Consider the following 68,267-nt stretch of genomic DNA (forward strand, 5'->3'; position numbering starts at 1 on the left):
TCACAGAACATTGTCGTGGTTGTCTATCCATGCCCCCTTGTGTGCTTCCAGTTTCTTCTTAATTCCTTTGGATAGTATTTTGTTGGCCGACTCCACCAAGCCGTTGGATTGAGGGTGTTCAACTGCGGCAAAGTGATGTCGGATCTGCAGACCGCCCATTAACTCACGAAATTTGGCGTCGGTGAATTGGGTACCATTATCTATAATGACTTCTCCAGGGATGCCGAAGCGGTAGACAATGCTTCTCCAAAAGAACCTCCTCGCTTTCTGGGATGTAATTGTGGCCAAGGGTTCTGCCTCTACCCACTTGGTAAAGTACTCTATGGCGACAATCAACCATTGGACCCGGCCAGCCGCCATGGGAAAAGGACCCAGAATGTCGATTCCCCACTTGTAGAAAGGCCACAGTGAGGTGCTTGACGTCAACTCTTCAGGCGGAGCCTTGTGTATGTCGGCGAACCTTCGGCATTTTTCACATTTTTTGACGTGCTCATGGGCGTCACGCTCCATGGTTGGCCAGTAAAACCCAGCTCTCAGTGCTTTCTTCGCTAGTGAGTGACCGCCCATGTGGTGGCCGTTGATTCCTTCATGGATTTCTTCTAAAACGTACCGAACATCACAAGGGTTCAGACATTTCAGGAGTGGGGTTGAGAGTCCTCGCTTGTACAACCACCCTTGTACTATGCAAAAATGGGCGCTTCTTCGTACTATCTTTCTAGCTTCCTTTTGGTTAAGAGGTAGGAGCCCTTCAGCCAAGTAGTTGACGATGTGCGTGATCCAGGTCTCTTCGGCGACTTCGAGGGTTGACTCTGAAATGCTCATGACTATGCATGAGTTAGGCATATTATGCTGGATCACAGAACGATTGTTACCTGGGCTTTTGGTGCTTGCCAACTTGGTGAGAATGTTTGCCCGAGTGTTTTCAGCACGCCTGATATGCTCTACCTAAACACTTTCGAAGCTTTGAATTAACTCTTTAACTTTCTCTAAGTACCTGCACATTAATGGTCCTTTGGTTTGGTACTCACCGGAGATCTGAAATGTTATCAACTTAGAGTCACTGAAGACTTCGAGGTGTCAGGCTCCCATCTCTTTTGCTTGAACTAAACCAGCTATCATGGCCTCATATTCCGCCTGGTTGTTTGTGGTATTGAATTCGAAAGACAAGGAATGTTCGGTAGCCACGCCGTCTGGGTTTTCAACTATCATTCCAGCCCCTGAGCCTTTGGCGTTTGATGAGCCATCAACATATAGTTTCCATATCTCCGATATCAGCATCCCAGCGGTATGGACCTTGGGCGGGGGACTTTGTGTCATTTCGGAAATGAAGTCTATGAGGGCTTAAGCCTTAATGGCGGTTTTTGGTTCATAGGTGAGTTGGTACTCCGATAGCTCAATTGCCCAAGACATCATTCTTCCAGCTAGGTCGGGCTTATGCAAAACCTGGCGAATCGGCTGATTAGTCCTGACGGTGATTGGATGGCACTGGAAATATGGTCTTAACCTTCGAGCGGCGAAGTTAAGCGTCAAGGCTACTTTTTCCACCTGCTGGTACCGAAGCTCCGCTCCTTGTAGAACTTTGCTAATAAAGTAGACAGGTTTCTGCCCTTTTTCTTTTGATTCTTTGACCAGAGCTGCGCTAACCACCTCGGTTCCCAGGGTGAGGTATAAATACAGTATTTCTCCGTTATCTGGCTTGGCGAGGACCGGTGGGCAAGAGAGAGCCCTTTTAAACTCCTGGAAGGCTTTCTCACATTCTTCTGACCACCGAAAGAAGGTTCCTTTTTTGAGTAGGCTGAAAAGGGGAATAGACTTATGCGCCGAATTGGCCAAAAAACGGGTGAGAGCTACTAACCTTCCGGTTAGCTGCTGAACTTCTTTGACTGTTTGAGGGCTTCACATTTCCATAACCTCCTTGCACTTGTCAGGGTTGACCTTAATACCTCTCTCGGTAAGCATGAAGCCTAGGAATTTTTCGGCGGGAACGCCGAAAGCGCATTTGCTAGGATTAAGGCGCATATTGAACTTTGTCAACCTTTCAAACACGCCTTGAAGATCCGTCAAGTGCTGTTCCGGTGTTCTTGATTTGGCGATCATATCATCGATATAGACTTCGATGCAATCGCCGATCAGGTCTCTAAACACGTCATTCATCATCCGTTGATATGTGGCACCTGCATTCTTTAAACCGAAAGACATCATGGTATAACAGTAGTTGGCGTTCTGGGTGATGAACGCCGTTTTATCTTGGTCCTCCTTTAGTAGCGGGATTTGATTGTAACCAGAATACGCATCCATGAATGATAACATTTTGAAACCTGATGCGTTATCGACCAACTGGTCGATGCTGGGAAAAGGATAGGAGTCCTTAGGACATAGCTTGTTTAGGTTAGTGTAGTCGACACACATTCTCCACGCTCCATTTGGCTTCTTTACCAACACAGGGTTGGATAACCAAGTTATGTACTTGATTTCCCTGATGAACCTGGCGTCATGGAGTCTTTTAACTTCTTCATCAATGACCTTCTGGCGATCAGGACCAAACTTTCTCTTTTTCTGGGAGACTGGTTTTGCTTTGGGGTCCACAGATAAACGGTGGCAGCAAACTTCAGGGTCAATACCCGCATGTCTGAAGGTTTCCAAGCAAAAAGATCTCTATTGTCTCTTAGCAGCTGGATCAACTTGCCTTTCGTTTCGGGGTTGATGGCCTTCCCGATGGTTGTCGTTTGATGATCCGCATCGCCTAACACGACGTGTTCTAATGCTCCGTCTGGAGTGGGTCTAGCATGCTCCACCCGAGGATCGTCTCTTGCGTCAAATTCTACCAAGAAACACTGGTCATGCTCCTTTCCCATCTTGCCAAGGCTTCCTTCGGTTGGCAGGGTGGTCATTTGTTGGGGGTACCGGTTGATCTTTGAAGGTGACTTTGGCCATTGGTCTCAAGGATATATTGTAGCAGCTCTTGGCTACTATCTAGTCTCCTCTTACCGTTGCGACTTTATTATCTCTGGCTACGAACTTCATCGCCAAGTGGGGGTGTGAGATGCTCGCCTCAAAGGCGGCGAACATCCTTCTGCCGAGAATGGCATTATATGCTGAGGGAGTGTCAAGCACCAGAAACCGAATGTCGGCTGACCGTGAAGAGGGTGGCGTTCCGAGGGAGAGACGCAAGTTTATCACTCCCAGTGGCTTGGTGGTGGTAGCGTTGAGTTCTCCTGCGACTGGGTCAAGTCATTAACTGTAAACCCTAGCGCCCTGAAATATGGTAAAAACAAAATATCAGCAAAACTGCCGTGATCGACAAACACGCGATTAACGCCAAATTTTGCAATTATTGCTTGAATGACGAGTGGGTCATCATGTCCTGGAAGGACGTCGCCCAAATCGTTGTTGTCCCACACGATTTTAGGCCTGGTTGGACTCGAGTCAACTTTTTCTTTGCTAATGACTTTGCCAGCAACCGCCAAACACTGTTTCAAGTGTTTCTTCCTGGCGTTCGCCGTTTCTCTGCCTCCGCTCAATCCGCCGGAGATCATGTTTATCACTCCGTGCTTGATGACAGCTGAGTCTTCGTCTTCTTCTTCTCGTCTTCCTCTATGGCTTGGGCTTGTTTGCACTCTGCGATTTCTTGGCGAGTCTTCTCTCCTGTCACGTTCATTACGGGGTCGAGAACCCGATTGGTTGGTTCTCCTTCTTTCAGGCGATTTGCTACGTTCTCAGTGTCGCCTTCCAGTTCTAGCAGGGCGAGCACCGCCTACTCCCCGCCTTTGAGCACCGCCCTTGATGAGCTCGTCAATCTCGTCTTTGAGGTGCCTGCATTCCTCAGTGCTATGGCCGTTTCTGTGGTGGAACTTGCAGTACACGGCAGCTTCTCTGGTCGGCTGTTGGGGCCGTTGGTTACTCTTGGGCTCCTCTTTGTACTCAGTTTGCAGGACGCTGTGTGATTGGCGTCCTGATGTGTCACGTCCCGAAGGGCGACTGGCATATTTAGATGATTTGTGAGTCTTCTTACTTTCTTCAACGTGGTTTTTACTTTTATTGACCGTATTCTCTTGGCTATTGGTGTCATCGACTCGACTCTCTTTATACTCTTCAATTCTCATGAACTCCTGGGCTTTTTTTCTGACCTCTTCTAAGTCAGTAATTTCATGGCGGGCGAGTTCGTAAGCGAACGCTTCCTATCGCAAGCCTGAAAGGAGTATATGCACCTGCACCTTTGGGTCTAAGCCTTTCACTTGCAGAGCCTCTTTATCGAAGCAGTCCAAAAAGGATCTAAGGGACTCGCCAGATTGTTGGCGAATCTTTTCAAGGGAGTGGACGGACTTAGGCACAGGGCGGCTGGTTGCGAAGTGGGACTGAAACTTGCTTGCCAAATCATCCTAGGACGCAATGTTACTGGTTGTTAGAGTGGTGTACCATGTCAGCGCTCTCCCTCCCAGGACGCAATGTTACCGGTTGTTAGAGTGGTGTACCATGTCAGCGCTCTTCCTCTCTTTCAGGCGTCGGTTCGATTCATTCATGTAACCCCTACTGGAAGCCTGTCAGGAGCCGCTCCTTGTCCATGCCCTTTCGCACCGGCGATCACTCCCCGCCCTTGTCAGCGCCTGGGATGTTACATGCCCACCTGCTTCCGCCTCGTTCGTCCTCAAACCACACCGTACTGGGAGAGAGGCCCTGCTCTGATACCACTTGTAACGCCCGGCTGCTTCAAGAATCAATGACTATCCCCACTCATTAACACGTGATTTTTCAGCATGCTTTATCATCACTCAAACACTTCCTGGGAAATTTTTCTAAGAGGTCACCCATCCCAGAATTACTGCAAGTCAAGCACGCTTAACTATGGAGTTCTTCCGTTCTGGGCTACAGAAAAGTAGATGCATCTTTTTAGTATAGGTAGTACCAATTAATTCTTATAAGCTATCCCACTGTCTAGTCTCATACCTGCACAGTCTTTGGAATCCCTCTCTTTCGAGTGTCGATTCGATTAATTCATGTAACCCCTGCTGGAAGCCTGTCAGGAGCCGCTCCTTCCATGCCCTTTCGCACCGACGATCACTCCCCGCCCTTGTTAGCACCCGAGATGTTACAGAGAGAGCACACCTCTCGAAAGTGTTGCATCTTTAGCTGTTCGTTATTCTTCTTTTCTTACACAATTTGTAGCTATTTTTTGTTTTGTGTTTGCTCTTCTTTTACTATAATAGATCATTAACAATTTCCCTTTTACATAGGTGTAGGGCTATGCATGGGTCAGGTCAGGTCGGATTTTTGTGCTAGCCCGACCAACTTGTTTTTTACAAGTCAGGTATTTCGACCCGCCCGATTTAATTTGATTCAAGTCAGGTCTGACCCGATTTGAATTGTTTTGAACTGGGTCGGATCTGACATGACTTGATTTTTTATGTGGGTCTGACTTGGTTTCAAAATCGGGTCAATTCGATCTGACCCGCTTTTGACTTAGTTTCAAAACTTATTTTTAATTTTTTTTATAGGTATTGATTTAATTTTTAAAATCATGTAATTTAATTTTTTATTTGTTTTAAAATATATAAATTATATAATAAATTTGATATTTGTTGAATAAATAAAGGAATGTAATTTTTAAAAAAAAAAGTTATTTAACTTTAACAACATTGTTATTATATAATTGTTTGGTAATTTATATTGAAGCACAAAATTGGTTGAATATAAATTATATAATATCACAGTGCGATTTGAATAAAAATACTCTGCTATGTCAATGTATGAGGACTATAATCAAAAGAAATCAATTTCACACTATTTCATTAATTCAAAAATGAAGTAAGAACTGATACTGAATAATCCTAAAGTCAACTAATCTCTATATATCCATTCCTAAAGTTAATTCGTAATAATTAGCATAACTCAATATCAAATAATCATCTTCTTTCATTAGTAGCATGAATCAAAATCCCCACCTGAATATAGTTATTTGTGCCCCCAACTACAACAGGCAAGTGCTTGCGAGCTAATATATGATCGATGATTTGAAAATTAAGAAAATAATAATAACAATAATAATAATAATAATAATAATAATAATAAACTAAAAGAATCTTCGTCATTTAATCAATTCACCATTTCATAATCAGCGTTGAAGCTTGGAACTTACGGGAATAGTAGAATCCCGAAATGTTTTAGCTGTGAATTCCAAGTTTGGGTTTATAGTACCCAAGAGATGATACGGAACTTCTACAACAAATGAAATGAGATTTCAGAAACCGAATGAGATTGGGAAATCATCAGGTCCGAGCATCATACGATGGTACCGTGATTTTGCTTGGAGATTGAGGGGAACCAAGAGAGTGAATGACCGAGAGAGGTTGGGAGAAGAGAAAATCCTAAACCCCCAAATTGCCTTACCGCCGACAGAGAGAATAGAGAACCCTAAAATCTAAAAAAGCAATTGTGATTTTTTGTTTTCTTTTTTTTCACATACGGTGTGGGTCAAGTTTTGGATCACTAGAACAATTATTAAAATAAGTCAGGTCTAAAACAGACCTATATAAAAGTAGATCAGTATTTAAACTCAGTTCAAAAAAAGTAGGTATTTATAAATCAGGTCAAGGTCAGCTCAATGGCAGAGCAAGTAAACCAATCTTTTTGCACCCTTGTAATCAGTTTTCTATTATCATTACAAAAAATTCAGAGTATTCTGGGCCAAATACCTCTATTTCCCCCTATTTTCCTTATTTTATCTGATCCAGTCTTATTAGAATCTTCCTCAAAAATTTTTGCTCGTGTTTTCATTTCTCTTTCCAAATCGTTGACTTGATTTTCAAGCTCATTGATGCAGATCAAAGACTTTGAAATTTCATCTTCCCGCTTCTTTATCTTTCTTCTTAACCTTGTACTTGTGATTCGAGTTGTTGTATAGTTGGCAAAGAAGTTGAATGCTTATTTTGTAACATAATTTGTTGTCCTTCTTGTTGCTTTGATCTCGACGAGATATCTAGGATTTCTTTCTTTAGAAACTCATACTCCAAGGTAAGCTCTTTTATATGCTCATTTAGCTTTTCACGTTGCTTATAATAAATGTCCATTTCACCATTTTGGTCTGCAATTTTATGCTTCAAGAGATCTAATTTTGTTGTATTATCGTGCTCTTGTATTGTCCAATATTTCCTTATTCTTTTGTGCTAGCATTACCTTAAGCTCTCTCACAGCCAAAAGTAGTTCAGAGTTTGAGTTTTGTGTCTTCTGAAGTTGCAGTTAAAGATTAACACTCAACTTTTTTGCATAAACAAGTTCTTCCTTTATTGTTTCTAACTGAATCCTAGCATCTTCAATCTCTGACTTTAAGGTTTTTGAAGTTCTGGTCTCATTATTGAGGTTCTGTTGGGACTTGAGTTGCTTGTATTTAGTTTTGATCATATTTCTATCCTTTTTGAGGCTTATTGATAGAACCAGAAAATTATAACACTGATATTGATTAAACAGTAATTAAACAGAGAAACAAATATAACAAAGATACAAAAATAGCATAACAATATAAAGAGATACAAATACTAAGAGGAAAAACTCCAGTCCAAGACAACATCCCTAGCCTTGAGAGCTTCCTTATTTCCTGTACCAATTCCTCAACCTAATCCCCAAATTACAAAATGATATTTAGCATAACAAAGTCAATCCTAAACATCTACATATATTAATTCCTTACTAATGGTAACTAATGAGCTTGGATATTTTATTGAACGCCTATCAATATCCTCCTCCAAAATTCACCTTGTCCTCAAGGTGGAATAGAGTAGGTGATGTGAGAAAACATCCACTAGGATTCCACAGCTTGAAGCATATTGACCAAAACTCTTTAGTGATTTTCACTTCTGGCAATGGCAGTATCACATTCCTACATAGCTGATGCTCTCCGGCAAGTATACCGATCGCACAAGTAATATAATGAATAAGTAGAGTATCGTCTCCACAGGGATTGTAAACCAAGTACTACAATAACTAGTCCCCTTAAGTTGGAAAACTCGGTTGTTTTTGGAAAATTGTGAATTGATGGTAAAATAAAGACAGAAATTTAAAATATAATTTTCAATTCAAATAGCAATGGTAAAGTTTGGATTTTTGAGAGAATAATAAAAAGCATTGCAGCTAAGGTACACGCACCATATGATCCCCACTTTAAACTTTGGATTGATTGACAACGTTCATTTAATTTGATAACTCAGACAAATTATCATCTAAAATAATTAGTTAAATCCCAATCCCTTGGCAATCTAACCCTTTAATTCAATTGGAATCCTAATCCCTTAGCAACCCCGCATGAAATTAAGCATTAATCATGATAAATCAAACGACTGCAACTCACACAAGTCTATCCCTAGAGCATGCATAAATTGTTACCTTACCCCCTTTCAGAATCAAAAACCCCAATATTCCTATTGCGAGCCCTAATTTCCAAATTATTATCTCCTATTAGGTTGATCAAGTCTAACAGAAATAATATCAATACGCACAGAGTAAAAATAAAATATATTAAAATAAACGAGCGAAAATAATCAATCCATCGCAAAAAGGGTTCACATAGGATTTGTGACCCTAACTACAATAAAAAAAGAACTAGCCAACCATTATCATGGCTAAATATTCAATATTCATAAATTTGGTAAATTACAAGAAGAAGAAGATGAAATAGACCTCCAGAACCCTCTCTGAGCACCACCGACGTCTCTCCTGAATAGAATAGGATTCGATCCCTAATTCTGTAAAAACGCCTCCTATTTATAGGCCTCTTTTTCTTCTTCCAAAAATACCCTCGGACAGCACGGTGCATCTTTCCCGCAAACCGGCGCCAGTCGGCGCTATGCCTCTGTCCATTTTGCAAAAGTCGAAACTGGTTCTCGTAAATTGGTGCCACTTGGCTCTATTTTGGCGCCAAGTTGCGCCATGCTACTGCCAAAAAGTGATTCTCAAGAACTGGCGCCACTTGCAAAGCTCCGTTGTGCAGTTCGTAAATTGGTGCGGGTTTGCGCTAGTGTGACGTCAGTCTGCGCCATGTTTCTGTCCATTGTACTGTGCTACACTCGTGTGAGTCGCGTCAACAGGCTTTTTATAATTTTGCAATTTTCACTTCTTTTACCTGTATAAACACAACCAATAGGTGAGAAATATTATTGACATGGAAAGAATCAATATAATAAGCAAATATGTATTTAAATTGCTCTTTTATGACTCAGTTCTTATCAATTTCATCTTGAAAAACTACATTTGCCAGAGGCACATCAATAGCCCTTGATTGTTGACTCTATATGCATCTCCACTTCCCACAGAGTACGCATTCCCTTGAGTCAATCCTTGTCCTTCTACCTGATTGTTCCTTACATGACTTTGGGTTGTTACTTGGTCATTGGGCTGTGTTCGAGACCTATTAAGCCAAACAACATTTTTGTTTGTTTGCCTCCCAATGTTACTGGAACATGAAGTTGAATAAGGCCCAACTCTGTTTCCAGAGCCTATCCCACCTAAGTTGTCCACACTTATGTTTCAGGTAGTTAAACCCATCCGCGGGTAATGACCCCCCCAGGACCTATTAATTCCCAACTCGTTTCGACTTACATCGACAGTCCCCCTTCCTACGATTGCTTCTTTTTCCTCCACACGCTGGGCATCCGTCATGGTTTCCTCCATGGTTGTTGCAGAATGCAACCTCACCTTCATGCAGCTTTCCTCCTTCAACCCATTCAGAGAAGCGACTTTCAACACCTCCTCATCAGCTTCGCGCAAAGGCACAACCATCATCTCAAAATGTTTCTTGTTTTCTACAACTATACCCTCTCCTTCTTTATCCTCTTCTTCTTTTGTGACTTCTTTTCTTTCTTTTTCATCTGTAATCTTGTCTTCATTTATGTTTCTATTTGCTTTTTCTTCTGAATCACCTTGTTTTTTTTTCTCTAATTTTTTTATATTGCTGCATTAGCTTCGTCTTCATCTATTTTCTTCTTCTTCTAGTTCTGTTTCATTTTCTTCTTCTTCTAGTTCTGTTTCATTTTCTTCTTCTTGTTCCTTTTTTTTCCTACAACTGTGACTGCTTCTTTTTCTTTTTCTTTTCCTTTTTCGATTCTCGCATTTTTGTCCAAATTTTCTCCTACGCATGCTCCATTCATATTTCCACTGTCAGTTCCTGTGTCGCGCTGACCCATTGTATCCTGAAATCTCAGAATTGTTTCCCACAATTGACATACAACTTCTTCCACTCGATCCATACTTCTTTCTAATCGATCCATGTGGCGCTCCACAACATCCAATCTGTTCTTTATTTTTTTTTAGATCTGGACTAGAAGCACCTCTAGATCGAAAGTGCTTTGATACCAAATTTCTGAAACCAGAAAATTATAACATTGATATTGATTAAATAATAATTAAAAAGACACAAATATAACAAAGATACAAAAACAGTAGAACAATATAACAGAGATATAAATACCAAGACGAAAAACTCCACTCCATGACAGCATCCCTAACCTTGAGAGTTTCCATATTTCCTCTACCAATTCCCCAACCTAATCCCCAAATTACAAAATGATATTTAGCATAACAAACTCAATCCTAAACATCAATATATAATAATTCCTTACTAATGGTAACTAATGGGTTTGGGTTTGGGTATTTTATTGAAGGCCCATCACTGATTATTTGTCTTGACATACTTTGTCCTCGACTGCATTCTTTTTCTATCAGCTTTATAATGGTCTGTAACTCAAGTTTTGATACTTCTGCTTTCCTATTTAGAGAAGCAATTTCCCTTTTGAGGTTTTCAGTAGCATTTTCTGAAGGCTATTGATACTGAACCCATTTACCAATTTAAACTATCTTCTGATACTGAACCCATTTACCAATTTGACCTCCTACATATATGGCTTTTTTGTAAGAATAGCCTCAAAATAGTTCCTTTGATGGCATTGAATTCTATCTAAAGGGTGGTAATAGCCTAGAAGAATCCTTCCACGAAGTTACCACAGGAGTGACCCCATGACATGCTTTATAGGTCAGGTTCCCATCTTATAAAATATTCATAATTACTATAATTTTATAACAAAGAATATTTCTTTTCTAACTTATCCTCTTAAAGAAGCTTTTATTTAGGAAAATTTCAACTGTGAAATAGAAAGTAATAGCTATGTAAAGCCAAGGTGTCATATAAGTCCTTACTTCATCAACATTATGAGAACCTTCATCTGTAATGCAATTGCTCAGTTGGTGTTTCAAGCTTCCATCTACATTATCTTCCCTTTTTCTGAAAGTAAGATGATAGGTAAGTAAGCATGACTTTTTTACCATTGTGCCCCTTCATTAATAAATAATTTTTCCCCCCGTATCGAAACATATCATCCATCTGCCCCTATTTACCCAGGTATATTATATATCGTGATACCTGGGTATCTATACCCGGGTATAGTTCATGTTCTGGGAATTCCTTTGAATTATTTACCCAGATATAGAGGGGGATACCTGGGTATAACACGCGGTATATTAACGAGCCTGGAAACACAAAGCGATGGTTCTTCCACCGGTTGATGGGGTTTTTACTTCATCTTTTCCTCGATAAGAGAGTTGTTTCTCATCTATCTTTGGTTAAGGTCAATTTATTTATTTTAGAGTCTTGCAGTTGCAGGTAAAGCATAGAACATAAAGTTCCTCTATTTTAATTCTTCTATTTTGCTGTTCCAGCATTTAGAAGATGGAAAATAAAGAATATGCCAAAGAACAAAAGTTCCTGAATACACCAATGGATTTCTGTTGTTGCATTCTGACTCACAATTTTGCTATCTGTTTTTAAATAAATATTTTACTTTTTTCTTTATGGTGCGGGGTTTTTAAGGAAATTCGCTTTAAGGAAATAAAGTTAAAACTTTTCTGATTACCTTAGAAGGAACTAAATTGTTACCGTAGCTGTATGCGTAAAAGGGATATCACAAATTGACGCCTTAAAAACCCAGTCCGCGCAATATACCCGGGTATCTCACTATATTCCCTGGTAAATAATTCAAAGGAATCCCGATCCACAACATGAACTATACCCGGGTATACCCCTCTATACTTGGATAAACCGGGGAAGATGGGTGGCATGATTTGATATGCGAGCAAAGTGATAATTATCAGAATCTTCAATAGCCACTGAGTCTGCAGCTGATTCCCATCACACTGATTCTGTTAATTCTGTTATTACCATTAATTCTGTTATGTAGCTAATGTGTATATATATAGGATACTGTGAGAACATTGTAACTAATTGATTCTTTGAGTCCTTTCTCATTTTCACAATATAGAAACTGTTATTGTGTTCTCTCTGATAAGATGGTATCAGATTTTCAAGATTCTTTCTTCTAATTCTTCCGCTGTTCTTCAAGATTCTTTCAAGTTTTCAACGTTCTTCCTCTGTTTTTTCTCCGTGGCCAATCATGCCGATTTTCTTACCAACCCAGGAAATCCATTTTTCCTGCATCCAAGTGAAAGCCCATCACAAATCCTCGTTCCTTCATTGTTGACAGGAAGCAATTACCATTCTTGGTCTAGATCCATGACAATGGCCCTTCGCTCCAAAAACAAAGTTGGATTCGTAGATGGCACCATTGTTCCTCCAGCTGCTAAGGATCTTCTTTTCTTTGCTTGGGATCGCTGTAATACCATTTTTTTAACGTGGTTACATCGTTCCATATCAGAAGTCATTGCTCAATCCATTCTTTGGATAGATCGTGCTTCTGATGCTTGGATAGAACTACGCAACCGTTTCTTCCAAGTTGATCTTTTTTGCATCTCTAGTCTTCAAGAATATTTTTATCATCTTCATCAAGGTGATAGTTCTGTAACAGACTATTTCACCCGTTTAAAGACGCTTTGGGACGAACTTGAAAGCCTAAAGCCTCTTCCACCTTGTACGTGTGGAGCAAGAGTTCAAATAAGAGCTGATCGAGACCGTGACCTTGTCATCCGTTTCTTGAAAGGTTTGAATGACCAATTTACCAATGTACGTTCTCAGGTGATGTTATTGGAACCCTTTCCCTCTATTCATAAAGCTTTTTCACTGGTTCTTCAATAAGAACGTGAGTTTATCACAACCATTATCACAGAAATAGATTCTCGAGCTCTTTATCATGCCTCGAGTCAATCTAATCGTGGTCGTGGTTCTTTTCAAAGAGGACGTAGTCGTACATATGGAGGCAGAGGTCAATCCCATCAGATGAAAACTTGTACCCATTGTGGGAGGAATAACCATACAGTAAATACGTGCTACAAACTACTTGGTTATCCTCCAGGATATAGCTCCAAGAATTCTCATGCCAATCATGTGTTTCTTGATTCTGAAACTGATAATCATGATGTGGAAGAACCCAATAATCAGATTTTCAATCTTGCTTCCCTTCAAGATCAATGTCAAAACATGCTTGGTCTCCTTCAGCAAGCTACAAAGAATCTGAATCCAACCAATGCATCTACCAATTTTGTCCATACTGCCAACAGAAATTACCTCCATTCTGAATCTGCACCTTGCAGTATTAATACCACAGGTAAAGCCACCAATCGTTGGCTCCTAGACACTGGAGCCACCGATCATATATCTTTTCTTCGTTCTAGTTTCCAAACTATTCATAAGATTGTTCCTCTTTTTATTTCCTTACTTAATGGATCTTCTGTAGTTGCAAGATTCTCTGGCCAAGTTCATATAACTCCCAACCTTACACTTGAAGATGTCTTATATGTACCAGAATTCCAAGTTAACCTGATTTCTGTTACAAAATTACTCAATTCCATACCTTGTATCCTAACTTTTCAAAATTCTTCTTGTATCATTATACAGATACCTTCGAATGTGAGGATTGGTACAACTAAGCAGCAAGGTGGACTTTTCATTCTTGATCATCAAGACCACAATTCTATCCTACCTCAAGACAAGTCTTTCAACAATACTGCAAATCATATCTCCATTAGAAATTCCAATTCTTCTTTGTTATGGCATTTACGTTTAGGACATGTTTCTCATACTTGTTTGAAAAGTATATCAATAAAATTTCCCTTTATACTTTCTTCTCATCCTACACCTTGTGATACTTGTCATTATGCAAGACAAAGAAAACTATCTTTTCGAAACAGTGAACATAAATCCAAGTCTATATTTGAATTACTCCATACTAACATTTGGGGTCCATACTCTATTAACTCCATTCATGGTCATCGCTATTTCCTTACATTAGTGGATGATTTTTCTCGTTTCACATGGATCATTTTAATGAAAAATAAACATGAAACCAGAAAACACATTCAGAACTTTGTGAACTTCATTGAGAACCAATTTCATACCACACTTAAAACTATCAGATCGGATAATGGTGTTGAGTTCCTTATGACAGAATTCTATTCTCTTAAAGGCCTTATTCATCAAACCACATGTGTTGAAACTCCCCAACAAAATGGAGTTGTGGAACGTAAACACTAACATATCCTTAACACAACTAGAGCACTTCTGTTTCAATCAAACCTCCTAACCAATTTATGGTCATATGTTATCACACATGCTGTACACATCATAAATAGGCTACCTTCACTCACCCTAAATCACAAATGTCCTTATGAAGTCTTATATGGTCAGTCACCCTCCCTCCTACACTTGAAACCCTTTGGTTGCTTATCATATGCATCCACCATCACTGCCCATCGCAGAAAATTTGATCCTAGAGCAAGAAAAAACATCTTTCTAAGATACAGAGAAGGGACAAAAGGATATATCCTTTATGATCTCAATCACAAAGAGATTTTTATATCTCGACATGTCATTTTTCAAGAACTTGTTTTTCCTTACACTCAACAAATTCATTCATTCACATCTGTTCCTTCAAATATTTCTCAGAATCTTTATCAAAATCCCCTATTATTTGAAGACATGCTTCCATTTCAAAATCCTCAACTACAGCACGTACAGCCAAACACAAATGATATTCAAATCAATCCTACTGGTCGCAGATCAGTAAGAATTCGTAAGCCACCATCATATCTACATTACTTTCACACCAATGGTCTATCTGCTGCTTCAGCTGTAACATCCCACAATAACACGGGTAATCCAAAATACCCTCTCCATTCTGTTTTGTCTTACAATATTTGTTCTCCTTCATATACTCAATTCTGTTGCAATGTCACTACCAATATAGAACCAAAAACTTACTCACAAGCTGCAAAATCACTGCAGTGGCAGCAAGCCATGCAATCTGAGCTAGATGCTCTTGCATTAAATCATACATGGTCCATTGTTGACTTACTTGTTGGGAAGAAACCCATTGGATGCAAATGGGTATTCAAAATAAAGTATCATTCGGATGGATTAAATCATATATGCAGCTCCCACCAGGCATGAAAAGCTCCAATTCTAATCAAGCTTGTAGACTACAGAAAAGCTTGTATGGATTGAAACAAGCAAGCAGACAATGGAATGCAAAGTTGTCTTCCTTTCTCACATCACTTGGTTATATCCAATCACCAGCAGACCATTCCCTTTTTACTCTTCGAAATGCATCTTCATTCACTGCTCTATTAGTGTATGTGGATGACATTGTTTTAGCAGGAGAAACCCAAGATGAAATACTAAGAGTCAAAACCCATCTTGATCAACAGTTTCGAATCAAAGATTTGGGTTCTCTGAGATTTTTTTTAGGTCTTGAGATATCACGATCCAAGGCTGGCATCATCCTAAACCAGCGCAAATATGCTCTTGAGATCCTCTATGATACTGGTCAACTTGCTTCCAAGCCTGCAACAACACCAATAGACCCTAACACCAAGCTAAGCTCTGATCAAGGGACACCATTACCTGATCCTGCTTTCTATCGAAGACTCATTGGAAGACTATTGTATTTGACCACAACAAGGCCTGATCTGTCCTTTTCAGTCCAACAACTAAGCCAGTATGTTGCTAAACCTACTGACTTACACTACACAGCAGCCTTGCGTATTGTTCGTTTCCTCAAGACCTCACCAGCATCTGGTCTTCTCTTTTCATCATAATCTTCAATGCAGCTGAGTGGCTTTGCTGATTCGGATTGGGCATGCTGTCCAGATACCAAAAAATCAGTCACGGGTTATTGTGTCTTTCTGGGATCTTCTTTGATCTCTTGGAAATCGAAGAAACAGACAACTGTCTCAAGGTCCTCAACCGAAGCCGAATATAGAGCTTTGGCTACACTTTCATGTGAAATCCAATGGTTGCATTATTTACTCAAGGATTTTCAAATCCCACAATCCAAACCAGCAGCTGTGTATTGTGACAATGCTTCAGCAGTCTATTTGGCTCACAATCCTTCTTTCCATGAAAGAACAAAGCATATAGAGATAGATTTCCATGTCACAAGAGAACGCATTCAATCTGGATTGATTCATCTCCTGCCTGTTTCATCAGACAACCAGCTCGCAGATTTCTTCACCAAAACCTTACATGTGAACCTATTCAAGATTTTTCTCTCCAAGCTCGGTCTTATGGACATCCATCGTCCAGCTTGTGGGGGGTATCAGAATCTTCAATAGCCACTGAGTCTGCAGCTGATTCCCATCACACTGATTATGTTATTACCGTTAATTCTGTTATGTAGCTAATGTGTATATATATAGGATACTGTGAGAGCATTGTAACTAATTGGTTCTTTGAGTCCTTTCTCATTTTCACAATATAGAAACTGTTATTGTGTTCTCTCTGATAAGAATAATTATTTACTAACGAAGGGGCACAATGGTCAAAAGAACCTAAATAAGCACATATAAAAGAGAAGCAAAATCAAGGTACAAAATGAAATTTGTTGGTAAATTAAATTAACCAGCAATATGAATCATTTCACCTTTGATCTGTATATACCTCCACATTCTGAATTTTTACCTGTGTCAACAGGTTATTAAGTGTAGTGTGTATTTTATATGTTATTTGATTCATTAACTCAATATACATACAATTTATATAAGTTTTTATTCAAAAAGATACACCAATTAAGAGCATAATATATTCTTAACTGTTATAAAACTAAAGGAAAAAGATAATTAAAAGAATTATAATAAATATAAGAGAGAAAATTACAACAAAATGATAGTAATGTATTTTATTGTGTTTTGTGTTACACTCTTTATATATAAGTTCTAATTATAGGCTCTCAAACATCATAACTTATAATGGAATAATGATAAATTTAATATTTGATTGAATTAAATATTTTGGCATTATCTCATTTGGGGTTATGGACATTTTCATCAATATTATTTATAAAAATAATTAATAATTTACACCATAAAAAATATATAATCTCAAATATTAAAGAAAGTTTTCCTTTTTTCCATAACATAACATTACCGTGTTCTGAAAAAAAAAAAAAATCTTAATCTATCAATTTTTTTTCTTTTCTTTTGTAGTTAAGAGAATAAATTATTTAATTCCAAAATTTATTTTTTAAATTAAATTTAATCTGTTCATTCTAGGCGCAAATAAAAATAAGCCAATAAATTAAGGGTTCGTTTTTTCTGCAGTTACTGCAGATAAGTTATCTGCAGTAAGCCAATACGACGTCGTTTTGGGACGAAAATCATGGTATTTTTGTAATTTTAATTTATTTTAGGGTTATAATAGTCTTTATATTTATAATTTTTTAAGATTTAAATACCAAAATGACGTCGTTTTGAAAATAAATACAGATAACTTCTCTGCATTAACTGCGGAAATATTTTTCCCATAAATTAATATCTAGTGTACAACTTTAACTCTTTAAGATACACGTCACTTCATATTACATAGAAAATGAAGTAATAGAATTAAATGTAATTATAAAAAAATGAAAGTGAAAAATATATAATTAAATAAAACTTCATTGCTTACTGCACTTAAGTTCATTCGCAGCCAAAATATTACTACCAAGAAGAAAAAAGAGAGGAGACGACGCCATTTACAACTGAATTGCCCTTACCTTCTTGGTGATATTGCTCTCAAACTCAACTTGACTTCTAGTTTCTTTTTCTTTTTTTAAGTTCTAAAAAAATTAATTCTAAAAATTAAAACGTCACGACAAAACTTTTTTCAAAATGGATAAAAAATTATATGGTACAGCAATGCTTTTACTATAATTGTTCATCCTCCCAAACCAGTTACCTTACACCTACACACATTTAGTCTGTTTTGTTGAGATTCCGTGATACGGGTCTTATTTGTTTTTTGTTCTGAAAAGTTATTTTTGTTAAAGATAGCAAAAAAACTAGTTTAATAACATGTGTTTTGTATCAACTCTAATTAGAAACAATAGCTCCTCCAACCTCAAGATATGGTTTCCACATAAAGGCTGAGTCAGCTTATCTAATATCTATTACTATCCTCTCTCTTTTTTTTTTTTGGTAATCAATTACTATCCTTTTTAATAATAATAATAATAATAATTTTTAGTAGTCCCTCCTCAAGAAATCACATATTGCTGAGAGCCAAATTCAATTAATTTTGTTAGCTAAATCAAACAAGCTATTTAATTGGTTTTTCTAGAATTGGAAACATGATAACATTTTTTCCTTAAAAAAAACACAATTATGGTCAAGTTCGAAAGCAACAATTCTATTTTCCGAAAAAAAGAAGAAGCAACAGTTCTAATTATCCAAGAGTAACAATTATTATACTTATGTTAGGAAGATTTAAGACCACAAGAAGTTTTTTTCCATTGAGGACTCCAAGCTTCCATATTACCCGCCAAGGACTTCTCTATTGGTATATATATACCTTCTCATCCAAGTTTGAAGCCATGTCCATTTCATAGTAATTTCTTTTCCATTATCTCCAATTTTTCTGATCCACTATGCAGAAGAAAAGGACCATCCACATTGAGCAACCTGACCTTGGTTTGTTTTTTTGTGCCATTTTTTTGTTTCAATTTTGGGTCCTAGTCTAGCACAAAATGCAATCATAATTAAGGTCACAATACATGCTTTCAGGGTCACGACTTGTTGAAGAGAAAAATGTGCATTCCGAAGAAACCAAGGAGCTTGAGTCACAGGGTGGATTTAAAACCCAAGAAATCAATGCATTTGGCCACTCTTTCAGGTTTCAATTCCATTTCACATTTCTTTTTTTATAAATGGAACCTTATAGTTTATAGCCTTAAAAACCTTTTTTTTTTTAATTAAATTTTTTTTTTAAACTGAGATGAGACAATGGGAAATATTTGGCAGAAATTATGATGCAGAAAGCGAAAGGCAAAAAGGTGTGGAGGAATTCTATAGGTTGCAACACACTCACCAGACATATGACTTTGTAAGCATAGTTTATTTTCATCAAACACGTGTCTATACTCACTAGGCGATTTCATAGGAAGAAAATACAATGCTGACCAAAATTCAATTTTTGCTGAATGCTAATACAGGTAAAAAAAATGAGGGAGGAATATAAGAAATTGGACAAAGCAGAAATGAGTATATGGGAATGTTGTGAGCTGCTTAATGAAGTGGTGGATGAGAGTGATCCTGATTTAGATGAACCTCAAATTCAACATTTGTTGCAATCAGCTGAGGCCGTGAGAAAAGATTACCCTAATGAAGATTGGTTGCATTTGACTGCTCTCATCCATGGTAAAAGCAATTTTTTATTTTAAAATTTTATTCTTATTTTAATTTTTTTCGTATTTTTCTTTTGGGTTCATCTGTCACTCACCCTAATTAATTTTGGATAAAGGTATTATTGATGTTGATGATTAAACCTTATGAGTATGCTAGCTAAAAGGTCAATTCAAAATTTAAGGGCATAATCATCTAAAAATTAAAAATTTATGAGTACTGGGAGAATAGCCAAGGGTAATTTAAACTGGGATTAACCAATGAGTCTTGGCTTTTTTCAGATCTTGGAAAGATTCTTCTCCTTTCTAAGTTTGGTGGGCTTCCTCAATGGGCTGTTGTTGGTGAGAACTAATTCTAAAACTTTATTATTATAACTTTATCTCTCAAGATGATGGATAAACGATAGATCCCTTAACTTTTAATTCAACTTTTAACTAAATGGTTAATCACATTTATATTTGCAGGAGATACATTTCCTGTAGGCTGTGCCTTTGATGAATCAAATATTCACCAGAAGGTAATTAATTATTTAATTTCTTCTAAGAAACCTGCTAATGAAACTACTTTTTCATCTTAAAATTATCAACTGATCGAATTTTAATTCCTGCCACAGTATTTCCAGGACAACCCTGATAGCAAAAGCTCTGCTTATAACACTAAAAATGGGATCTACACTGAGGGATGTGGACTAGATAATGTAATGATGTCATGGGGACATGATGATTATATGTATATGGTAAGTATATACTATATATGATATATTTTAAATATTATTTACTATTCTATCTATAGCACTTCATTTAATATTTGATACATGGTACCCTTGAATTTGCAGGTTGCTAAGGAAAATGGCACCACTTTGCCATCACCAGGATTGTTCATTACCAGATATCACTCTTTCTATCGTAAGAATATTTTTCATTACATATATGCTATCTTTCTTTGTAAACTTGTGCTATAACTCGCATTCTCTGTCCAGAAAACATAATTACTGAAACTTATAACCTTGCAGCTTTACACAGAGAAGGTGCATATACACACTTGATGAATGAAGAAGATGTTGAGAATTTGAAGTGGCTAAGCATATTTAAGTATGCTTTTTTTTTTTATATTTATATTTTAATTTCAATAAATCTGTTTGTTTATTCACATCTTTTACTGCTGCTTACAAAATTTATAATAAAATTTTGTACAGCAAATATGATCTCTACAGCAAGAGCAAAGTTCTAGTTGATGTTGAAGAAGTCAAGCCATACTATCTATCACTAATTGAGAAGGTGTGATCAATTTTGGATGATCTTCACTATTTGGTCAATTTGATTTTTTTTCCCTATTGTTTTTCTATATGTGGGGTTCTTATTTTTATTTTGGCCATGTTTGCAGTATTTCCCAGCAAAGCTTAGATGGTGAACCTTGAAGATTAGGGATCTTAGGTAAAGAGTCTGAAGGAGATTAATTTTTAATTGTTCTGGCAAAAAACCACAAACCCCAATTCATATAGGCTCCCCGCTATGCTAGAGGAGGAATGAGGGTCAATAGTATACAGCTTACCCTTAACTTGGGCCCTAATTTTCCATTTAAAAAAAATATAGATATAATTTTATGTGATTTACGTTTCCTCCAAGGTTCAAATGATTGTTTGTGTATGATACTCTTTTTTATAATACTTTGTATATGATTGACCATAAATTATATATTGAATAATAAACAGTACTGCTACATATAGAAGCCAAAAGAATAGTTCCATTCTATCCAAACGGATAATAATAATAATGAGTATTATGCTGCTTATTTACTTGGGACAAATGTATTTGCAATACAAAAAGAAACAAATATGGAAAGAAATAATTTGTTTTTCCAGAGAATAATATAAATTATTAAAATAACTCTCATCCAACATCTTAAAATTTTAAGTTGAGGTGGTTTTTTACATATTATTAGAGCTTCAGTAACCACAAGGGCACGAGTTCGATCCCCACTACTTCCCGTTTCTGAAATTAAATAAGCATAATAAGGTAAACCAAAATTTGGACGTATAATGCACGTTTCAAGCCCAAAAAACTCTTGTATGAGGTCCTATTTCTGAAATTAAATAAGCATAATAAGGTAAACCAAAATTTGGACATATAATCCACATTTCAAATCTAAAAAACTCTTATATGAGAAAATATTAGAGAATAATATAAATCATCTCCCTACACTTTAAAATTTTGAGTTAAAGTAATTCTTTACACCACATCCTTTCCCAAGTCCCAACCCCGAAAAGGACTAAAACATATCAACTTGTGAAATGTCAAGTAACTAGGCTTTCGTTTATTTGATTGCTAAATCCCCCCTTTCCCACAGAATCAAGTTAGGTGTCAGCAGAACCATCATCATTGATCTGCTATAATAATATTTTTCTCAACCTTCTGGACTTCATATTTGATTTTTATTTTGTTCTTCTATAATTTGCACCTTACGTTAATATATGTCAACTTGACTCGGAACACGGGATACGAGATACAGTACGACACGATACTTCGATACGTTAATTCTAAAAAATATTAAATTTTGACACGTTAGGACACATTTTGATATTAAATATTATTTTTAATTTATGTAATGTATATTATATTTAATACTCAATAATTTAACAAATAACTTATTGAGTTTGTTTTTTCTAAAGTTACTTTAGATAATTTTATCTAATGTTCACCGAAACGACGTCGTTTTGGGACGGAAATCATGGTATTTTTATAATTTTAATTTATTTCAGGGTTATAATAGTCTTTATCATTCTAATTTTTTTATTTTTCAACTATAAAACGACGTCGTTTCATTGAACATTAGACAAAGTTGTCTAAAGTAACATTAGATACTTTTTTTCCAAACTTATAATACCCATCAATTTTGCAAAGAAACCTAAGATATCTCAAATATTTATATTAAACTCAACAAAATGATAATCATAATCCAACGAATTTAATAATTGAAACTAAAAACGCAACACAACGTAACCTTTGAACATTTATTTGAGTCTCTACAACGCGTGTTGGAGAGTCAAGAGTGTCGGAGTATCGAGAAATATCGGACACGACACGTCAAGATTTTAGAAGTGTCAATATTTCATAGTCAACCGACTCCACTGAATTTTAGCCCACATATGACAGAACTTTAAAAGCATGCACAGCAAAAAAATTAAAAAAAATTAAAAAATAAAATAAAACAGAGTATCACCCAAAAGACATGAATTTGTTGTCAACTATGCTTATTAACCTTATTTTCATTTTGCTAGAAGACACGAATTTGTTAAATAATAAATTTGTTTTTAATTTGGTCCAAATATGTTTACAAATTGTTTAACCAAAAATCTAGAATAATCTATTCTAGATTTTTCAATGAGAATTTTAAATTAGTTACACCTATAATTAATATTTGGCTTAGGAGATTGTGAAATTTTTCAGAGAAACACTTGCAGCCTTTAGACGAGAAATGTATTAGTACAACCCTATGTGCCGTTAGTATAAATAGATATGTTCTCCACACAAAAAAAATATAAAAAAAAATAGGTATGTTCTCTATTATTTTATCTAAAGACAAAAACAAAAATAGTACTGAGTAGAAATAAAAAAAAAAAAAAGTCTCTTCCATCAATGTCTTTTTAAATTTTCTCCTTAGCATGTACCAAAAAAGAATATTCTCCTTTTCGAAATATACTTCAACAAAATTGACCAATGTACTCCCCATACGCTGAGCTAGGAATGTTAACGGGCCGAGCCGAGCCGAGCTTTGGTCTTAAAAGACTAAGCATGTGTTTAAATGTGTCAGTCTGATCAAGCTTGTTACCTGTTATGAATATAATTTCAGCCTGTGACCTGTCTTATTTACAAAAAATAAAAGCCTGGTTTAGCCTGTTTAAAAAAAATAAGACAACAAAAATTTATCCAAACAAAATATACAATCAACAACACTAGTAATTTCATAAATATTTATACATTTAATGTATATCCAAACAGCATAATATAAAACAAAATCTTTCAAAAAGTTTGTTTAATTAATAAAATGGATGAAATGGATTGAGGAGAGAGAGAGGGCTATCACAAGTAGTATAAAAAATATAAAATAAAATAAAAATTAATATATTAGGCCTGAGAGGCTCTAAGGCCGAGCTTTTGAATTGGAGCCTGATGCCTTTTTATTAAACGAGCTTTTATACAAGTTCAAGCTTGGTTTCAACAATTAATTTTAGACATGTAAGCTCAGGCCTTCACGAGTCGAGCCAAAGGCCCCTGTAAGGCCTCTAGTTCGTTTAAGCCCCTGGAAATACTTTTGACATCTCACATTGTTTGAGGAATTCTAGGAAAAATGCATATAATATGACTTTCACATTGTTTGCATGCTGTACATATGAAAGTTGTTGAACAAGTTATTAAACTCAACATTATTTGTTTTCATTGTTGTTTTTGCTCTTTTATGTTCTTATATTACTCCATAATAGTTTGTCACAGACTAACATCGGAGCAATTTTATAAGCAAATAAAATTCTTATGTTCATGTATGTGTGGTTTTGTCTGTCTTATTATGAAGGCTGCTTTAGTTGCAGGGTGTAAAAATCTAAATTCTTCTTACTCTCTGGCCTCGTGCTAAACACCACCAGTGATCTATTATGCTTTATGTAGAAGCTTGCGCATGTTGGATCACCATATTTTTCTTTAGGTGATGTTGAAACACGCATTTGAGTATTTGTATTAGAGTATTTGTATATTGGTGTATTATATATTTTGTGCCAACTTTCTCTTTTTGCTTTCTATTGGAAGAAATGTGAAATGGGATGATCAATTTATGACTGAATACAGATTGATTGATTTCTAACATTTTTCCTTAAGATAAGTGTGTTGTATAGAGCAAGATTTTGTTATCTCGCCAAATGTGAATCAGGCTCATTTTTTTATTTTAAATAAAAATAAATATTAAAGATGGGTTGGTCCTACTACCCATTGGCTTTTCATTTTTATGGACTTTTTCTTGTGAATTTTAAAGCTCTGGTCCATGTGAGTTAGGATTTAGTGGGGTGGGCTAACTCATATTAGTAGCTCTAGCTTAAATTGATAAGAGAGGGAATGTAGCCATGTATAATGACCAACCATCTAAGGGTTGAGGTTGATTGTGAGGTGTCCAGTGTTTTTGACGCACAGATAAGCACCAATCCAACCCTCCAAATGGGAGAACTTCATGGATTGAAGGTGAAATTTTGTTACTACATAGCTGGCTAAACCTGCTTTTAGCGCATTTTATACCTCTGTTTGGTACCTTAGAAATCATTTTCACACCTCTATTTCGTACTAAAAATTCTTTTGTCATGTTGCAACTCTAAAAAAAATCCCTATATATCTTTAACCGTTGTATCTACATTTTTTTTTCCAATCGATTTATCGATTATTTAACTAGTCGAGTTCAAGCATTATTAAATTTACATTGGGGACAATTTTTCCATAATCATTTTTTTATTCACAAAACTCGAACTCAAGATCTTCAATTACAGACAATAAGTTCTTACATTATTTTTATTTTTCTGAGGCTGATTTATGGTGCTTCTAGTGTTGATAGTTTATTAACTATTAGCTTTACACTCAAATATACTTTAACTGTCAATTTAATCTTAGAAAAAAAAATACATTAGTAATGTGAATTAAAAATATGTGTTTTCATTTCAAAAGGCAGGATCATTATTAATACTACAGAGGAGATAGCTGCAAGGGTACTAGCAGTGGGCAAAAATCAAAAGGGTGATATATGTGCACGGAAAGAGAGAATATGATTTTAAAAATATAAATAGTTTAACTCTTTATCTATAGAGTGTTTACATGAAGATTGAAAGGTTTGGATAGGATTCAAACCTTTTAATGGATAAAGTCTCTTATCCATGATTCATATTTTGAATTGAGATTAACTTAACTCTTAATTCCTAGAATTTATGAGACCCATACATTATCTTGGTCATAACAAAGTACAATTGTGATAACTCTTAAATTTGAGCAAAAAAAGGGTTGTCATGACATGAGGGTAAAGTGTTGTAACGCCATATCTGCATTCGGTTAATTAACATTTATATGATATTAGGCGCAACAAATTTTAACTTATAAATGCGGAAGTTCTTTTCTAATTCACTAGACTAGACCTAGTATAAAAATGTGATTAACTTTTTATTTTTCTTTATGTATTGCAATCTTTATCGCCTCTTTGGTCAAAATGAAACAGATGGTGTTTCATCTGTATTTTGGACCATTGGAAGTGATTCCCATTATGATAATCTCAACCTGACTAACATTTTAACAAAACTCAGGTATAAACATACATACATGAATCATATTGCCCAACCATCCATGGCATAGGCTATCTCATAATCACCCTATCTCAAAATAAAGTCCATGGTGTTACTTACATGATTACATCAACCAACCAAAAGAGATGTAATTAGATAAGTAATATAGACCTATACATATAGTACTACTAGCATGCATATACTATCAACAAGGTATAGACATCTCCTATGCTCACAAAAGAATATAATGACATATACATCTCAAAGATAGGAAAACTCGTAAATCATGTCATGTACAAAATAAAATGACATCTAAATCTCATGTAAAGTAATAGCTCTCCCAGTCGTGGCCTCCTGCCATATGATGCTCAGCACCATCAGCTACTGTACCTAAAATGTAAGTCCCCAAACGGGGTGAGATCAACCATCTTAGGATATGTATATCAATGAATGTGTACAATAATAAATCCTACTAGCCAGAGAATAAAACATGTATGCATTACGCAAGAAAACATCATCTTGCAACATACCGTATGAAGAAACACCGTCTTATGCCTCACACAAGGAAACACTATCTTGTGTGGAACACAAACATATATATATATATATATATATATATATACATGCAACATATAACAAATCATTTTCAACATATCATATCAAAGAATCATCCTTCTTCGGAGTCTGGTGGAACAAACGGGGGATTAACCCCATGGATCGAAAGCTTACCTTAAGTAGGCTTCCTTTTTTTTTACACTTTTTTGTAGTCCAAGCAATCAAGTCCTCAAGACTTTCACACCAAAACATCAATTTAAAGGTTTCAAGTGTGATCAATACATATGTTATACATAACACATTAATCCAATAGCAAACATTTCACCAAGAGGTTTAGGTTAGATAACTTACCCTAATCTTGACAACTTAAGGTCCCAAGTCCAAGTGACTTATTCACACAAGATAATGTCACCAATACAACCTATTCAAGGTATACCTCCATTAATCAACATGCATATACATCACCAACGGTATCCATTTTCAAGACTACACATACAAGACACCTACACTTGATTTTGAGTCTAATTTATCAAAGTGTTCTAAATGGAGATTTCATAATTTTTCCTTTTACAAGTACCAATCCCAAGCATGTTTAACAAAGGGACTCACATACAAATCATCCTCCAACTACTCAAGCCATCAAATTTTCAAAATTGACATATAGCCAAAAACCATGATTTTCTAAAGTGAGCTAAATGGTGATTTCTTTTGTTCTCTTTCATCAAGAAGCAATCCTAAGCATATTAAACAAAGGAAGCTATATCCAAATCACTCTCTAACTATCCAGACCATAAATTTTTGAATTTTACTATTTATCTAACATAGATTTCTCAAAATTCCATAAAAACTTAATTTGTGTGATGAAAACTTACCCCAAATCCTACAAGGATCCTTGGAGGAAGCTTTTCCAAGCATCAATGAGCTCAAACTCTCTCAAAATCCTCAAACACCATTTTCGAACTCAGCTTTCAAGGGGGAATATCTCGCTCACCAATGCTTCTTACAAAGAGAGGAGGTTTGGGCTTTGTTATGGAGAGTATTCTAAGCAATTTTGCTTTTAGAACCAAGTGATTTCATCAAGTGTAGCTCTATCAATGAATTTCAAGCTTTCTTTCTCTATGAAAATGGCTTCTCACGGCTTATTGGGGAAGATAGGTCGATGGCAGTGTTATTTTTGTGGCTTAATGAAGTCACTTAAGAGAGTTGTACTTCCGAGTGGGTATAAAGTTATCTATCCCGCTCACTATACTCCCACTTCAACTTTATACATTAGTCCAGAATATTTTTGTGGTAACATCTACCAATTTATTTTTAAATTTTGGATAACTTTGCCTACCCGTATTTTTATCCCAATACTATCTTTTTTACTTTTTCACCAAAGGTGACTTTAATTCATGTTAATTAGACTTTTCATCTAATTACTCTTCATTATTTATCATAAATTCCTTAATCCATAATAAAATCCACAATTACATGTTTGGGTCATAATACTCATCCCACCTTTTTATAATTTTGCACGCAAAATTGGGATCATACTTTGAAACGAACTCAGAGTATAGCTGGAGGATATCATCCTCACACTCCTAAGTAGCCTCCTCAGGCGTTCTGCCTTCCCATTGGACTTTAATTATAGGGATTGTCTTATTCTCAGCCTCTTTTCATCTATATTCACATTCGTGAAGGTCATAAGGAATTATAATAACTCTAATTCTCAAACTATGTGAAATTGAGAGTTAAGTGAGACAGTGTGAGAATTTTACGACTGTTAAGAGAATTCTGTCAGTTGAATCATGAAACTATCATGATAAAGGATGTGAGGACACAATTCATGCTTAACAAGTCAATTAGGACTTAAAAATAACGTAAGTTGTGTTTAGAGACAAAAATACAGAAATTGTGATAACAGGGGCATTTTGGTAATTTTGCAAACTAGGTCTGAACTGAGTTCTGACAGTCTAGTTAAATTCTATGATAAATTCTAAGGTTTATATATGTGTCTAATTTAATTAAATGATGTGTAGAATAATTTAAATAATTAGGTCAAAGATTGATTAATTAAAAAGTCAACTAAGTTAACAGTAATCTTTTAACTTTACACCTAGACTTAATCTTTGGTCAAAGATGAATATCTTGCTTTGCTTGCTATTTATGACATGTAATTATGTTATTGTATGATTGGTTGGTCAAATGTTCAAGTGTATGATGTGTAAAGTGAAAACCAATGAGAATTAAGTTACTTTATACATGTAAAAATAAAAAATGGTGTGCCATCCTATCCTTGCAAGACCAATTCGGTTTTCACTATTCTTAGATGAATTTCCATGCACAAAAATCTGATGGGAAGAGTGGGAGTCATGTCTTGGAAGCTTGGTTAAATCTGGATAAAAATATCTAAGTTAAAAAGTGAAAAAGTAATGAAAACTTAACCATTAAGCCTTTGAATTTCAAACCACTTGTCATCTTTTCTTTCTTTCTCTCAAAACCCTCGACACCTTCATATTTTCTTCTCCTTCCCTGGCCGTGAGCTTCAAGGGTGAGAGAGCTTGTGAGAACTTTGATTTGTAGCCATTATATCAAGAAACTTATAACATGAAAAAGATTTATTGTGAGCTTGTGAGCAAAAACCCTAAAACCATACACCTTCTAGCTTTGTTTTTAGTGAGATTTCATCTCTTAAAGTTTGAGTATAGGTTCTGCCCTTGAAGGTTTTGGATGAGTTTTTACTTGATTTTTGTGTTGGAAAAAACTTAAGGTTACCTAAAGGAAGCTATACAAGGTAATTGATGTCAATTTTGTTGATTAGATGATGATTTGTGAACATTTGTGTTCTTATGCTCAACATGAATTTCTATGTATGTTGATGAATAATTTTGAAGTGGTTTTATCTTGGAAGTTGATTGATTAATCATGTAAATCAAAGATAACATCTTGAATTCTTGAAAAATTACAAGAAAGTAACCTAACCCTAACTTCAAGATTCGACGATGAATAATAAATTAGGATTTGACATGGTTTGATGATGTTTTCATGTTGGTTGATGTGGTGTGATGATTAATTGATGATTGTATGTTTAATTAATGGTTTATATGTCAAGAAAAATGCATGCAAAGTGTTGATGTTCGAGTTGTAATTTTGACTATGCATGCTAAGTGTATGATAATGATGTGTTTGTATATGAATGATGATGGAATTAGGATTTTGTGATGATTTGTTGATGATTTAAGTGATGAAAATATAAAGAATTACATAGGCCATTTGTGTACATTCAATTCGGCCAATTATAGTTAAATTAAAATTTGTATGTTGATCGATTGATTGAGTGTGTAAAGCATGAATTTAATGATTAACTAAGTGTTTGATGTCATTGGATTAAAGTTTGAAAGCATAAAAGTCATAGAATTAACATATGCATGTTTCGGCCATTTAGGTTTAATTGGGTATCCATGATGGTTAATTTATTTTGAATGATGTTATGTGTATTTGGTGTATAATGAAGTGTAGTTGAATGATTGGTGTAAGTGCTTGAATTGTGAAAGTAAATTGATATTTAAAAAATAACTAAAGTAATGGTTTTGCATAAAAAGGTTAAATATATGTTCTGATGCATGATGGATGGTTAAATGAAATGTTGACTGATGTTGTAAAAGTATGAAAATAAGTGTGAATTGGTATCTAGGGTTTCGGCCATGTTGATTTTAATATGGTTGGAATTGAAGTTAGTTGATAACTAAATCCTAGAAACCCAAATGACGAGTGTTTAAGTATGTTTAAATGATTAAGTCTCTAATTGATAATGTTTGTATATAGGTTTAACCTAATGTCAAGAATGAGTGTTTAGGTTTGACTTGTGGTATGGATATGAATTTTCAAGATTGAAATGTGAAATTGACTAGATAAAAGTCTTGTGATACAATTGGATGTGTGAAAGTCAAATCTGATAAATATTTGGATAATAGGTGTGAATCAGGATACAATGACTTCTGATCAGAATTATGAGGATTTGACATAGTTACTTGTGTTTCAAGTAAGATTGTTATAGGAGCTTCAAAAGGTAAGCTCTTGGTTTGGGAGGATTTTTCTCTGTGTTGTTCCACCAGGGTCTAAAAGGATCATGGTTGCAATATCTGTGTGTTTGTCTATTAGATTATGTTAAATACGTTGTGTAGTTGCATTCATATAGGTGATGACATGTGATTGGATATCTAAGATAACATGATAAATTAATAGACTTACATGATGTATGTTATGCTATGTGTATCTGACCTTACATGCAGAAGTGAACTCACAGGTGGAGACTACTCCATAAACCCTGAGTTTATGATATTTATTTCTCACTCGTGTTCTGGGAATATCTTTCAGGTGTTCCAACAGCAGCAGGAGAGCCCTTTCAGGGAAAGAGGCCTGTGCAGGGTGGCTAAGCAATCAACTGGAGCAAAGACATAATAGTTCTGGATTATTGTATCTGTTTGTTTTGAGGCATGAATAGTAATTATGCATTTGTATAGTTGTTATTGTTTGAAAGGCATGCATAGCCTTAGGTTATGATATATGCAGTATCTATATGTAGATGATGACATTTTGGCACGGAGCCATTTTTAGTCCACTGTGTTGGACAATTTGATATATTTCTAGATGGTATGGACTTTTCTGTATTTCAGGTACAAGATAATTTTGGAAATTAATCCCTGGTTAAGTCCAGTTTACAGCTGTTATATTGTCCGTAAAACACTATTCAGAATGGTACAAGATATCATATCCAGATAGTATTTTGATTGTCAAAGACAGTTACCAGAAAATAATTAGGAGTTTTGTGCAGGTTTGGGACTATACAGATAATAACGGTAATTATAATAAAATAATTTGGAAAACGAAATATGCATGGTAATACGTAAAGATAACTAAAAGAAAAAAATTAAATCACTTAGTTATGCGAATAACGGTGATACTTTTATAGGTTACGTCTTTCGCTTAAGCATTTAACTATGCATCATTTATGTACCATATGCATGTTTACTAACTGGTCGCGAACTAGGGTGTTACATACGTCCATATGACTTACGTTCATTTATCACCAGAGTCATACTCCAAGATCACAATTTCGTCTAACCATAACAGTTGTAGTGCATGGTATTATACCTTGACCTTTTGTGGTCTTACATAGATTTCTAATAATACCTATTCATTCGGGTTATAAGTCTTTCAAGCTCTTTATATCTTACATTATCACATAGCCTAGGTTATACCTTAGGACTACATCTTCAACTATTATTTAGGAAATGATATTACTCGACTATGAATTCATTTGCATAGTCTTATTATACATATCATTTTTATAATATCTCACCTTGTCTATCAATTAAGTATAAGGTTTCATCTTATTCCGTGTCTAGCACGTTTTCTCGTCACATTTTAAAATATATACAAGTAATGGGAACACATTACCATGCCCAAAATCCTTGTTTTACATGTCTCATCTAACTTGCATGCGAAGCATACATACGCGACTGTACTCATCGTTTCTGTCTTAATTTATATATATACTACCAATTTTGTTCCGATATTGGCACCCGAGCTAACATCTATTAGCTATAGCTATCTAGGTTTTTCAACTAAATTCATATTTCATGTGGATACACAAAGAACACTTTGCCTTTTATCGACATCGATCTAAGGGTATTCATAAAGAACATCACATAATTTCTCAATTGTACATTAGTTTTTCTACTAATCATACAATCTATATACTCGTTCTCAATTGCATATTGGCTTTTTCTCTAATCACACAATTACACTTCTCAACTGTACATTAGCTTTTTCACTAAGTGTACAGTTTTCTCATTCAATGGTATCATAGCTTTTTCACTAAGTATACATTTTTCTCATTCTATTGTACATTAGCTCCTTCACTAATTATACAATTTTCATCTTCAATAGCACATCAGCTCTTCCACTAATTATACAATCATTTACATTCATTTATAAGGTGCCTTTGGGTACTGAATACTGATAGGTGAGTTAAGCCACCCCAAATGGAGGAAAGGGCTATCGTCGGGTCAGTGTCGATAGAGTGAAAGTCGTCGTGGACGTCGGCCCTTAAGGGGGTGGAAATGTTACAAGTCTCACATTGGTTGCCTATATAACTAATGTGGGGTTTATAAGGCCTTGGGCACTCTCACCCTTTGAGCTAGCTTTTGGGGTGGTGATCTCAAGGTTCATAACAATTAATGTTACGAGTCCCACATTGGTTGTATAGGAAACTAATGTGAGGTTTATAAAGCCTTGGGCACTCCACCCTTTGAGCTAGCTTTTGGGATGGTGACCTCAAGGTTCGTAACAATTGGTGCTTTTATTGAGAGTTGAGGCCACAGAAAGGGCTACCTATAGGTGTGATTAAGGTGTCTTTGGGCACTGAATACTGATATATGAGTGAAGCCACTCCAAAGGGGGGTAAGGCCTACCGTCGGGTCAGTGTCGATAGAGTGAAAGCCGTCGTGGACGTCGACCTTTAAAGGGGGTGGCAATGTTACGATCTCTACATTGGTTGTATAGGAAACTAATGTGGGGTTTATAAAGTCTTGGGCACTCCCACTCTTTGAGCTAACTTTTGGGGTGGTGACCTATTACCACTAACTTTGTATTACACCTGTCCTTTACCACTAACTACATAATAGCTGTCTAGCTATCCAATTACATCATATGACACTTATGCTACATAGTCATCCAAACGGATTGAACTTCTCTTAATCCTATGGCATCTTCGCAACGTAACATTCCCTCCCCCTTGACAAGGAACCTTGCCCTCAAGGTTCAGGTATGGGTAAGCGCAAAGCAACTGCTCTTCAGGTTCCCAAGATGCATCTTCGGGGAATGTATCAGACCACTGCACCAAAAATTCTCATTTTTGTTGATCAGCATCCTCAATATGACGAACCGCTAAAACTGCCAAAGGTTCTTGAATTGGTCTATTATCAATAGCTGCTGATGGTAAGGAAGCACCTAATGGTGTAGTTGATCTTTTAAAGGGTTTAAGTAAGGACACGTGAAACACAAGATGTATCTGACAACCGTGAGGAAGCTCCAACTGATAAGCTACAAGGCCAAGAACTTTGGAAACAGGAAATGGGCCAAAAAACCTTCGAGCTAGTTTATGACTGGAGTGTCTGGCTACTGACACTTGATGATAAGGTTGTAGCTTGACCAAAACCTGATCCCCCACAACAAATGATCTTTCCTTGTGACTTTTATCATGTTGAACCTTCATTCGATTCCTAGCACACTCCAATTGCACTTTTAACTCAGTTAACAGCTCATTTCGATGCTGCAACTGAGAATCTATAGCCTCAAGCTTCACTAAACCCTTAGGATAAAAAGGAATCATTAAAGGAGGCTTGCCAAACACAGCTTGATATGGTGTGATGCCAATAGAGGAATGGACTGTTGAATTATAGTGCAATTGAGCCCAGTAAAGAAAACTGGACCAAGAATGAGGACGATCATGGCAAAAGGAGCGCAAATATTATTCTAAGTATCTATTGGTTACCTCCGTTTGGCCGTCACTCTGCGGATGGTAGGAAGGTGATGTACGGAGCTTAGTGCCACTAAGAGTGAATAGTTGAGTCCAAAAATGGCTTAAAAAATACTATCACGATCAGAGAGGATGGAGCGCAAATCACAAAATAAAGCTGCCACTGATGCAGCTGTATAATGGGAAGGGAGACCACCAAAATAGGCAAACTTTGAAAGTCTATCAATGACTACCATGATTGTAGTAAGACCTTTAGACGAAGGCAAGCCAGAGATAAAGTCCATAGTCAATACCTAAAAGACTTCTTCTGGAACAGGCAGAGGTTGAAGAAGTCCCGAAGCTTTTGAAGTCACGGGTTTCACCTGTTGGCCGGTAGCACATTCACTGACAACTTGCTTGACATCACCTCTCATAGAGTGCCAATAAAATGTAGAGGATAATTTGACAAAAGTACACAAGATACCCGCGTGACCCCCAATAGGAGAGCTATGAGCTTTATGAATCAGAGATGGAATGAGAGATGATGATGAACTTAAGAAGTATCTATTTTTGTGGAATAAGATCCCTCCACGAACTGACATGTTATTATCAACAATTACCTTGTCACAAACCTATTGATGTAGCTGTAACAAATAAGGGTCAGTTTTGTTTTGTTGTTGTATTTCTGTCACAATATCAAAAGAAGGTAATGACAGCAAGGCATTAAAGGATCCTTCCTCATAAATCCTGGAAAGGGCATCAGCAACAACATTGGAACGTCCAGCCTTATACTCAACTTTAAAATTGTACCCCAAAAGTTTACTCTAATACTTCTGTTGTTCTGAAGTGTGTATCGTGCGTCAAAATTTCTTTTATACTTTGATGATCAGTTCGAATAGTGAAATCCGAACCCAACAAGTATTGCCGCCAGCGTTTGACAGCAGCTGTAATGGCAAACAATTTGCGTACATAAGTGGAGGCATTTGACACACGTACACCCAACTTCTTGCTGAAAAATGAAAGAGGCTTTTCATTTTACAACAACACTGCACCAATACCAGTGTTAGATGCATCTGTTTCCACCATAAATCGCTCTGCAAAATTAGGAAGAGCTAAGATAGGTGTGGAAGTCATGGTCTCCTTGAGATTTTGGAACGCCTCCATAGCAGATTCAATCCAATGAAAAGCATCTGAACCTTTAAGCAGATCAGTCAAAGGTAATGCCAAGGATGCATAACCTTTCACAAACCTACGGTAGTACCCTATTAAGCCAAGGAAACCACGAAGTTGTTTGAGAGTCTTAGGCACTGGCCATTGCAACATGGCCTCAATATTTTTTGGATTAGCAAAGACACCCTCCGTTGAAACCACATGCCCCAAGTAATCAACAGTATCCACCCCAAAGGTACACTTGCTAGCCTTTACAAAAAATTGATTTTGTTTTAGGCACTCAAGAGCTAATGCCACATGATTAACATGCTCTATTAAAGACCTGCTAAAAATCAGAATGTCATAAAAAAAACAATTATAAATTTTCGAAGGTAAGGTTTGAAAATGTGGTTCATGACAGCCTGAAAAGTAGCTAGTGCGTTTGTCAAGTCAAAAGGCATAACTAGGAACTCATAGTGGCCTTCATGAGTCTTAAAGGCTATTTTTGGCACATCAGCAGGCAACATTCGTATTTGATGGTAACCTGCTCTTAAGTCTAACTTGGAATACATGGAAGAGCCTCCCAATTCATCTAGCAACTCATCGATTGTAGGTATTGGAAACCTATCTTTGATAGTAGCTGCATTTAAGGCCCTATAGTCAATGCAAAGCCTCCATGTGTTATCCTGCTTCCTGACTAAGAGCACTAGAGACGAATAGGGACTCTGTGAGTGTTGAATAAAGCCTGTTCTGAGTAAATCTGAAACCTGGCGTTCTATTTCAGTCTTTTGGGCATAAGCATAACGATAAGACTTCACGTTGATGGGCTTGGTGCTCTCCATCAGATGAATGGAATGGTCCCACCCACGAAAAGAAGGAAGGACAGAAGGAATAGCAAATACCTCTTAATGATTTACAATGACTTGCCATAGCTTCAGGTGGAGCTTCTTTTCAAGTGATGCAACTTCGGAATTTACTTTGGGGTTATGGAATTTCTCATTCGAAATCTGCATGGAACATGTAGCATATTCAACATGAACACAATTTAGTTTAGAATCTCCTATAGATTTTGGTTGCACCCCTTGCAACACAACATCACATCCCTTCCATAAAAACTCCATCGTTAGTTTACTATAACCATGAGTAACTCTACCAAGTAGTTCAAGCCAAGGCATGCCAAGCACAACATTGAGTTCTGCTAATTCAATTACCCAAAAATCAACCAGAAAAACAATATCTTATAATTAAATAAGAACTTGCAGACACTTCCGATCAGAGAGGAGAAATTCACCATTCCCTAAGAAAACTCGTAACTTCTGTGTGCGAATCATAGGTGATAACACATATTTTGTTACACTTATTTATTACTCTTGGTTGGTATTTTTAGGATTTATTTGAATTAAATAAAGGTCTTTTGGGTCAAATCAGAATTCTAGATTTTAATTGGGTTTAATTGATTTTCGTCATAATTTTCCAGATTTACACTACTTTTGTAGTTTGGCCATATCACACTCTACAAATGTCCGATTTACTCCTTTCTTATTGAGTTTTGCAGCTAACAGAAAGAGCTACAATCTCTATTTCAGACACTGAAGCCCAATTCAGACGGGAAGATGGTCGAAACCTGAGCCCAAGATGACATAATTTTGCTAAAATTTTATTTTGACGTTTGGACTTGTAAATTAATTAGAACCCAATGTGTTTAGGGTCCAAGGCCATGTTTTAATGTTTTATTTTATTAAGTTTTTATTTTATGTATGGGCCAAAGTGGTGAAACCCTAACTCGTTCTGAAAGTGGGTTATTTAAGGGAAACGTTAGGAAACCCTTCGGCAGATAGATTTTGGAATTGAATAATTGTTTTTAGTTTTCTTTATCGAAATTCTGCGCTCTTTCTTTTCATCTACTTCTTTCTCTTCTTCCTTATTTTATTTTGAATGATGTTTAACCTCGCGATACTAGGCTAAACACCTTTAATCAATCTAAGGTTAAAGTTTTGTTAGTTTATTTCAGATGATCTATTTTTAACTTTTTAAATCAGTTTCGTTTTTTCCCAATTTAGGTTGAATATCATGCGATAGTAGATATTCAAACTGAATACTGTGATTGAATTCTATAAGGGAAAATTAATCATTAGATTTAATGGTCAGATTAATTTACCCGATGAACATAAGTTGAACAGATCAAGACTACTGCGATCGCATAGTTGAGATACTGTATTCAACCAAACGCTAGGCGATAGTCTAGAGAGGATTTCCAATTGAATTTGAGGATTCCAAATTTAATTAGGGTTAATCACAAATTGATAATTATCTTTTAATCCAATGACGAAATAAATTAATGAATCCTGATTCCTTAGGTTGATTGCTTTTTAATTCTAATTTTTAAATCCAAATTTTAAATTTGTTTTTATTTAAATTTCAAATCAACAAAATATTCTTTCTTTTTATATTCTATTCTACAAGAGCGTTTCTGATTTCTAGCAGGTTCTTTGGAAGAGGATCCGAGTTACCCTAACACTACAAACCTAAAGCTCGGTAATTTGCGTGGGATCGACAGCGCACGTCAATAGGCAATTTAAGTTGCAAAGCTAAATTTTTCTGCAAGAAATTGTGGGTACTTCCGGAATCTATCAAAACAGAAACAATATTACCTTCCAAACTTGTCATAAAAGTCAAGGCATGTTTATGCTCATTTGCACATAAAGAATGCAAAGAGGCATCCATTGGTGCAGTAGTGGGTTGATCAGTTTGCCAAATAATTTGTTCCTCATCAGGGTCTGACTCCAAGCATTCCTCCTCACCTATCAGCAACATAAACTTGGCTTTGCATCTATGTTGCTTAGCCCACTTCTCATCACAACTATAACACAGACCCAATTCCTTTTTATTTTGCAATTCAATGTGGGAGAAACGCTTAATGTTTGAGTTAGAAGGTAGAGCCAAAGGTTGGCTGTGATTAACAGGAGGAACTAATTGAGGGGCATTTTCAAGAGCAACTGGAGTGCGAGATACAAACTTCTTTGAGCCCCCAGAAAAAGAAGTTCTCAGTTCACCATGATGATCACTGTAAGCCATAGCTAATTGTACAACATGATGAAAGTTTATGGTTGTCCTCAATTGGATTGCGCTCCTTAATTCTGCTTGCAAAACCAATATGAAAAAATTCATAAGCAGGTCGTCATCTAATTCAGGAAATTGATTAACCAAGGATTCGAAGCGTTGAACGTAATCCCTAAGCGTCGATGTCTGGGTTAACTTGGATAGGGCACCCTTCAGGTTTACAAAGGCTGACATGCCAAATCTTTGACGCAAGGCAATGGTGAAAGCTTTCCAATTGTTAATAGTGCCACCATTAAACATCCATTGGAACCATGCAACTGCCATGCCTTCCATTCGAATTTCATCTAAAGGGACTTTGGATTCTTCGGGAATATGTTGTAAATGAAAGAAAAGCTCAGCCTTAAAAATCCAAACATTTGGTTCTGTGCCATTGAAAATGGGTATCTCCATACGCACCCCTTTAAGCAGTGAACGATGCTCAAACAGGTTATTTTGATTCGTGGGTTGTCGTGAAGAGGTGGACTCATCTTGAGAGTTCCTTCTCGGCGGTGGTCGTGACAAGAATGCTTCTTGAAGCTGCTGCATTTGAGCTACTAACAAGGAGATCTGATTTTGGTTATCGGTAGCTTGAAGACGAATCTCTTCAATGTTGTTGTCCATGCATTGTTGGAATGAGGTGAATTCCTCTGCTAACTCCTGAATCCGCATTGTAGATCTATATGAGTCTTCAAGCTTTGGGTGTTCAAGGATGAAAGCACCAATATTAGGATATGGATCCTAATTTGGCAGAGGACCGAGAGAAAACTGAAGGAACGATAAAGGAAAAATTCTGTTTTTTATTCAATGAGTTCTCAAAAACAAATTTTAATTTTAATTTGTATTACACTTGTCCCTTACCACTAACTTTGTATTACACCCGTCCTTTACCACTAACTACCTAACAGTTGTCTAGCTTTCCAATTACATCATATGACACTTATGCTATATAGTCATCCAAACGGATTGAACTTCTCTTAATCCTATGAGATCTTCGCATCGTAACATAACATCTACCAATTTACTTTTAAATTTCGCATAACTTTGTCTACCGGCGTTTTTAACCCAATACTTTCATTTTTTCTTCTTCTTTTTTACCAAATGTGACTTTAATTTATTTTAATTAGACTTTCTATCTAATTACTCTTCATTATTTACCATAAATTTCTTAATACATAATTAAACTCACAATTACATATTTGGGTCATTATTGTAGAACATGCAAAATAGATTTGGCCTTTGTCCCTTGTTAAGACGATTGTTCTCTAAATTACTCGAAAAGCTATTTGTCTTTTGATAATTACTCGTAATATTGAGTCGTCATGCTTAAGAGACAAGCTAATAATGGAATTTGACGCCATATAAATGATGTGACGAACATGAGCTTGCCTGAAGAAGATTTTTCAATTCTGGTATTACTGCCATATAAATTATGTGACCTACATAAGCTTCCCTAAAGAAGGTTTTTTCAATTCTAGTATCAATGCCATATAAATGATGTGACCCCATGATTTTTTATTTAGTCGTCACGTAGCTTTCACCTCATAAAAAGGGCATTATACATGGTTCATGGTTGTTTAAATGTCAATTTGACGTCCGCAATACCACGTATATTATTAAATAAAAGCCATACGATTAATATACAGAGTCGTCTACAAAATATGTCATCACATTATAATGACCATAAAAAATAGTGTCACATGATAATCTGTTATAGCTTCTGTGATAAAGCTTTTTCCTCTTCTTTTGCATAATTTATATTGGAAAAAATATTTCCTCACATGTGACAAAAAAAAATTTCTATCACAAAGAAAATAAATAAAGAGAGAGAAATATAAAATAGGAGAAAAACTAGTAATATGTGGGCTCCATTCCATTTTTTTATGAGAAATATTCTTTTTGCCACAAATGCAAAAATATTTTTCTCAATTTATCAAGAGAAATACATCTATCATGTAATATGATAGAGAAAACAATTCTTAGTGACTCATTGAATATTGTGCTAACATTTCTTTTGATTTTTAATTTTTTTACGGTGGGCCCCACCTTGTGCAGGAAATTGTTTTCCTATCCTATCACATCACATATGTATTTCCCATTTACCAAATGCTTGAGTATGTTGTTACATACTATATTTATTTTTGGATAAACGCATTACATAATGTATTATAATTGAACGAGGACCATATGTTTATTAAGAATAGAAACAAAATAAATTTGCATGAAGGGAAATTGGAGGGGTAATTAATAGAGACACGAGACTAAAAACAACTAGGCTTTGGATTGTCCCGTGAAAACAAGCCACGTGGCAAAGTTAACAAGGCAATAAATAGAGAGAATGCAAACATAGTAGTAGTGTTCTTCTGCTTCCAAGTTTCAATCCAAGCAGTGAGAGAGAAAGAGAAAGAGAGATGGGGTTGGGTGTACCTGCGATTCCATTCACGTTTGTAGTTCACATATTGGGAGTTGCTGGTATTGTGATGGTGTTGGTTTGGAACATACATTTCAGGGGTGGCTTAGCTTGGGATTCTTCAAACAAAGCTCTCATTTTTAATGTATGTTTCTCTCTCTCTCTCTCTTGTAAATTTTTTTTTTATTTGTGGGTATTATTGGTATTGCTGATTCTTGGGAATTCAATGTCAATGGTCCTTATTTTTATTTCCTTTGTCCTTTCAGTGTGGAGAATCTCTTCTCAACTAAGCTTTTTGCTTCATAAAAAAAAAAAATGTAATGAACTTACTAGTGAAGATTTTGGAAGAAGATGAACTTTCCTAGTGAAAATTTAGTGAGTGTATATCCCTTGCAATAAATTTGAGTTTGTTACCTCATTTGGAGAAGAAACTTTAATTTGTATAATATCCTTTTAAAGGTGCAGAAATCGTATAATCCTCTCGTAAGTCATTAGGGAAGAATTCTTGTAATCCTACTATTCATATATTGGACGTTGTTGCTGAATTAGAATCCGTGGTTTTTATTCCCATGTATCAGGAAGGTTTTCCACATTAAAATCAGTGTTTTTCTTTTCTCTTCATTCTTGTTTTTCCTCATTTCCGAGTGTTCAAGCTAAACTAGTATTTCTTTTCTTATGATGAATTTCAATAAAACTTGGTAAAGGAATATCTAAAGTGAGGTTATCATTAAAAATCAATCATATTTATTAACTTTTTATTTAATAAACTAGTATTTTTTTCTCTCAAGCTATTTAGGTATTTTATGTATTTCTTTATTTATTTTCTCTTATTTATTTTTTTTCTTAAATCTTTTTTGTTTTTAATTAGAGTCCAATCATCCAATTTCAATGAATTTCTATTAATTTGGGATAAAAGTAGTATTGATGTTCATTATATATTTATTTTATGTAAACATATTTCAAAATTGAATATTTACTTGCAATGAAATGTAAAATTCTTTTTTTTTTTCTGTTTAGTTTTACTTTTTCCTGATTCCTCTGGTTGATCACAAGTTACTTAGAGAGGGAAATGATGTGTTAAATGTTAATTATCAAATTTCTTCATCTTGTTTAGTTTTTGCTTTCTGGGTTACTGTTGGCCAAGCTCTGCCGAGTGCCGACAAAGTTGTTAATTAGAAATGATGCCTTTGTCTATATGTCATGATTTTTTCTTTTTCTTTTTTAAGATAGTTTCCATAAAACCTGTTAGATTTCAAGCTGTAAATATTTTTTCTCACACACAGAGGAGGTAGATAGATGAAGAGTGATTTAATCACACATGTCATTGGTATTAACTGTAAAAGACTTATATCTGCAATGTTAGTTGACACCTTACTTTATTTTAACATAAATACAACCAGTGTTTATCTTGATTATTGTTGTATCATGTATGGCTAGAACTAGCTAGTTTTTAAAGTTTCAAAGTTGAGATGATATTTAGTCTTGGGAAGATTGGATGAATTATCTTTGCTATTACTTTTGATTATTTATTGAACCCGTTTCCTACCTATCTTTGTGATTTAATAATTAATGAGGTCCCAAAATTTCTAACCTGAATAATGGGGTCCACATTTTTATTTTTATTTTTATTTTCTGTTTCGGGCTTGAGTGTGAGAAATAAATTTTAGGTGCTAGTGGTTCCAACTGGTGCCAACTCAAGTACTAGACGTGGATAAATGATATTCTTTAAATTTTCTATCTGTTTCTTTTGGCTTTCAGTTTGCTATCATTAATGAATAATCATCCCAATGAGCTTTTATCTCAACTGTAATTGGATCAGTTTTCAAGACAAAGGTGTCATGATGATGTCAGAGGTTCAATCCTCCAAAATTATCCATATGCTTGTACATAATGTCTAAGAAGGTGGAAACAGTTTCTCAGGTTTATAAGCAATTGACCATGCCACTTACATGTATACACACCTTTCTTGTAGCAAAAGATACATACACAAGCATATAAAATCTGATTAAATGGTGTGTAATTAATATATCTGAATTTTCAGAGATGGGGGTCCTTTAATTGAATCTGAATTATCTGATTCATGATCTCTGCAGAACAATTTATTAAACAAGTTGATACCTATGATTAATACAAGAGCCTTGATTCCTTATAATATTTGTGACTCTTCATTCTTATGTGTGTGTACTATGTTAAATTGTTAATAGTTGAATTGTTCTACCACTTTAGTGAAGTCCCTTAATCTTGTGTATCTTTTTTCCTGATACAGCTCCATCCTGTTCTTATGCTAATTGGATTAATAATTATTGGAGGTGAAGGTAATAAAATGTACTTTCACAAGATTCTGTTTTACGAACTAATGTCCTTCTATTTTCTAACTTTGAACTTAACAAATTGCAGCAATTATAATTTTTCATTTTTGGTACTTGCAGCTATTATAAGCTACAAATCTCTTCCATTGAAAAAGGAAGTCAAGAAATTGATACACATGGTTCTCCATAAAATCGCATTAATACTTGGAATAACTGGAATTTATACTGCCTTCAAGTTTCATAATGAAAGTGGGATTCCCAATATGTACAGCTTGCATTCATGGCTTGGAATTGGTGTTATTGTCCTTTATGGAATTCAGGTAAATCATTGTTACAATGGATTCAACCCTAAATTACCCTGAAATTGTAATACTCCTTCAACAGTAGATTCTTCTTATACTTTGGGAATAGTATTAAAACATAATGAATAGTATTATGAACACTAGATTCCCCTTGTCCATGATATATGCTTGAGTTTCTGGTGTCATATTGCTATTGTCTCTGCTGTTGCATCTATATCCTAAAAGCATTACTCTCCCATGCATACAAAATTAACAGAATCATTTTATACTGATGGAACTTATACTTTAAATCTTAACTGTTGATCCCATTTGTACCTAACGATTCACGTGTTAATAAATTAGAGTTGTTAGATGCAAGTAGATCAACGGCTTAGATTAGGCGAAAGATTGTCATTCTTACATTGATAAATTGATCCTGCCCCAATTTAATATAAGAGTTTGGGCTTACAAGATGCAAACTCTTAAGTTGAAAGTCTGAACTTTGCTTATGCTCAAATGAATCCATAGTTTACCCCTATATATGCACACTCACAGTTAATTATAAGTTTTATGTCATTCAGTTAGCCTCCAAAATTTTGTAACATTGTGTTGTTAATTACCTGCAGTGGATATTTGGGTTTGTGATCTTTCTCTACCCTGGAGCGAGTTCAACCCTAAGAGTCAATTTACGTCCTTGGCATGTCCTATATGGGCTTGTTGTATATCTCTTGGCTGTTGGAACTGCTTCTCTTGGGTTTTTGGAAAAACTCACTTTCCTGCAGAACTCAGCAGGATTGGCAAAATATGGTTCTGAGGCCTTCCTTGTCAATTTCACTGCCATTGTCACTATCTTATATGGTATATTTGTTGTATTATCTGCTATTTCTCAGGGACCCCCTTCAGATGATGACTACGCACACATATAGATTCCTTTTTTATGTCACTCCTATAAATCAATCTTATGTTTGCTAGTGGGAATTGAGTACGAAAGTGACACAAAAAAAATGTCATTATGAGAAATAATGTATGTTATATAGACACGACGTGTATTTCCTATGATCTTATATTTATAAACATAGGTAGCAGCAATCAAGCTCTGTTATATATAGTGACAAGATTCTTTTGACACCGGTCAAACTTTGAAACTAAATTCTAATAATTGATTTTCAATAAATAATAATAGTTGATTGACGAAAATTAATGGTTATAATTTGATGTCAAATTTCAAAGTTTGATATCGGTATTAAAGGATCTTATCTCATATAAGAGAAGGATCCTTTACGCCAGTGTCAAACTAAAAAGTTTGATATTAAATTTTAACCGTTAGTTTTCTCTAATCTAACAGTTATAATTTATTGAGAATTAATAATTAATTAATAAGTGTAACATAATAAATTATAATTGTTAGATTCACGAAATTAATGGTTATGATTTGGTGTCAAACAAAAAATTTGACACTTCATCTAAGAGTCGTTAGATCAAGATGAATCAACGATGTCATATGTTTACAAATAAGAATCGTTGGATCAAGACAAGATCAACGATTCTCAGATAAGGTGTCAAATTTTTTACTTGACACCGATGTCAAATGATCCTGTCTTATATATATGGGTCGAGATTATTTTACAATGGTATAAGTTATATATACTCTTAATCTTAGTCTTTGATTATATTTACATCTAACGGTTCTAATTTAATAAATATGTGAGCATTAGGTACAAGAAAATGATTAAGATTTGGAGTAAAATTTTTTATTTTTATACTGGAATAAGAATAATTTTTTCATATATATATATATATATAGGGTTCGTTTTTTCTGCAGTTACTGCAGATAATTATCTGCAGTAAGCTCAATACGACGTCGTTTTAGGGCGAAAATTATGATATTTTTGTAATTTTAATTTATTTCAGGGTTATAATAGTCTTTATATTTATAATATTTTAAGATTTCAATCTCAAAACGACGTCGTTTTGGGAATAAATGCAGATAACTTATCTGCATTAACTGCAGAAATATTTTTCCCATATATATATATATATATATATATATATATATATATATATATATATATATTTGAATAAAAAAAACACTTATTTTTCTTGTTTGAACGGTTCCTTTGCGAGGTGAAAAGAACGAAGGAGTCATCCTATTCCAAATTGGGACAAAATGAAGTGAAATAAAATTTTTTCTTTAAACGTAACTAGCAAAATCTGAAGTTTTATTATTTATATTTAATATATTTTTCTATATATATATATATATATATATATGGGTTTTGCATTCATCATAACATAACACAAAAAAATTTCCTACACACACAAAACATTTTGTGGAGCCCGCATTTTTTGAAGCAAAAAAAAAAAACTAAGACACGAAAAACGAATCTCTATAACATGACACAATCACTTTTTCTACAACATAACTCTTATAAAATCCTATATATATATATATATATATATATATATATATATATATATATATATATATGTATATGGAAATATTTTTCTCATGTTACATGAGAAAGCTTATCTCATGTTACACACCCATCGAAAATCGAACCAGCATTTCTTTTTTCTTCTTCTATTTTTTTAGTTGTGGGATCCATCTAATTATGTCTCAACATAAGACAATATTATCTCATGTAACATGAGAAAAACATTATATATATATATATATATAGTTTAACTAATTTATCTAATGACTCGTTGTTGAACAAGTAGCCGTAGTGATCAGAATCCCAACAAATCTGAATTTAACACTCCTTGTACGGTTTTACCTCATAGATAGTGTTATTACCAATTTATGATGATAATCACTCCCTCATTAAATTATTTTTCACTTAGGGTGTGCATGACAATCATTCTGTTCCTCGACAATATTTTTAAAAAGAAATAATTCTTTTCTATTTCTGTGCCTTGGAACAATTTCTGAGGAAAAAAAGTGTATGAGAATTGTGTTTGATAACACAACAAATAATATAATAAAAAATTATCACTATTAAGCATAATTTTTTTTTTGATTTATCACTTTTCTTTCCATATGATGTGGTAGTGGTGGCGGCGGCAACGACGGTAGTGGTGGCAATGGCGTGGTGGTAGTAGTGGTGGTGATGGCAATGACTGCGATGATGATGATGGTGATGATGGTGGTAGTGGTGGCGATGGTGATGGTGGCATGGTAGTGGTGGTGGTGGTGGTAGTGGTTATGACATGGTGGTGGTGGTGGTTGGTGACTCGGTGGTGGTAGTGGTGACGGCAGTGGCGGTGGTGGCTTCGATGATAGTTGTGGTGGTTGGTAGTGGTGGTGACAACAGACTGGTGGTACGACAATGGAGGTGACGATGTTGGCGGTTGTCGTGTCGGGATGATGGTGGTGGTGGTGATGATAGTAGTGGTGGATGCGGTAAGCTTTGAGCTTATGAAATGTTTGGTCCAGATCCCGGACATGATTTGTCATATCTAACGATTTAACACTCATGTCATCTATGTATACTTCAACATTCTTGCCGAGTTGATCTTCGAACACTTTGTTCTTCATCCTTTGGTATATGGCTCCAGAATTTTTGAGCCCAAAAGGCATCACATTGTAGCAGTAATTTTCCCTTTCAGCAATAAAAATTATGTTTTCTTGATCTTCCGGGTACATTGGGATCTGATTATAGCCGAAATAAGCATCCATGAAGGATAGCAATTAGAACCCGGCAGAATTGTCTACCAGCTGGTCTATGTTGGGAATCAGATAAGAGTTCTTTGAACATACCTTATTAAGGTATGTGTAGTTTGTGCAGACCCTCCATTTCCCACTGAGTTTCTTCACCATGACAACATCATCAAGCCATGTTGTGTATTGGATTTCTCTTATAAACCCGGTCTCGAGTAATTCTTTGACGTGTTCTTCCAAGACTTGTTTTCTTTCTGGTCCCAGCTTTCTTTTCTTTTGTACAATTGGTGTAGATCCGGGATATATTGCCAATTTATGGCAGCAGAAATTTGGAGCAATGCCTGGGATCTCGGATGATTTCCATGTGAAGACATCCTTGTTGTTCTTGAGGAACTCAGTCATCTCCGCCTTAACACTGGGGTTGATGGTCTTACCAATTTTAGTAAACTGACCGGGTTCGTCCCCCAACATAAGGTCTTCCAGTTCGCCTTCTGGCTCTGGTCATAGCACACCAACTTCTTTCATATCTAATTCAACCATATTAACCAGTTTACTTGAATGGTGAGGGATTTCCTTTTTCGGTTTTATCTCCTGGACGAATTCGAGGTGGACTCAGGTGCCTACCTTCATTTTTTTTACGGCTTTAAAGTAACATTCTCTAGATTCTCTTTGATCCCCATGAATGGTGATGACTTCATTCTTGTTACTCACCAGCTTTATCTTTTGATGTTTTGTCGAAACTAGCATGTCCCATTTATGCAAGGATGGTCTTCCAAGGATGACGTTATATGGGGAGGTGAAGTCGGCAACGATGAACCTTACTCGTTCCGATTTGAAAGCTTCTTTTGTTCCTAGGGTCAATCTGAGATCTATGTAGCCCTTAGGAGGTGTATTTTCTCCATTGAAAGCTATCAGGGTAGTCTTGCAAGGTTTGAGGTCCTTTGCATCCAAGTTCATCTTTTTGAAGGCATTCTAGATGATGATATCTGCACAGCTCCCTGCATCTATGAAGATATTTTTAACTCGACAATTTACCAGGGTTCTCGTAATGACCAGACCATCCACATGCCCTGGTAGCACACCTTGCATGTCCTCTTTAGTGAAATAGAGTAGAGAAGGATCTGGCTTACTGGGATCCTCTTTAAACCTCGGTTGATCTCTGATTGAAAACACTTCACTGAGATACCTTCGTCTTGCACTTAATTTGTCTCCTCCACCTCCAAGAGCTCTGCTAATCACATTACAATCAAACTCGGCTTCTGAGAATTCATCATTATTAGAGTCATCCTTTTTGTTTCTATCTTCTTTCTTTTTCTTTTCTGGGGCTGGGCTCTTGCTTCTTCTCCGACCTTCGGGTTTTCTCTTATTATTTTTCCATCCCTGCGTCTTGATAACATACTGACACAGCTTTCCGTCTCTGACAAATTTTCCACGGCATCTCTAAGGTCCCAGCATTAATCAGTCGTATGTCGCGGTCCATTGTGGAAAACGCAGAATCTAGATTTATCCAAACCTCCTCTGTCAAATATAGGTCGGGGTTTTTCTGCTTTCTTTATGTCATTCATTGACACTTCCCTCCATATTTGAGAACGTGGCACATTTAACGGGGTGTATTTTTCATACCTTCCAACTCGGTATCTCTCATCCGAGATTCTTCCGCGGGGATCCTTATTTTTGTTGTCGGGTCATTCTTTTTCATCGGGTGCCGAACTTCTCCTTTTTGGGCTTACACTCTTGTTCTCTTCACTATGTGCATTTGCTATCTCCATTTGTTCGAGTTTCAGATACTTCTTTGACCGGGTTCTGAACTGCTCTGAAGTCCTTACAAGATCTTTATAGATTGACTTTGTCAGCCGAGAAGATCCATCTAACCCGTCTACAATTAAATGTACCTGGACGTTTTCCTGCAAACCCGGTACTTGCAACGCCACATCTTTAAATCGGTTCAAATACCTCTGGAGGTTTTCTCCTGGTTGCTGTCGTATCTTTCCTAGAACGAACTCAGACTTCGAATGCTTCTTGCTTGTTGCAAAGTTCAACAAGAACTTTTCTCCAAATTCTTCAAAAGATCTAACAGAATTAGCAGGCAGGGTTGAAAACGATGCCTGCGTAGCTCCAGTTAAAGTTGTAGCAAATATTCGGGATATGATAGGCTCATCAATCCCTCGGATGTACATGTCTGTGTCGAATGCATCTATATGGACCTGAGGGTCCTGACTTCCATCATATTTCGGCTATAATAGCCCTAGCCTAATTAATTAGTAAATTACATGTAATCAAATAATTAAGCATGTATTAGTGAGTAAAATTAAGTATAGGACCTATTGAAGTGAATTGGGGTCACTTTTGAGGTAAAAAGTGTACTCTGTAAAAATTAAGGGGTATAAATGGGTGTAGGCAAAAGTACCCAAAATATAAAAATAAAAGCGGAAATATTCCTAGAATAATATTCCAGACTTTTGGGTAAAGTTTGCTAATTAATGGAGCTGAATAGATAGATGAGCTAATACCCACTTTATTCCACTTAACCAAAGTTAAGTGATAAAAGAAACCAAAAACCCATTTCCCCACATACACTGTCGACCAAAAAACAGAAAGGGAGAGGAGGAGAAGTGAGGGAAAAGAGGGAAACCCTAGCTCTCTTGATTCTTCATCATTTTGTGTGATTCAAAAACCAAAATCACTCCAAATTCTTCTCTCTTCTTGAATCCTACCTTGGTTCTTGGTGGGGTGTAGTGTGGTGTGAGATTTCTTTCTCCAAAGTTTCGACCCATATGGAAAGTTGAGAGATTTGTGGGCTTCTACTTCCATGGAAGCTTGAGGAGCAACCAATCCTTGTTGTGTGATCCATTGTGGTGAGTTTTCCACTCTCTTTCACACAAATTTCTTAAGTTTTGCATGATTTAGGTTTTGGATGAATAGTGTTTTAGGGTTTGTGATTATGTGAGTAAATTGGCTATGTTCTAGGTGGATTGAGACTTAGTACATGTTATGAAAAATGCTAGGAATGAGGTTTAATCGGTAGAAATGAACTTATTTAGCTATTTGATTATGCTTTGAAAATTGCTAGGTTGTATACTTAGTTTGTGGATTTTCTTGCATTGGTAAACAATGGGTTGGTTGAATGTTAATTGTACCTATATGATGGCTAGGATTGAGCCTTGTGGATTAACGTTGGATGACCCACCATTGGAGGAAGCTATGGAACTTGATTAGCTCACTTAAATTGGTATTGATTATAAAGCTTGGTTGTTGAGTTGGTGAAGAACAAAGATTGAACTGAAGCCTCGAGGTAAGCCTTCGGACCTTGGGTGTAATTCCCTTGATTGTTCCACCAAGCCCTGAATGGGTAGTGGTTGTGAAAGTGTATATAAATGCAATGAAATAGTTTAATGCTTTGTTATACGTATGTGTATGCTTTTGGTGTGGAATAGGATGGTGTTTCCCTATGTTGGTATGTTGCATGACGATGCGTAATTCATACTTGGAAGTTTAGCTGGCCAGTAGGACTATTTGCCTCTGAGTATCCTTAGGACAGCTTGAGAGCTCGAGGGATTTCTCCTGGAGATGTTGTTTACACGCTGCATGGATATGTATTTATTGCATTGTTATTGTTATTGTTATTGCTATTACACTGATATTGAACTATGGGGTGGAGAGATGCTCCAAGGACCGCGGGTTTACTTTGATATATTTGTATATCTCACCCCGTGTTGTGGGGACCCCTTTTCAGGAAAGGATGCTGCAGGAGCCTCCAGTGGCAAGTGGCCATATTTGGATTAGTTGATGCATGAAGATGTTGCATTTTTTTTGGGATTACATATGACATGTAGAAATACCATGTATAGGGTCTATATTTGAAAGCCTACTGTTATATGTATACCATGCTTTATTGGATGGACTTAGCCTATGCTCACTTCTTTTGGTGCCTATCTTGTTGTTGAAAGCCAAGGGAGTGATCATAGTTCTTTTTGTAGCTAAGTCCTTTGAATTGTAATTAAGACATGTTGAAAGGTTGTAATTAATGGAGATATATGTATGATAAAATGGTATGCATGTTTCTCTTGTGTAGATGTACTTAGAAACACTAGAATTCATGTATTGAAGGAATCATATGATGGTTAATTAGGTGAAAGGAGGTCTCTAAGTAGAAAATCCAAGTAGAAGTAAAGATATCCCGTCTTATTGTCCAATTTTTGTATTTTATATGATAGATTTGGACCCTTTTGTTTTAAAGGAAGTTGTAGATATTTCTCTTAGCTTTCCATAGAGACCAAGATTGGGTAATCTGGATGAGTACAACTCAAGTTATGGGTAGAATACCACAGGAGGTCAGATTGTCCTATTTTGGGTGCTTGCTCTAGAACTTTCATGCTCTGAGCGTGAGATTCACGCTCTCAGCGTCAACCTTTCTTTTTGCCCACGCTGTGGGTGTGGAACCCACGCTATGGGCGTGGGGGTCCTGGGAATTTTGCACCATTTTCTTAGAAAATGCGTAACTTGGGCTACGGTGCTCCGATTTGAGCGCGGTTTGAACCCACACGTAACTAATGAAAAATTCTATAATATGTTGAACAAATGGATACCATAAGAGTAGAATAGGAATTTCTTAAATAAATAAAGGGTGGACGCGTATAGATTCTAAAAGCAATAAAAGTGAGACCTACAGTAATAATTCCACATGTAGTTAAGTTACATTCACCTTATGGGAATTGTTTTAAGTACGGAATTGATTTAATCAAAAGTGTTTATAAATAAAAAGGAAAAAGTTTGTCCGTATTTTAATTCAATTTGGTGTGTGTAACTGTGTTTAATGTCGTACGTATTGATAACAAACCGATTCTAGAACGGAGTGTTACCTTTTATGGTATCAGAGCAGTTTTGTAGGGAAACTTGTGGACTATTGATATATATATATATATATATGCTTGGTGTTTAATGCTCTATAATTTTTTTGGTACTCTTTATGATTATTGCATTTGTGATCACTAAGTGTGAGCCTGATCAACTCATTTCTTTGTGTTACATGTGTAGTGTCATGACGAGGAACCGGAATAACCATGGACCATCGAATACCAATGCTCAGGAAGAACCTGCTTTGGCTGCTCTAGTTAGGCCTCGCGGTGGTTGTGGGGCAGCCGGCGGGCAGTCGGATCCCGTGGCTGAAACACTTGTAGTTGTGCAAAGGGAATTGGCTGCTAGCCGGCAAGCCAATGAAAATCTGAGGAAAACAAATGAAGAGTCGCGGAATGCTATGGCCGCGATGATGAACGAGTTGAGGACGTTGAGGGGTGCTAGACATGAGAACCGGCAACCCACTCCTCCTCCTCACACTGCCACGCCTTTTCCACCTCTTTTACATGAAGAGGGTGTATTGGGTAACAATGAGGGTGAGGCTAGTCACCATTTTGGAAGTCATAGTCATCACACCGAGGTTCGTCAACCATGTGTTGAGCATGTTAATGAACACGAAGCTGAAGAAAGGAGATTGACGGCTTTCTGAAAACATAAACCTCCTACTTTTAATGGAGGCTATGATCCAATGGCGGCAGCAAAATGGCTCCAGGCTATGGAGAAGATCTTCAGGGTGATGAGATGCCTTGATACATTGAAGTTGGCCTACTCTGTGTATATGCTAAAAGAGGAAGCTGAGGATTGGTGGACTAATACCGTGCAACCCCTAGAAGCTGAAGGCCGGGAAATCACCTGGCGGTTGTTCGAGACGTTGTTCTTGGATAACTACTTCCCTAGGGAGGCTAGGGAGCAGATGCAGAATGAGTACAACGATCTAAAGCAAGATTCGATGTCAATTGACCAATACTTTGCTAAATTCAACGAGTTGGTGAAATACGCCAACTATGGGCGAGCCCTACCCACTCCAGCTGAGATGACCTCCAAGTTCCAATGGGGTCTGAATGAGAACATGTCTCGGAAGATATCAAACTGTGACATCCGAGATTTTAGCAGATTTGTGAATCAGTGCCGAAAGGTAGAAGAAGTATACAAGGGGTCCCAGACCAAGAAGCCCTCTGAGGCCCAAGCACCTAATGCCAATAAAGCAACGGGCTCAGGTTATTGGAAGAACAAGAAGATGAAAAGTAAAAAGCTGAGTGTGAATAATCCATTCGACTTATTCAAAAAGTCTGGAACTCAAAAGAATTTTGTTGATAGAGGACCTCCTCCCAAGTGTAAAGGATGTGGAAAGGAGCATAGAGGTCCGTGTGCTACGGGTGAGGTTATTTGCTATAAGTGTGGAAAGTCCGGCCACTACTCCAGGCAGTGTCCTCAGCATGAAGTGAGGACTATGGCAGTTCAAGCTACTGTTGTTTCTGTCTCGACTGTTCCACCTATGATAGAATCTCAGACGGTTGGTAGAGTGTATACCATGGACCGTCAGCAATCAGAGAAGGCCCCAAACCTTATAAAAGGAACAATTTATATTGATAATATGGATATTGAAGTCTTGTTTGACTCAGGAGCTACACACTCCTGTATGTCTGTTTTTATGGCCGTTGGGCTAAATTTACAAATGTACGACATTTCTCCTCCAATGAAAGTGGTGACTGCTACTGGAGAAGAGTGTTATACATCAGTTTTATGTAAGGATGTTGAATTTAAATATGAAGGCCGAGATTATGTGCTAGATTTTATCTGTTTGCCTATGATCAATCTTCAAGTTATCTTGAGAATGGACTGGTTATCGAAGAACTGTGCTATGATAGACTGCCGTAGAAAAAGGATTGTGCTTTCTGCTGATGATTCTGCTACTAGTTCTTCCCCATATCTATCTGTGTTACAAGTTAGAAAGGCTTTGAGGGCCGGGGCATTGAGATATGTCTTTGTGGGGGGGTTTAGTGGGCGGAAGTCATGAGGAGATGGACAATATTCCCGTGATGAAGGAGTTTGTGGATGTGTTTCCGGATGAGATTCCGCAACTTCCACCTCATAGAGAGATTGAGTTCACAATCGATTTGTTGCCTGGTGTGGGGCCTATTTATTTGGCTCCATATCGGATGTCACCATCGGAATTAGCCGAGTTAAAGAAGCATATTGAGGAGCTTTCGGCTAAGCAGTTTATCAGGTCAAGTGTGTCCCCGTGGGGAGCACCAGTTATATTTGTCAAGAAGAAGGACGGTAGCATGAGATTGTGCACTGATTACCGTCAGCTGAATAAGGTTACTATTAAGAACAAGTATCCTCTCCCTCGTATAGATAATTTGCTTGATCAGTTGAGGGGTGCTTGTGTCTTTTCAAAGATTGATTTGAGGTCGGGTTATCATCAGATCCGAATTAGGCAGGAAGATATTCCGAAGACTGCTTTCTGATCTAGATATGGACATTATGAGTACCAGGTAATTCCATTTGGACTCACTAATGCTCCTGCGGTGTTTATGGATTATATGAATCACATTTTTAAGCCGTTTCTGGATCAATTCGTGATTGTGTTTATTGATGATATCCTGATATATTCTAAGAGTAAAGAAGAGCATGCAGATCACTTGAGAACGGTGTTGCAAATTCTTAGAGAGAAACAGTTGTATGCAAAGCCGTCTAAATGTGAATTTTGGCTTTCTCAAGTGCAATTCATGGGTCACGTCATTTCTGCTGATAGAGTGGCAGTTGATCCAAGTAAGATAGAGGCAGTTATTGATTGGGAGAGACCCAAGACTGTAACGGAAGTAAGGAGTTTTCTGGGTTTGGCCGGTTATTAACAGAGATTTATAAATGGATTCTCGGCAATGGTTTTGCCATTAACTTGTTTGACCCGGAAGGATACTCCATTTATTTGGACGCAGGAATGCGAAGAATGTTTCCAGAATCTTAAGGAAAAATTGACAACAGCTCCGGTGTTAGTACTTCCTGATCCGGAAGATGAATTTAAGTTATACAGCGATGCTTCCAAAAAGGGATTGGCATGTGTGCTGATGCAAGATAGGCGGGTGGTAGCTTATGCATCGAGGCAATTGAAACCGCATGAAGAGAACTATCCGACCCACGACTTGGAACTTGCTGCAATTGTTTTTGGGCAGAAACAGTGGAGACATTTCTTGTATGGAATGAAATTTGCAGTATTTAGTGACCACAAGAGTTTGAAATACTTGTTTGATCAAAAGGAGTTGAATATGAGACAACGACGGTGGACTGAGTTCCTAAAGGACTACAACTTCGAATTGAAATACCATCCCGGCAAGGCTAATGTTGTAGCTGATGCATTGAGCCAGAAATCTGTGAGCGTAACTAGCATGATGATGAGAGATCATGATGTGATTGAGAGGTTCAGAGACATGAAATTATCTAAAGTCTTTCCATGCAGAATTTGTGGCATCGAAATTACGAGAATCGAAAATGAAATGATGACCAGAATTAAAGAAGCTCAACTGCAAAATGAAAGTGCTAAATGACTGAAAGGTCAGAGTGGTGTATCCTGCAATGATGAGTATACTATTATATCAGGGTCGTATTGTCGTACCTAGACAGTTGGCGGATGAAGTAATGACAGAGGCCCATAAGGGTCAATTCACCGTCCATCCGAGAGCTACAAAGATGTATCAGGACCTAAAAATTAATTTATGGTGGCCTGGTATGAAGAAAGATATTATTGAATTTGTCTCTAAGTGTCTCATTTGTCAGAAGGTCAAGATTGAGCATCAAAAGCCATCTGGTATGTTGCAACCTCTGGATGTTCCTGAATGGAAATGGGAGGGTATCTCCATGGATTTCGTAGTGGGGTTGCCGCAAACACAGGCTAGTTATGATTCTATATGGGTGATTGTGGATAGATTGACAAAGTCCGCACACTTTTTGCCAGTACGGGTAGATTTCTCTGCTGAGAGATTAGCTAGGCTCTATGTGAAGGAGATTGTGAGGCTTCATGGGGTGCCTGAGAGCATTGTTAGTGATCGGGACCCGAAGTTCACTTCTCGCTTCTGGGGAGCGTTGTAGGAGGCTCTTGGCACTCAGTTGAGACTGAGCACTGCTTATCATCCGCAGACAGATGGTCAGACTGAGAGGACCATTCAGACGTTGGAGGATATGCTGACGACTTGCCCCCTGGAGCAGGGTACTGCATGGGATCGATATCTCCCGCTGGTTAAGTTTTCATATAATAATAGTTTTATCGCTAGTCTGGGTATTGCTCCCTATGAGGCCTTGTATGGTCGCCGGTGTAGGACACCTACTTGCTGGTCAGAGGTTGGGGACACAGAGCGATTTGGATTGGATTTTGTTCAGGAGACCACTGAGCAGATTAAAATGATTAGAGATCGTCTGAAAAAGGCTCAAGATCGCCAGAAAAGTTATTATGATCTCAAGCATCGGCCTCTAGAGTTTGAGGAGGGAGATCATGTATTTTTAAAGGTGTCACCGGTTTCGGGTGTTGGACGAGCCCTGGGAGTGAGGAAGCTGAGTCCGAGATTTATTGGACCCTACCAGATTCTTCGTAGGGTAGGACCGGTTGCCTACCAGATTGTCTTACCTCCTCAATTAGCAAATTTACACGATGTATTCCATGTTTCTCAGCTGAGGAGATATGTAGCTGATCATTCTCATGTGGTTCAACCTGATGATGTTGAGATCCAGGAGAATTTGAAAACTCCAATTGGGCCTCTGAAAATACTCAAAAGAGATGAGAAGAAACTGAGGAATAAATCCATTCCTATGGTGAAGGTTCAATGGGAAGGAAAGACGCCTGAAAAGTCCACTTGGGAGCGGGAAGACGAGCTTCTCCGGCAATATCCTGAGTTTAAGGACATGTATGTTCTTGATTTTGCAGACAAAATCGCAAAAAGGTGGGGTGACTATAATAGCCCTAGCCTAATTAATTAGTAAATTACATGTAATCAAATAATTAAGCATGTATTAGTAAGTAAAATTAAGTATAGGACCTATTGAAGTGAATTGGGGTCACTTTTGAGGTAAAAAGTGTACTCTGTAAAAATTAAGGGGTATAAATGGGTGTAGGCAAAAGTACCCAAAATATAAAAATAAAAGCGGAAATATTCCTAGAATAATATTCCAGACTTTTGGGTAAAGTTTGGTAATTAATGGAGCTGAATAGATAGATGAGCTAATACTCACTTTATTCCACTTAACCAAAGTTAAGTGATAAAAGAAACCAAAAACCCATTTCCCCCCATACACTGTCGACCAAAAAAACAGAAAGGGAGAGGAGGAGAAGTGAGGGAAAAGAGGGAAACCCTAGCTCTCTTGATTCTTCATCATTTTGTGTGATTCAAAAACCAAAACCACTCCAAATTCTTCTCTCTTCTTGAATCCTAGCTTGGTTCTTAGTGGGGTGTAGTATGGTGTGAGATTTCTTTCTCCAAAGTTTCGACCCATATGGAAAGTTGAGAGATTTGCGGGCTTCTACTTCCATGGAAGCTTGAGGAGAAACCAATCCTTGTTGTGTGATCCATTGTGGTGAGTTCTCCACTCTCTTTCACACAAATTTCTTAAGTTTTGCATGATTTAGGTTTTGGATGAATAATGTTTTAGGGTTTGTGATTATGTGAGTAAATTGGCTATGTTCTAGGTGGATTGAGACTTAGTACATGTTATGAAAAATGCTAGGAATGAGGTTTCATCGGTAGAAATGAACTTATTTAGCTATTTGATTATGCTTTGAAAATTGCTAGGGTGTATACTTAGTTTGTGGATTTTCTTGCATTGGTAAACAATGGGTTGGGTGAATGTTAATTGTACCTATATGATGGCTAGGAATGAGCCTTGTGGATTAACATTGGAGGACCCACCATTGGAGGAAGCTATGGAACTTGACTAGCTCATTTAAATTGGTATTGATTATAAAGCTTGGTTGTTGAGTTGGTGAAGAACAAAGGTTGAAATGAAGCTTTGAGGTAAGCCTTCGGACCTTGGGTGTAATTCGCTTGATTGTTCCACCAAGCCCTGAATGGGTAGTGGTTGTGATAGTGTATATAAATGCAATGAAATAGTTAAATGCTTTGTTATACGTATATGTATGCTTTTGGTGTGGCATAGGATGGTGTTCCCCTATGTTGGTATGTTGCATGACAATGCGTAATTCATACTTGGTAGTTTAGCTGGCCAGTAGGACTATTTGCATCTGAGTATCCTTAGGACAGCTTGAGAGCTCGAGGGATTTATCCTGGAGATGTTGTTTACACACTGCATGGATATGTATTTATTGCATTGTTATTGTTATTGCTATTACACTGATATTGAACTTTGGGGTGGAGAGATGCTCCAAGGACCCCTGGTTTACTTTGATATATTCGTATATATCACCCCGTGTTGTGGGGACCCCCTTTCAGGAAAGGATGGTGCAGGAGCCTCCAGTGGCAAGTGGCCATATTTGGATTAGTTGATGCATGAAGATGTTGCATTTTTTTTGGATTACATATGACATGTAAAAAATACCATGTATAGGATCTATATTTGAAAGCCTACTGTTATATGTATACCATGCTTTATTGGATGGACTTAGCCTATGCTCACTTCTTTTGGTGCCTATCTTGTTGTTGAAAGCCAAGGGAGTGATCATAGTTCTTTTTGTAGCTAAGTCCCATGAATTGTAATTAAGACATGTTGAAAGGTTGTAATTAATGGAGATATATGTATGATAAAATGGTATGCATGTTTATCTTGTATAGATGTACTTAGAAAGACTAGAATTCATGTATTAAAGGAATCATATGATGGTTAATTAGGTGAAAGGAGGCCTCTAAGTGGAAAATCCAAGTAGAAGTAAAGATATCCCGTCTTATTATCCAATTTTCGTATTTTATATGATAGATTTGGACCCTTTTGTCTTAATGGAAGTTGTAGATATTTCTCTTAGCTTTCTATAGAGACCAAGATTGGGTAATTTGGATGAGTACAACTCAAGTTATGGGTAGAATACCACAAGAGGTCAGATTGTCCTGTTTTGGGTGCTTGCTCCAGAACTTCCACGCTCTGAGCATGAGATTCACGCTCTAAGCGTCAACCTTTCTTTTTGCCCACGCTATGGGCGTGGAACCCACGCTATGGGCGTGAGGGTCGTGGAAATTTTGCACAATTTTCTTAGAAAATGCGTAACTTGGGCTGCGGTGCTCCGATTTGAGCGCGGTTTGAACCCACGCGGTTTGAAAAATTCTATAATATGTTGAACAAATGGAGACCATAAGAGTAGAATAGGAATTTCTTAAATAAATAAAGGGTGGACGCGTTTAGATTCTAAAAGCAATAAAAGTGAGACCTACAGTAATAATTCCACATGTAGTTAAGTTACATTCACCTTATGAGAATTGTTTTAAGTACGGAATTGATTTAATCAAAAGCGTTTATAAATAAAAAGGAAAAAGTTTATCCGTATTTTAATTCAATTTGGTGTGTGTAACTGCGTTTAATGCCGTACGTAATGATAACAAACCGATTCTAGAACGGGGTGTTACATCGGCAAGTGTGCCGAATCAAATTCCTCTGGGAATGGAGCATTTAGTATCTCGCCAGTAAATGGGCTGTTATTGCATTACCCTATACTGTATTTCCTTCTGTAAACATCAGGATCACCACGTCCTCTGATAGGTTAAGCATCCCGATTAAGACGTGTTTCTTCCCGGTTTCTCTGCATATTCCCTCCTGCCGTAACGTTCTGGGTTGGAGGTCGCGCATTTGCATTCTGATTATGGTTTTCAAAGTTCCCAAGATTTGGATCCACATTTGCTCTAGCATTTAATCTTCTATGGATCTTAGTTTCTCTAACTCGGATTTGAGTATCCGGGTTATGATCCACATTCTGATCATTACCATATCGGATCTGGACCCCTTCAGGTCCCAATCTCCTCAGCTCCAATAAGCGTCGTTCCAAATCTTGCATTCTCCTTATGTTTTCCTCCTGAATTCTCCTGAAATCTTCTCGTCGTTGGAGGTTGTTGCGATTCTCCATATACTCCATCCGCTATATGATCACGGCGAACGCATTCTGGGCAAGGTGGGAGTCAGGGTTCGCGGCAAGCGCAATGCGAACAGCAGTGTCCGCAGGATTCAGAGAAGGGGAGGAGGTTGAGCTGGATCCACAACCCGGTTGTGGGGGGTTAACGTAGAGGCAATGTCCGAGACGTCCTCGCTGACATGGACTGCATCATAGTCCACCTCGTTTTCTAGTTGATCTCGAGGTTGGTTCACTTCTTCCAACACGGGATCCAGTGGAAGATTGGGAGGCTGTGGTTGTTGGCTATTACTCCTTGTACGATTTCCCATCGTCAGTCGAAATCGCGGGAATATGGAATTTATCGTTTCCCCACAGACGGCCCCAGTGTTCTGTCTTAGAGATAGAGATGTCTAACTCAATGGACTAGTATGCTACTATTGGATCTAGTGCCCTCTCCAAGGTATCTATGGATGAGACACCCTTGATTCAAGCAGATCACAGTGCACAGAGGAACAATAACGGCTTTGCCAAACGGGGGTGTGTGTGCACACAGTGACAACATAACAGTGAGAGAGAGTGTGTGTGTAACGTACCTGTAGGTTTTACCTCTTATTTATAGAGTTTACCTGTGGGTAGTGGATTTTGGACCTTTAGTGCCTCTGATGATGGCCTAGGCCCATATATTATGCTGTTGTATTATAATTGATACCTTTGATGGATATCCTTCCAAAGTTATGCTTGATTCAGATCTTAGATTGCCCCTTGTTGGGCTTGTCAATTAATGGGCCTCATTCATGGGTCCATAACACTGCCCATATATATATATATATATATATATATATATATAGGAAAAAATATTTCTCCGGCAACTTGAGATAAGTTTATCTTCGGCCACTCTAAAACTACGTCATTTTATTTATGTATTTCCTCATATTAATTGATTCACCTTTGAATGGTTATGATTCTCTTTTTCTCTCTCTTCCTTTATAATCATTGATTCATCTTTGTACGGTTATGATTTAGTAGCCGGAGATAAAATCATCTCAAGTAGCTTGAGAAACGATAAGCCCATATATATATATATATATAGGGTTTAAGTTTTCTTATGTTGTAGGATTGTAGGAGAGAAAAAAAGTAGAGAGAAGTTAAATGTGGGTCCCATATTTTATATTTAAAAAGAAAAGAAAAATTAATTGGCACGGAAAACTAATTTGAGTAGGAAATTGATTTACTCTCATGTAGCATGAGAGTATTATTTCCCATATATATATATATATATATATATATATATATATATATATATATATATATGGGTTTGTTTTATGTACTGTGACTGCACCTAAGCATTGGTGCAGTCATATAAAACTACGTCGTTTTATAGTGTGAAAGAATTAACTATGGGGAATCATAACTATAAATAATATAAGACATTAAATATGGAGAATCATAATCATACAAGAGGAAGATTATATTTACAAACTTTTTGTTTACAAACTACACTATGTCTGATCGGTAATACACTCTTAAGTAAAGTATTACCGGTCAGACATAGTGTAATTTGTAAGTTTGTAAAAAAAAGTTTGTACACAGATCCTTCCCCGTCATACAAATATGAAAATAAATATAATATTTATATTTTCTATAATTAGTTTTAAATGCGAACTTTATTTATCCCACTCAAAATGAATATATATATATATATATATATATATATATATATATATATATGAGGTAAGATCCTTTCACACCGGTGTCAAATTTGAAATTTGACACCACATCTGATAGCCGTTAGATAAAAAAAGATCAATGGTGTTACATGCTTAGGAATCAGAGTCGTTGATCTTTTTTGATCTAACGACTATCAGATGAGGTGTCAAATTTCAAAATTGACACCGGTGTCAAAGGATCCTACCTCTATATATATATATATATATATATATATATATATATATATATATATATATATATATAGGGCTTAACATTTCTGCAGCAGCCGTAGATAGTGTTATCTACAGCTGACACAAAAAAGTGGGCCCCACGGCTTTTTTAAAAAAAAAAAAAAAAACTCAGGATCCGTTGCCGTATCCTAGGATTCGGACGCGGATCCTTGCTTGCTGTAGGTACAGCAGCTGCAGAAATCATTTTACCATATATATTGAGGAAAATATTGAATGATTGTTTAGAAAGTGAACAATGGCCATACGTTGTAAGCAAATCAAGATAAATCTTTGTTGCACTCTAACCGTCTTACCCTATCTGTCGGTTGCTTTTAATTTGTTACTTATGCTTGCTTTGAACATCATTAATTGTTACCTTTTGGAATCGTATATTATATTTGTTCAGATGCGTACCTTTCTAAATTACTTTGAAGAATGACTTTTGGTTTGAAGGATGTGAACTGGAAGCAAACCCATTATGTTTCTTTTTCTTATATATAGAAAGTTTGCTCTTTTAAAATTCTTTTTAAAAAGAAAAAATATTCTTTTTTGATAAATTAGGTCTTATTGAAAACGATCGGATGATGATGGTAAAATGTTATGCTGCTTTATGGAGCTATGGAGACAGGCAGAGGATAAAGGAAAAAAAGAAATATCTTTTAATTATGAACTGCCATTAACGAAGCACGATAGTTACATAACATTGTCACATGAAAACTACAAATACCTATTCTTAAGAATCAATGTTTTTAAAGAAGATTTTTTTATATAAGCAAAAGCAAGCACTTGCACGTTATTTATATAGTTTAATGAACCTCATACTTTACATCTATTAAACCGATTAAGGAATTCCTCAAAGTAGTTTGAGTTTTGAACTAACATTTAAAGGGATTATTTAATTCTTCTAAATTAATATATTTGGTAAATATCAAATATATACTTTTAATATTGTTTGAAAATGAACTTAATTTTCCCGTAAAACTTAAAAAAAAACATCATATCAATTAAGTATGATTATTTAGAATAACAAACTTTGACAATTTGACAAGCTCACGCCCATGGGAGGGGCCTATTATCAATGGATTGCTTGGCCCAATCAATAATAATGGATCCAACTTTATGTCTCAACCAAAATTTTAAGATATTAAATTTATAAAAATTTTAATTATATCAATTTCAATTAATCTATTTTTAATCGATATGAGACATTATTCTTCATATTTAGATTCCCAACAAAATTGACTTATTTTAAAAGATCTAAAATTAATTAAATGATAGTAGTTCAGTTAGTGTTAGAAAACTGAGCAGGTAGGGGTGTAAACATATGTTCAATCCTCGACAATACCGTCTTTGGAAAGGGTTTAAAGCCTTAATCCCGAGATCCCCTCCGAATCGGACTAGTCACGAAGCGATGAACCGATTGAAATATATCAAAAAATAAATAAATCTAAAATTAATGTGCTTTTTTCTTTTCTTTTCTTTGGCAAATGCATGTTTCTGTTTTAGTGTGTTTTAGAACATGTATTCACAAATATCACTAAAAAGACACACATAACAAGTTTTAGTTCAAGTGGTACTTATCCTAACATACAATTTTCAATGGCCAAAAATAAATCTTAGCATTTCCGAAATTTTCAGTTCACACAAAGGTTTCCATGAAACTTGGCATGTGCAATTTTAGAATACCAACAAAGAGATGGAATAAGTAAACATATGTTTTTTGTCTTACTAAAAAAAAGGTAACGCAAGGGAGCATATAGTGCCAATCTCCCAATCAATTTTACAGTTTGCACTAGTTTGTTTGATCAGAAGCCTTGTCCAACTTTCTTGTTTTTTCTTTTTCTGTCCTTGACTTATCACTTTCTGTCTTTAGTTTTCGTGGTTTAGCAGCAAAATTGATGTACACATTACAGTATTTTCCGCGATTTTAAGAGAAGGCAAAAAAAAAAAAAAAAAACCTACTTTGTTTTAACTCCTACTCCAATTTGAAAATGAAGAGTAGAGTACCCCAATAAGGAAGTAACATCATCAAATAATAAAAGGTTGATTAACCTCTGAACAAAGCTGGCGAAGCAACACAAAGTCACAAACCATAACATTGCATAAACATGAATTCTTCAACCAAATCTATAAGCAATTGGGTTAATCGAGTAAACAAGTTATATTATAAAATAAAAAATCCAAGATTTGATGAGATAAGTAAAATTAAAGTTGAACATTGAGATTAATAAGAGAAAAAAGCTTGCAAAAAAATGTTTTTATTGTCTTTGGTTGCAAGTAACAATGAGATTTTTTTGTACTACCACATAAAATCCTTACTTTATATTACATAAATCTCAAGACATCTCGTTAATGTCGTTGAATTAATGTATAGAAATGACTTAAAAACTGATAATTTAAAATAAGTATCAAAATCCGGAATGGTTATAATTTTCAAAAATAAAAAAAAATGATTTGGCCATGAAATAATTAAAAGGATTACTCAAATAAGTAGAATCAAACAGCCTCAACTTTTTTTTAATACATAAAAAGGACCATATCTAGGTAAGATTTGGGTTCAATATGATAACATCATTGAAAGCTAAAATTAAAAAAGCTTTGATAACAAGGTTGCACAAGTTGAGCAAGAAACCAATTTAGTTTATTGGGATTGATTGTGAGAGATTATGAGTTGTGCTTTCTGGGTACGTATTAATGTCATAATGTGTCATGTTTTGGCAAGTTGGGCTCACACAAAAGATTCCGTCATGTGCACGAAATGAAAGAATCTCCATGGAGTAACGAATTTTGAAACGAATCTTTCTAATTCTGCGGAGTATTCAAATGCGGTGACGTTTTGACATTACAAGAGCACATTTTGTTTTACACGTGGTGAAACCTTGATTAATACGCTAATGCCAATGAATTATCATCATCAATTAATAAATTAATTAGGCATTAAGTGAGAGGATCACCCCGTGATGACATAATAATATGTTGGTTTTTATTGTTTTATCACAAATTCACAATTGGTTTTTTTTTTGTCCAATAATGGTGTGAACTATCAACCACATAAGAGTAACAATTCATGGCTATTTAATTAAAGATTATTTTCTAAGAAAAGGAATTACCAAACGTTATAAATTAAAGAATATATTCCGAACAAAATGGAAGTTATCTCCAATTGACCACAAAATATTTATGAGTTAGTTAAAATAAATAGTTAATTATTGATGATAATCAAGCTTATAACTTAAGGGTTGGTCTAATGATTAAAGAAATATGCTTCCTATTTCGATTATTTTGAGTTTTCTCAATATACATTCCGTCGACAGTCAAAGATTAATCTTTTCGAGGCGTAAAAATTACCGAAATAAATTTTGCTTCTACCAACAAAGTATTTTTCATACGCACAACCAAATATTGAATCATCAAACCTCTATCAATATGATTAAAGGACTCAATCATTTACCAACTGTGCCGGGTTTAATCAATTCAATATCCTTCTAGTTCAATAACGTGTTTTGCTCCAATTTTTAAAATGTGGGAAGTAAAGAAATTAAAATAAAAAGACATTTCATCTTGCTCTAACTTGACTCATCATTTATACCAATTCAAATCCCCATTTTATAATCTTATCCATGGAAACTCATAGCGAAAATCATGGCACAAATGGAATGGAGAAAAAAAAATGGAGCCCACACATTAAAGGTGTAAACTTTTGATTGAACATTTTGTTTGGTTATTGCATTTGCTTTTGCTTATATAATAGTAAGCATATGGGGCATTCTTGTCCTCAGTGCTATCTCTATCTGTTACTATGCCAACGCATTGTGAGGCCACTAGTACCTAACACACACACACCTAAGCTTTTTGGGAACTTAGAGTTAGCATAACAGTTACCTTCTTCAACCATAATATCTCAACTAACCCTCCCTCAATCTCTCATTTCTCTCTCTCTCTCTCTCTCTCTCTATATCCTTATTCCTATCAAGTTTTGAACTTTCCTAGATAAGTGCAAGTTTCAGCACTTTTTGTGCATAGAATTTCTAACTACTGTGTCAGTCTTAGGAAAAAGAAAAATGACAGAGCAGCAACCCAAAACTGCAGAGACAGAATCACCATCTGTTCCTCCTCCACCTGAGACTCAGCCTCCACCACCACCACCACCACCTACTCCTCCTCTTGCACCTGAACCTGAGGCTCCAAAGGATGTGGCTGAGGAGAAATCAGTAATTCCACAACCTCCTCCAGATAACAAACCGGATGATTCCAAGGCTCTTGTCTTGATTGAGAGAATGAGTACTATAACACTCCCTGTTATGTTATCTAGAAGATTGGTATTGTGTAGTTTTGGAGTTTGGTTGGTGAGAAAATGATTACAGAAAGAAAAAGAAAAAAGGAAAAAAAAGAAGAAGAATTTTTTGTGCTTATTATGCTTTATTTATCTGCTTTTTCTTTGATTGATTAAGGGAATCAATTCTTATTGATTCCGAAGGGTTTTTTAAATTAACTATCTTGTAAAAATTCCTCCTCCTTCTTCTTTTTAATTTCTCTTTTAAGTTACATGATGGTTTCATTAGAGGTACAAATTTTCTAAAAAATTTGTGCAATATTAGTATTTAAATGTGATATATTTATTCTTCTTGGTGTTCTGTGAATAGTATATGTTCCCTGTTTTGTTTTTATTTAACAATTATGAACAATCATTGAGAATTGATTTTAATTGCTGAGTACAGGTTGTTGTTTTTTTATCATTTCTCTTCCTTTTTGGATAAAAAAACAATTCTCTTGTTATTTGATTATTACTTGATTGTTTGTGCTTCTTGTACTTTTCTCTGTTTACTTTAGTTGGAATTTTCCTGTTGTAGTTCTATCCAAAACAGTTTATTCAAATTGCTCTGCAGTCTTCCACTTTTAATAGTTGACAGAGTGGTCCTTCTTTAAAATCTAAGCCTTGTGCAACAATAGTTTAGCATTAACGTATTAAACTATTATCATCCAATCAAGCTCCTTAAGAATCTGGCCTTCATGCAAAGATCCAATTTTTCTTATTTTAGGTCAAAATACCTGCAAATTCAAAGGAAGAAAGCACCTCCACTACTTTCCCTTGTGATTAATATGTTATAACATGTAACCATTTTGATGGTTTACAGGTTGCCCATAATTTCATATTTGTTTACTTACCCATATTTGTTATTCATTTCACAAGTCACCTTCACTAGGCCTTATGATTCAAATGTTTCTTAGCATGACTATTTTTTAGCCACTTTTGGTTTAATCTTCTTAGAATTCTGCTATTGCTGGAAATCAGCTATTACCTGTACTTCATTATAATTATTAAAATAAAAAAATAATGTTCAACAACCCTCCCTCCATAGAGTCTTAAACAATATGTGCATTTTAGTTGCTAGAATCACCTATCATTTATAAAACTCATTTGTTTAATATCCAAACAAGTCATTTCATACTAAAATTATTTTAACCTCCTTAAAATTCTTCATCCAAACAAAGGAATTTTAAAAATGATAGGTTCCCTTTGCCTTTATATATGTCAAGGATGGATTCCCTTTCAATGTCAATCTTGGGATCAAGTTAAATGCCATGTCTTGTTCATCATTGTAATTATGACCATAACCACAATCATTACATTTGTTCTTGTTAGAGACTCGTGAAGTTGCTGAAGAGAAACCATCTGAGGGCTCTGTCAACAGAGGTATGTTAATTATCATTATGACATTTCATTTCCCTTTATGCACTTTTCATATCCTAACCTTACAGATTATGGGACCTCATTTGTCTTCAGATGCTGTGCTTGCAAGAGTTGCAACAGAGAAGAGGCTGTCACTAATCAAAGCATGGGAAGAAAGTGAAAAATCAAAAGCAGAAAACAAGTAAGAGCTTGCACCACATGCTTCAAATAGTATGTGGATTTAGTAGTGTCAATCAAATAATTATTAAAAGTCTTTCATGATGTCACCGTAACCCTGGTAATTAATTGTAAAGAACCAATTCAACCCAAAAGCCTAAGCTGTTGGATGAGGCTATATTAATGATTTTATATATCTCAACACGCCCCCTCACATGAGAGCCCACTGGGCTTGAAGGGTGAACAATGCACAAGCCCACCTACCTGTGCGAAGAAAGAAATTCCACTAGAAAGAAAGTGGAGGACGGTGAGGATCGAACCCGGTACACCGAGGCTCTGATACCATGTAAACAACTAATTCAACCCAAGAGCTTAAGCTCTTGGGTGAGGCTATATTAATGATTTTATATATCTCAATATTAATCAAGCATCAAATTCATGGTTCTTTATTTTGGAAACAGATATATGTAAATTCCAAAGATCTTTGTTTTGCCAATTTACCATGAAGCTATAACATCATGCTTTCATGTTTTATCACATACTGTGTGTCTTCGATGTTAACAATGTTTGAATACCAATTTAAATGAAATTGTTGAACAGAGCTCACAAAAAGCTTTCAGCTATTTCAGCATGGGAGAACAGTAAGAAAGCTGCTGTGGAGGCTGAATTGAAAAAGATTGAAGTAAGACTTTATTTCATTAGTAATTCTAACATGTTTTTTGAGAAATTTTTTTCCTCTT

General features: G+C 36.1%; 4 protein-coding genes across 5 annotated transcripts in view; all 4 read left to right on the plus strand.

Annotated features, from left to right (window-relative positions):
- The first annotated feature begins 18,827 nt into the window (after window positions 1-18,827).
- LOC133303106 (inositol oxygenase 4-like) lies at window positions 18,828-20,991 on the plus strand. Its single transcript, XM_061502971.1, has 11 exons — window positions 18,828-18,870; window positions 18,964-19,072; window positions 19,201-19,282; window positions 19,392-19,596; window positions 19,863-19,922; window positions 20,046-20,098; window positions 20,195-20,317; window positions 20,417-20,486; window positions 20,594-20,672; window positions 20,777-20,858; window positions 20,965-20,991. The coding sequence occupies exons 1-11, from the start codon at window positions 18,828-18,830 to the stop codon at window positions 20,989-20,991; spliced, it is 933 nt and encodes a 310-aa protein (XP_061358955.1).
- A 19,551-nt stretch (window positions 20,992-40,542) lies between these two features.
- Window positions 40,543-44,296, plus strand: LOC133303113 (transmembrane ascorbate ferrireductase 1-like). 2 transcript variants are annotated; one of them, XM_061502980.1, is made up of 5 exons: window positions 40,711-40,744; window positions 40,866-40,974; window positions 42,866-42,914; window positions 43,029-43,228; window positions 43,816-44,296. In XM_061502980.1, the coding sequence occupies exons 2-5, from the start codon at window positions 40,951-40,953 to the stop codon at window positions 44,113-44,115; spliced, it is 573 nt and encodes a 190-aa protein (XP_061358964.1). In that variant the 5' UTR covers window positions 40,711-40,744; window positions 40,866-40,950; the 3' UTR covers window positions 44,116-44,296. The 2 variants fall into 2 exon arrangements, with proteins under 2 accessions (XP_061358963.1, XP_061358964.1); XM_061502979.1 differs by lacking the exon at window positions 40,866-40,974 and having other exon boundaries at window positions 40,543-40,744.
- Window positions 44,297-52,392: 8,096 nt separating this feature from the next.
- On the plus strand, window positions 52,393-54,562 carry LOC133303107 (uncharacterized). Its single transcript, XM_061502973.1, has 3 exons — window positions 52,393-52,508; window positions 52,602-53,217; window positions 54,326-54,562. Exons 1-3 carry the CDS (start codon window positions 52,393-52,395, stop codon window positions 54,560-54,562), a joined length of 969 nt encoding a protein of 322 aa, XP_061358957.1.
- A 10,910-nt stretch (window positions 54,563-65,472) lies between these two features.
- LOC133303102 (remorin-like) overlaps window positions 65,473-68,267 on the plus strand; it is a 3,412-nt gene continuing 617 nt past the window's right edge. Inside the window, exons 1-4 of the mRNA XM_061502967.1 lie at window positions 65,473-65,960; window positions 67,324-67,374; window positions 67,465-67,552; window positions 68,128-68,209. Of these exons, the coding sequence (XP_061358951.1) occupies window positions 65,741-65,960; window positions 67,324-67,374; window positions 67,465-67,552; window positions 68,128-68,209 (441 nt within the window). The 5' untranslated portion in view covers window positions 65,473-65,740. The remainder of the gene's footprint in view (window positions 65,961-67,323; window positions 67,375-67,464; window positions 67,553-68,127; window positions 68,210-68,267) is intronic.

Source organism: Gastrolobium bilobum, unplaced genomic scaffold (assembly GCF_033153095.1).
Source record: "Gastrolobium bilobum isolate Gb01-03AN ecotype WA unplaced genomic scaffold, APGP_CSIRO_Gbil_v1 utg25931, whole genome shotgun sequence".
Lineage (NCBI taxonomy): Eukaryota > Viridiplantae > Streptophyta > Magnoliopsida > Fabales > Fabaceae > Gastrolobium > Gastrolobium bilobum.

What these genes read in the sequence shown, in the direction of transcription:
- LOC133303106 (XM_061502971.1), top strand. Translation starts at nt 18,828, where the DNA reads ATGCAGAAGAAAAGGACCATCCACATTGAGCAACCTGACCTTG. An exon ending in CAGATATCACTCTTTCTATC is followed by an intron (nt 20,487 to 20,593) that starts GTAAGAATATTT and finishes ATAACCTTGCAG; the next exon opens with CTTTACACAGAGAAGGTGCA. An exon ending in AAGTGGCTAAGCATATTTAA is followed by an intron (nt 20,673 to 20,776) that starts GTATGCTTTTTT and finishes AATTTTGTACAG; the next exon opens with CAAATATGATCTCTACAGCA.
- LOC133303107 (XM_061502973.1), top strand. Translation starts at nt 52,393, where the DNA reads ATGGCGGCAGCAAAATGGCTCCAGGCTATGGAGAAGATCTTCAGGGTG. An exon ending in AAAGAGGAAGCTGAGGATTG is followed by an intron (nt 52,509 to 52,601) that starts GTGGACTAATAC and finishes CTACTTCCCTAG; the next exon opens with GGAGGCTAGGGAGCAGATGC. An exon ending in CTATGATAGAATCTCAGACG is followed by an intron (nt 53,218 to 54,325) that starts GTTGGTAGAGTG and finishes ATATATTCTAAG; the next exon opens with AGTAAAGAAGAGCATGCAGA.
- LOC133303113 (XM_061502979.1), top strand. Translation starts at nt 40,601, where the DNA reads ATGGGGTTGGGTGTACCTGCGATTCCATTCACGTTTGTAGTTCACATA. An exon ending in ACAAAGCTCTCATTTTTAAT is followed by an intron (nt 40,745 to 42,865) that starts GTATGTTTCTCT and finishes TTCCTGATACAG; the next exon opens with CTCCATCCTGTTCTTATGCT. An exon ending in TTGTCCTTTATGGAATTCAG is followed by an intron (nt 43,229 to 43,815) that starts GTAAATCATTGT and finishes AATTACCTGCAG; the next exon opens with TGGATATTTGGGTTTGTGAT.